Source organism: Sitophilus oryzae, unplaced genomic scaffold (assembly GCF_002938485.1).
Source record: "Sitophilus oryzae breed Bouriz unplaced genomic scaffold, Soryzae_2.0 scaffold_1620_pilon_pilon, whole genome shotgun sequence".
NCBI lineage: Eukaryota > Metazoa > Arthropoda > Insecta > Coleoptera > Curculionidae > Sitophilus > Sitophilus oryzae.
This window is the reverse complement of record NW_022146304.1, coordinates 2116381-2188469: the sequence shown is the minus strand read 5'-3', so window position 1 is coordinate 2188469 and position 72089 is coordinate 2116381. Positions and strand designations below refer to the sequence as shown.

Here is a 72089-nt window from a genome sequence, read left to right as displayed (position 1 = left end):
GTTTGGTATTTATTATAATTTTGCTAATATCTTCGGTTTGAAAGAAGATATCAAGATGCGGTTTTCGCTAGCTTTTTAAGCTTTTTCTAATCTTTCCGATCAGCTAAAATTACATATACTATTGCATTTAATTTTTTTGAAAAAACGCGCAATGTTTGTTAAATTGTAAGACAACGCCCCCTAGTGTCTACGTTCAAAAGCTTATTATTGTTGTTTATATGGTATAATATAGAGTAAGAAACGCTCTTTTAAACGAGTCCTCGCTTGTTGGATTCCGATCATCCAGTCCAGAGTTATTAATGTTTAAATAAAAACAGATCTAACCTTCCCCCACCACTTTATTTTGGTAGATAGGGGAAAATGGCTCTAACAAAAAATATTCAAAATTTACTGAAAATTAAGAAGCTATTACTTATAGTACACCTTATCTAGGCAAAATTATGTAAAAACTCCATTTTCTTATTTTTTGTTGCAGTTGTGCCCCCTAGCGATAGTTCTACAAACTTGAAAATAATTTCCAGCAATTTCCCATAGCCTCTTTAGTTATAAATATTTTTTTCCGCAGCGCCTACGGCTAATACTTTCCGAGATACAGCCGAGAGCTATTCTTAGTGGGACACCCTGTACATTAACATTTTTCATTGTTTTGTCCACATTTGACTATTAGATACTTGAGAAATTGCGTTGCTGCCAACATGTGCTGAATACGTATCCAGAAAACGATTTCCGCTGCAACGAGACTACCAAAATCGACTGCTTAGAGTTCCGCTAATCGAATACTTTCGCTTACCGCTTTGAAAGCGTAACGTTTATATGTCGAAGTTCCAGAATTCGGACCCAGAGCTTTACTTTGATAACCGCATAAATTTATGACAGTAGAGTATGAAAGTTAAAGAAGAGTACAACAAAGACATTGCAAGCAACGGAAATATACTTCTGGAGACGTTCTGCAGGAAGATCGAAATTAAAAACAATTAGAAATAAAAGAATTCAAAAGACCGTGAATAGTTCTCACACTCATTCAATAAGAAAACACTGAGATGGTATGGCTAAATCCAAGGAGTCTGTGCAAATATTTTCAGGGGCTGGTTGGTCTCGATAAAAGAAACATATTTTTTCTTAGCCGTTTTTCAAATAAGTCCAAAATATCCGAGTTAATTCATTTTGAAAATTAAAAAAAATATATATTTTTTGCTTAAATTTTGAGAACCACTGGATCTTTTCTGGATTTTCTTTCTTGTAAATTTAAACTACTACCCATGTTGTCATATTATCAAGAAATTATATTTTCAACTAAGAACTAAAAAAAATAAACATTTATTCAAAAGAATTCAAATTTTCAATTTTTTTCAAGAAAATAATTCATAATCGTGTTTGTGGGGTCAAAATATGGTGTATGATAAAAAATTGCTGAATTTTTGGATTAAGGTGTATGTATATGTTCAGAGAAGTGGCAATAATGCTCGTTATATACAGAATATTTAACAAGGGCATATGTGCACGAAAGTGGAAAATATAAAATAAAAATCTGACCGCTAGCGTTCGATTATTTAATCCGCTAATAATAAATAATCCGGCAGCTACACAGACGAGCCGAAAACGATCGATAGCCTGTCCAACCGACTGGCGTAAATAATGAATGTTGCAGCTTTAAATAATTATTTAACTTCCTTTCGTTGGCCCAAATACTTTGACTTTCTGGATTTGAATTTTTGATACTGATTAGGTGTAAAAAGACGTGTTCCGATTACAAATTAAAAATTATCTTCATAGATACAAATCAAATATTTTCAATAGTTACCGACAGTTTTCTGAACTTAATTAACACTGTAACATTTATTTCAACACTAATTGAATTAAAAAATTGAAACATAATGAAAAAATAGTTGGCTCTTTAAATAGTAAGTACATATAAGTACTAACCAGAAATATATAAATAATTAATAAATAAATAGAAAAACTTTTAATCATATAGGTACAATTAAGAATTACTAAATTGCTATAGAGATGCTTTGTCTATAGTCAATCATTCCCCTAAAAAATAGAGAGCAAATTCTTATGAAATAAAAGGATTAGGTTTAAACGTATAAATAAAGAAAAAAGAGCTTAGAAGTGCATTTACAGGAAACACTTACTTGCGGAAATCAGAGTTTCCACTAGTGGAGCTCCCGTGAAGTTCCCATGAAACCGACCTTCGTCATCTTTCCACGGTTAAGTGGTTGCAACTCAGATTGTGTGACATGATAAAGTTTCTCCAAATTTAAAGTTCTACAAAGAACAACATTCACCCAAAGCGTGTGCATTTAAAATCATGTTTCTGATGAACATAAAAATGTGGAATGGTTGGCTCAGAACATTCTTGACGGAAGTGTAGTGTGTGATGGTATATTATCTCCAAAGAGCGAAAATATGCGTATATACAATATATAAGATCTGCTTTTTATATATTTGTCCAAAGCAGAATTGGAGAAGATGTAGGTATTGAGCAGTCCATTCTTTTTTGTATTGCGCGAATAGTGGTATAAGAATACTTGAACAAACTAGTTATTGAAGTCAGTTTCGTAAAGTTACCATGCTTAGAACTGCGGACGTCAGTTTAGATTTACAAAGACCATTGGAGCACTAAACTGTATACATTTACACATGTGAGCGTAGATCAACCTAAAGTACATATTTATCATCGCGGATGTATACTGACCAGGGTGTACATAACAGCAGAATCTGAAAAAATATCGACGTACGGAGAACGCCGTTCTCATTGCTGATCAAGAATGTAGCTTTGGCTTATGACACCTTTTCGAGAAACTATCTACACAAATGTCAAGACAAAAGGATTAAGATAAATTGATATCAAAAAGAGAGGGTAGTAATTAAACCGTATTTTTGTTGTATACTGATAATGGTCCAGATTTAATTGTGGTTTATATAATTTAAAGGCTTTTCAGGATCCAGATTTTAAATTCAATGATGAATGCGAATTATTTCAGCTAACAATCTTTATTATTTCACGACCAGTTACTCGTTTTTCTGAAGCATTTGCTTGCAGGTATAAGGTAATTATTATTTATACTGTATAAAGTAATTATTTTTACATCTCCCTTTAGCTCTAAGCATTTGCTTTTGTCTTACTTTATTTGTTTTATACATTTACTTTATTTGTTTTGCTCATTGGTACGACAAATTAAAAAGATGTGTATCATGTTAAAACAAATTATGAACAAAATAATACATTCTGTCTATTACAGCAAAACAATTTAATACTTTAATTTTAATATTAGTAATTTTACACTATTCATGTACGATTTTTTTTAAATTAACTTAAATTATAAAGGTCTTAGATTAAAAGAACGCCTGCGCAGCGGTCTCATAAAAATATTTATATAAAGAAGTGTTGTTAAAATACTTAGACCATGTATATAGTTTATGTTTCTTCATCTTTTTCTAAAATGTTAAGCGTTCTATGGTTCTAGGCAAATTTGCTTACAAGTAAAAAGCCACTGAGAAGTTGATTTCCGCTTGTATTCTAAATAAGTAACATTTTACAAAAAAAAAAATTCTAAATTCTAGTCATTTTTCCCGAATATTTCAACTTATTTCACTACAATAATTTACGATAGTTTGTTATTCTAATTAAAAATTGTTCCTGTTGTTCTTCTGTGTTTCTGTTACTGTTGCTGTTTTCTACTCTTGCCATATTTCTTTTGGCATTATTAAAATTCTATTATTCGTTTGTTTTCTTTTTTGAAAACGACTTGCAAACCGAGTTACTTATTTGTCCTTGTTAAACTTTATAAACTGAAACAAAACGAAGTTTTTTTAAGAACAGGCTCAAACACGAAAAATGAGACAATTCCGCTAATACGCGAGTGATAAATGGCGGACCAAGAAAAATTCCTCTCGCGGGCCATTCTAACGGGAAAAAGAAAGTTTTAATATACTTCGTGATTATGATGGAACATCTGCCGCTACTGGAAAGGACAAGAAATCTAATTTGATTTTTCCGGCGGCGCAGGTGGAAATCCCTTATTTTTCCAAATTACCCGCTTTAATTAAGGAAAGTTTAAAATTATGTCTTAAATGAAAAATTCAGACGTGCAACGTATCTGTTGAATATATTTTCGGGCTTAGTTTTAATCCTCGTGATGTTGAAAGCTGTATAAAATTTGTATCAATCTAAAACTAAAGTACAGCAATGTTAAATAATTTGTGTACTAAATATTTTAGATTCAGGAGTTCAAGAGTAATCGTCATGTTATTCATCATCAGCCAAATCTGATTGAAAATCTATCTAAATAATCATCTTTTTGACTGATAATTTATATTAATAATTTATTGGATGATCTTCAAATTTTGAGATAAAACTACATATTGGGTATCCTGAAAAAGTACTGATCAAATTGTACGTTTTTTAAACTGCAAAACCCACATTTCTGCACAGAACTGGATTAAGCACAAACTTTTGCTATAGTATACTATTTTTAATTACAGCACTACGCATAGTGCACTACGCAACAGCGCAGTGTTGCCATGCTTTTTCTGATTTACTCAAATTGATTATAAACAGTTTATAAGAAAAGTGGTTAAAAACTGTAGTCAATTTAACTTATTAACTCTTAACTATATTTTGATAAACATAAAGGATACTTATATGGGGTATTTTTATAGCGTATTTAAAATGCTAAACCGCATTTTTTTAATGTAACGCTAGGTATATTATTTTCCTTTCAGATGTAAGTTACGAAATGAACATTTTTTGTATTTAAAATATTCCTAAATTTTTTAATGGAGTCAAAGATATTCGCGGCACTTTATTACATATGGGTCTTTCAACAGTATTTTTTTATGAAAACCACCTAATGATTTTTTCTGGTATTTTACCGTTCAAGGAGCTATACAGGGCTGTTCACCACATACGGCACGGAGTATTGTAGCTAAACGATTAGATTTTTACAAATTGTAAGTTTTGGGTTCGTTGAAGGACTTGAAGGACCTTCGACAAGATTAGAAGTACAATTTAAAAATAGTTTTACAAGACACAGAGTGTTCCAAATAAGTAAAAAATATTATAGTTTTTTTTAATGGAAGACCCTGTATGTTAATCAATTTTTAGATTCTACGGTTGAAATAAAGGTAAATTTGATTAGCGTTTATCACACTTAAACCTTACCGTTTTTGGAAATATTTTCAACTTTGTATAATTGCAGTAAAAAATTTAAGGCTTCATTTCTTCAAGGGTATTAAAGGTTTTAATACTAAATATTTACTGAAGATTATTTATTGATCAGATATTGTGTTGCAATAATAAAAATTATACTATTTATAAAGAGTGTCCAAAAATTTATATTACTAGCATTAAACGGCAATAGCTTGTTTAATTTAAATGGAACATCCTGTATATTTTACATGAATCAGATGCACAATTTAATTATCTATCAAATTGTATTATACTATTTTTACCTATCTCTTCAAGTTTTCGTAGAAAATGCATTTTCTTATAATTTAAACTTCATTTATCACTATACCCGTGGAATATTGACATTTTACATTTTTTTAAAGCAACAAAATATGTACAAAATATACAGGTGGTAAAAATAATAATATTGCAAGCCCATTTGTTTACAAAATGTAAACTATTTAAATTTTTGTAAAAGAGTATACCAATTTTTACTAATTATTAATATGCCACCATTATTTCCGCCCAACAGTTAGTTAATTACATACTTAATTGTTTTAATTAATAAATTATTCTAAATAATTGTGGATCTGATTCACAAAATCAATACAATAAGTTATGAAAATGAACGTGTCTGTTGTTATAAATAACCATTGTCAAAAAATAAAATAAAATTTATAAGGTGTTACTTATTACCACACTGTGTAATACACATACAAAATTAAGTTTTTAGTATTTGGAACAATTATTATTAATCAACGTAAACGGTCAATTAATGTAGTTTGAATACTGGGATCATATTAATTGAGTCTCTTTAACAAAAAATATTTAAACAATTTTTTATCTTTTAATGGAATAAGCAAACTATATCTACAATATGAGTATCTGTACTTTTTAGTATCTGAAAATTTGTTACATCATTAAAAATAATCTAAAATGTCAATATTCCATGGGTATATTGATAAATTAGGTCTAAATTATAAGAAAATGCATTTTCTACGAAAATCTGAAGAGATAGGTAGAAAAATGGTATAATACAATTTGATAGACACTTAAATTGTGCATCTGATTCTTATAAAATATACAGGGTGTTCCGTTTAAATTAAACAACTTATTACAGTTTAAAGCTAGTAATTATTTAATATATAGGAAAATGGCGTCGACCGAGTAGCACGCGCCAAGCTAGCTCCTGAACGAAATATATAAATATAGTAATTTATAGAGTTCAAATAGTAATTAAAAGTGTGTCAATTGAGTTGGAAGATGAAGAGAAATACAAGGAATAATAACCCAAAAGGTATTTCGAACTCCAGTTCTACGAATTTGGATTTGGCAGCTAAGGTAACAAACCTTGAAAAGCATGTACAAAATAGCATTCAGCATCTTAAAAGTGTTGTTACCAGTCCCAGAACCACTGATGTAGAAGATAGAAATATATTAAGTAGGCTTAATTTGTTCCAAACTGAGATGGAAATGGCCATAAAAACGATTAAGGATGAAATTACTGAACCTGCTCACTTGAACGTCCGTTCACTTAATACAGGTTTTGATGACTTAAGAAACTATTTTAATGAGTATAATTTTGACATTGTTGAGTTTCCGAAACTTGGCTGTCATCGGATCATAATGATTCGGCATTTGGAATAAATGGGTATAATTTTATAAGAAAAGACAGGGATGGCCGAGGTGGTGGTGTCGGTATTTATATAAAAAAACATTTTCAATATCAAAATATTCAGTTTGATATTCCCACGGATATTTGTGAAATAATTAGTATTAAATTTAAACTAAACAAGAAACATATTTTATTCATAAATATTTATAGGGCGCCATCATTGGACACTGATAATTTTATCGATACTTTAAGTGACCTAATGAGTATGACAGTGCCATTCTATGATTGTGTGATTTTTTCAGGCGATTTTAATATAGATTTTTTGGGCGAGTCTCGTTTTTCATCCAGAATCACTAATCTTATTGATACTTTCAACCTTGCTCAACATATTACGCAACCAACGCGCATCACCGATACTTCATCAACATTAATAGATGTCATAATAGCAAATATCAATATGCCGTGCATTTGTAGCCATTCTTTGGCTATTTCTGAGGAACTATCAGATCATTGTTTGGTGTATTCTATATTTAACCTAAAAACCCTTAATAATTGTGAAAAGTATATCGAATTCAGAGATTATGACGCTATTGCGCTTGATGAATTTGAAGAAGACGCAGTGCAATTACCGTGGTACCAAGTCTTTTATATTAGTGATATAAATGAAAAATTACAAGTTTTCAATGATTATATTTTGTATCTCGTTAATAAGCATGCCCCAATTAAACGTAAAAAAATTCGTGAAAGACTGTTTATGCCATGGATTACAAGTAATATTAAATTATTAATTAAGGTGAGGGACAAGGAATAATTATTTAAAAGATAAGAAAGATACTCGCTTAGAGTACTACAGACATTTGAGAAATTACACGAAACATGATATAATTAGAGAAACGGTTGCTTATTTTAAAGATTTTTCAATGAAAAAAAAATAAAGACTTCTGGAACACGGCTAAAAAACTTAATATAGCCAGCAAATCAAATGTTGATATACCCGCAGATTTAGCTAATGCAGAAGGTCTTAACACGCATTTTGCAAATTGCAGTGACCATAGATGACTAACCAACTAAATTCTACCAACATAACACATTTTCCACTTTTTTCTAATGAACTTAATTTTCAATTAATTGATTATGCTACTTTAAATACTATAATAAACTCCATATCATCTAATGCGATTGGTGATGATGAGATATCAATTAGAGATTTACAGCTTTGTTTACCATTTTGTAAGGACGCTTTAATAAATATAATCAACTCTTGCATACTTGATTGCGTATATCCAGATATCTGGAAAAACTCTATTATTAGACCTCTAGCCAAGGTATCTGTTCCAAAAACTTTTAATGATTTACGACCAATCAGTGTTCTATCGGTGGTCTCTAAGATTATTGAGAAACATATTCATAAGCAGTTATTTTCATTTTCTACCGAAAATAAAATAATGCCAGAGTGTCAATCCGGTTTCAGAAAATATTTTAGTACAACCACATGTTTTGTAAAACTAGTGAATGACATTCGAGTAAATATGGAAGACAAAAAAATCACCTGTCTTGCTTTGCTTGATTTTAGCAAGGCATTTGATACTATAAATTATGATATGTTACTAGCTAAACTCCATTACTTCGGACTATCAGAAAAATCTATAACGTTTTTTAAAAATCATCTTTCTAATCGTCTGCATTGCGTTCAAGTAAGACAGGGAAATCATCAATTAAAGTCAAATTACGTTTCTATGACATGTGGAATTCCTCAAGGATCCATATTACGACCATTGTTATTTTCATTATATTTTGCCAATATGAATAAAGAAATAGAATTTTCTACATTACAACAGTATGCAGACGATTCACAAATTTACTGTGCTTTCGCATCTGTTAATTTAAAACAAGCTGAAGAAAATTTTAAAACAGATATTAATAACATATACAAATATTCAATGAAACATAATCTAAAATTAAATGCATCCAAATCATGTATTATGCTGCTTGGAAATAATCAGACTATTCTCAATTATCTATCAGACAATCTTGATATATGTGTTAGTAATACTAAAATACTAATAGTTAAGGACGCTAGAAATCTAGGCATATATTTTGACTCTAATTTAAAATTTGATATGCATGTAAAAAATATATTGAAAATTGCATATATGCGACTAAAAGGTTTGGTTTATTTTAAGAAACATCTTACTCAGAATACAAAATATTATCTGTGCAATTCGCTAATTTTGTCCTTGTTTGATTACGGAGATGTGGTATACGGCTCTTCATTGACTCAAATGGTTGCTAGATCCATTCAAAAACTTCAAAATTCCTGCATGAGATTTTCGTATAATATCTCATTTCGTACACATATTACGCCATATTTAAATCAATTTAATATTCTGTCTATGGTAAATAGGCGAAAACTTCATATGTTAACATTTATCTACCGTATCTTAAAACTGGCCAACCGCCTTATTTAAAATCATTGTTTATACCTTTTGACCAACTCATGTAACAAGAAACTTACATTGTTTCAGAATACCTCAACATAGGACGGCTGGCGTTCAGAAATCGTTTTCTTTTCTTGCGCCGCAATTATAGAATTATCTTCCAATCAGTGTTAAATGCTTTAAATCACATTATTTTAATAAATATGTTAAGAATAATTTGATGGTTTTACAATCGAAAATAATATAGAACTTATTTCTGAATATATCTTTTCTCTTTTGTTATTTTGGCAAACTGTGGTGAACGGGCTTTTAATTTGATGTGGTTTTGACTGGCTCACTGCTCAGCTTTACAATTTTGGAAAATATTTGTGTATGTGTTGAAATTGTATTTATATACTTTTTAACATTGCTAAATTGTCTTGCGGACGCTTTGTTCTGTGCGCTCGGGGTTTCTTTTTGCTTTGCCGGTGGTCCTCTGTTTTTCTTACGGGTTTGTTTGTTGTTGGTATATTATTGTATTGAAAATTAAATTCTGTTTAGTTATTTTTTACAGGGAGTGTGCCACACTGATGCCTTTGGCAATCAGTGAATCGGTTTTATAATCGCGGTGCACTCCTTATTAGGCTATTAGGCTATTAGTCAGCTAAAGTATGGTTTGTATTTTGTATATTTTTTATATTGGGCCTAATAAAAAGATTTGATTTGATTTGATTTGATTTGAATATAAGTTTTTAGGCACTCTGTATAACGTAGTAGTATTGTTATTATTGCAAAACAATATCTGATCAATAAATAAACTTCAGTAAATATTTAGTATTAAAAACTTCGATACCCTTGGAGAAAGGAAGCATTAATTTTTTACTGCAATTTCATAAAATTGAAAATATTTAAAAAACGGTAAGGTTTAAGTGTGATAAACATTAATCAAATTTTTACCATTATTTCAATCGTAGAATCTAAAAATAAAATAATATACAGGGTGTTCCATTTAAAAAAATACAACTATTATAATTTTTACTTATTTGGGACACAAAATTATAACTATAATAGTCCTTCAACGAACCCAAAGGGACAACCCTGTATAACAATAACATAATACCCCAAATATCTGCAAAACTTATAAATACACAAAAAAAATAAAAAAATACACAAAAAAAAATATTATATTTTAATTCTACATTTCCATTTTTGACATCTTCGTCACCAAGAGCGATATTAGACTTCATCGGACACATGGTCACCCTGTAGTTAGACAAATTAATTAGATTAGCTGCCCATGTGTATTTTATCTGCATTTCAAACTAATTCAGTTTGTTTTTGAAACTGTTAAGTGACACTTTTCTCTAATCAAACCATTCTGAACTATGAATTAAAATATTTTTCTAAAAGACACTTTGATTAAATTTTTAATTAATTTTCTGTAACAAAGTAGTACAAATTCCTGTTATATTATTTAAAATGAAATGAAAACTAAAATAAAGAGACACATACACACACACCGTGGCTAAATTCACCTCACGGCAACATTTTTAGAATTAATGAATTAAAGAAATTATTTCGAGTTTTTAAAACAGATTAAACTGTAGGTAAAAATCCGCCCGAATCGAAAAGCTTTTTCATTAAGTTGTAATAGAAGCAAAAGCACTTTACTAAAGAGAAATATATCTTTGCTTTAGAAAAGCTACATCGAGATTTTATATAAATTTAATTAAAGTTTTTTTGCTGCCCGACTCATTTACCTTTGTCACTGTCAAATTAAGCATTTCCCCACCTGTTTTTCCCTTCACCGACCGCCCACGAACTCTGTCTATCTGTTATGTCAAAAGGGAAAATTATGAATCTTGATATAACGTCGTCGAGTTTTATATTAAACTTTTCGACTGTTTTGTTCTTTAATAAACTGAACAAAAGAGCGAAAATTGGAATCAAGAAACACGTTTTGAGTATTATTAATTTTACATTACTTTTATAAATTATTGCGCAAGATACTTAATATACAGGGTGGTCCGAATTGTATTCGGGATAGTTCGGCAGTATATTCTGTAGATAAAAATAGGTAAAAAAGTTCGTATAAATTCATGTTTTAAAACACTTCATTTCGGAGATAGTAGCAGTAGAAGTTTAATTTTTATTTCTATAATAATTGAATAGGTGAATATTAAAAGGAACTAACTCCAAAATTTAAGGATTTCACTTTTTTGCCTCAAGTCATATTTTTCAGTGTTTCTGATCCATTGGTAAAGAAAGGAACTATCTCCCATCACTCAGCTCGTTGAAAATTGTACTTAAGATATACAGTTGAGCCGTGAAAGGAACTAAATCCCGGAGTTAGTTCGTTTTATTACTCAATCTTTGAATAATGTCGTGGTCGAATGCGTGAGGTGGCGCTGCGTTTGTGTAAATTTTGTTGCTATACGCCCGGCGCCTGCCACTCCTTGACAGTCTACCGATGCACTTGTTGTTTGCGTGTTTAACGTGGTGTAAACGTAAACGTATTGAAAATAAAGGACAATGAGGATGAAACATGTAGTGTTCAAATTCAAAAAGGAAAAAAACGTCAGCGCCAGCCAGAGACCTGGAAGTGTAACGTCCGAAAGCTAAACAAATTAAAAGGAGAAGAACATAAAACTTCAAAAGGAAATGTCGTACTAAGGAAGACGATCGTATCGCCTATATGCAGGTAAGGTTAAAGTTAAAGAACTAGAGCATCAGGGCTAACTATTTTATGGTATTCATATAGTATTCATATACTTGGCAATTTAGTGCACACTGATTGTATTTTTACTTCTGTTTAATAACGTCATCAGTTAATAAAGGATAGAGATACACTGAGTCACTAAACTGCTCTGAGTGCCCAGTTGAAAACGGTTTTAGTGTTTTACTCTGTTGTCGAAACTTATAATAAAAAACAATGTATTTTTATTACTTTCAGATGTAAAATGGCTTGCTATAAAAAGTTCACAATCGACCAACAAACTGATGTGTTAAAGACCTTCAATGGTATGGATTCTAAAAATGAACAGGACCTTCATTTACAACGGCTTATGGAATGCTTTCAAATAAAACGCAGAAGAGGACAATTAGAGAAACGTAAGGCTAGTTTCAAATTTTTTTGTCTTCGCAATAATGATCGAGTTGCAGTATGCCGACAAGCATTTATGAATTTGCATGTTATCACCCAAAAACGTGTTTATCGGATCACAACCTTACTTGCTCAGGGGTTAACTCCAAAAGATAAAAGAGGGTTGAATGTTAAATCTCATTGTATCTCTGGGGATATTTGCAAACAAATCCACGAGCACATTAGCTCTTTTCCCACCAAAAGCACCCATTATGGACAAAATGAAATATCTTATTTGGATGCAAGACTTAATGTAAAAATTATGTACCAGCTATTTAAATCACTTTATCCAGATTCAACTGTCAAGTACGAATTTTACCTAAAGTATTTCCACGAGAACTTTAACCTGCGATTTGGTCGGCCACAAATTGATGTTTGTTCATCCTGTGAAGAACTGGAAACCAAATTAAAAAATCCGCATTTATCTCAAACTGTAAAGCTAACTGTAGAAGGTGAACTTCAAGTTCATAAAAGAAGAAGTAAAAAATTTTATAACGAGCTAAGAGCCACTCGGGAACTGTGCAAGTCCGATGAAACAGTATGCGGGCTTGTATTTGACTTCATGCAAAACTTGCCATTGCCCCATATTCCCGTGCAAGAAATTTTCTACATGAGGCAAATATGGGTATATGCTTTTTGTGTTACAAATTTAAAAGATAACTCGACACGAATGTATGTATATTCCGAAGGGACAGCCAAAAAAGGCGCAAATGAAGTGTGCAGCTTTCTTCTGGACTACATAACAGAGTGTGTCCCAGAAACAGCAAAAACATTGCTTTTGTTTTCCGATTCCTGTCCGGGTCAGAATAAAAACCATACCCTAATTCGTTTTTGCTTGGGTTTGGTTGAGTCAGGGAGATTTGAAAATATTATCCAGAGATTCCCCATAAGAGGTCATTCATTCCTAGACTGCGATAGGACATTCGGCTTGTTTAAACGAAGTATAAAAAAAGCAGATCGCATTTATCATCCCATGGAATATGTTGAGTTAATGGCCAACGCAAAATCAAACATAACAGTAAAAGTAATCCGTACAGAAGATATCAAGGACTTTAATAAGTGGTGGCCAACATTATACAAAAAAACAGTGCTATCAGCGGAATCGTACGGCAGAAACGTTCCCCGTCAACAAAAGCAAAGTTTTACACCAGCCTCTTTCATGGAGTTCAAATATCTCCAAAATGGTAGTCTGCAGACATCGGAGTTTATCGGGGGCTTAAAAAAGCACACCTTTCAGTTAAAACAACCAGGAATCAGACCGAATCCTTCAAAGATATTTGATGCTTTGGACATTGCATATCCTGAAAAAAAAGTGCCAATTAATAAGCATAAAGTTGATGCTGTCAGAAATTTGCTAAAATATATTCCCGAAGAAAATGAAGATTGTAGGAAGTTTTATGAAGATTACCTTACTTGGCCTACTACTATGGAAGAAAATTAGTTTAAGATTGATAATGTTACGTAGTATAAATAAAACTGGATTAAAACTTATAAATTTATTTAGTTTATTTTTTCCTAAAAACCATTTGGTTTTAAAAAGAACTAATTCCAACGTTATTTTTTCAAAATATGTTTTTTGTTAAAACAAAAATATTACTAATATTATCGTGAAAAAATACTGTAATATAGTTTCTTTAAGTCTACTATAACGTTTTTTGTCAAACTCTGTAAATGTTTTTTATAGACAGTTTTTTTTAATTTCTCAGCATTTTAGTTTTCTGGAGTTAGTTCCTTTTAATAGTCGCCGATTCAATTGTAAAAAATAACGCGGATTCCACGTCTGAACCCGAACCAAACCTTTTAGGACCAGCAACAACATCCGATCCATCTAAAAATCTTTGGGCATTTTTGATGACAAATTATCCCAAAAAAAATCCGTTGTAACACCGACAACAACAGCAATGTTAACTGTAAAACAATATTTGCAACTACCCAATTTAGACAGAACAAAGTGCCCATTTGAATTTTGGAGTCAAAACAAAAGTATGTTTCCGGAACTCTATGAATTGGCTCAAAAATATTTAAGCATTCCCGAACTTCTGTCCCTTCAGAAAGAATATTTTCTAAAGCAGGACAATTAACCAATGTTCGACGAAATCGCTTACTACCCAAAAATTTGAATCAGATTATTTTTTTTAAATAGTTATTATTCACACTAATGTTTTTGCTTTTAATTGTTTATTTAAATATTTAATTTGTTATTGGCTTTCAATATTTGTTGTTTATTATTTATTACTTTTATTTAACTATTAAATATCTGCGTTGAAAATATTTGTACCATTTTTTTGGTTTTCTATTTAAATTTAAAAAACATATTATATTATTATTATATATATTATTTTTTAGGTACGAACATACTTATTTCCTATTTTGTTGATAAAAATGTTGTTTTTTGATTTCTAACAATGTATAAATTATAATCAATGTTTCCATTAATGTAATATGTTATATATTTCTTTTTTTTTTTTCAGTTAAAATTTTAGGATTGAATTTTCTTAAATATATACATTTGTTTTATTCAATGTTTTGAATAAAATAATTTATATAATTTAAGCAATTTTTCCATATTTTGTTTTTAGTTTTTAGTTTTTTAGAATTAAAGAAGTGTGTTCTTATTTTTTATGTACGCAATATCGGATTACTTATTTTGTTGATAAATTTTGTTTTTTATGTATGAAAACATCAACTTTCCTCTTTTGTTAAATAAATAAATGTTTTTTATATTTTAAATAATAAAAACTGTTTTATTCAATAAAACTATAGTTTAGCGAATACATTTAACTGACTTAATCACTTAACAATTCGAATTTCGGATATTAGTACTCAGTACTCATTAAAGTATTCGATTCCAAATTGTACTCGATTCCGAAGTACTCGATTCCCTAAAGTATTCGATTCCGCCCATCACTATTCTGAACCACCACCTCAACTGACATATGTTCCAGAAGAAAGAAAGTGTTCATTGATTATTTCTAAAACTGACAGCTCTTTCAACACGTTCTGGTACAATAGTTTATCTAAATTTTCTAATTTCTCTCGAATGCAGCGTTGTATAGCTTATTACGATTTGTCTATAATTTTAAACATATAAAAGAAAAACGGCCCTTGACAGTGCAAGATTTAGAAGACTCATTGATGTTCATTTTAAAAATAATTCACGAAAAACATTTCTATACTGAAATTTCTCATCTCAAAGCGAATGAAAATCTCCCTAATAAAAAGCTCGCTGCTTTAAATCCCTTTGTAGATTCAAATAATATAGTGCGAAGAGAAGTAAGATTGAATAATGCCAACATCTCATATGACCAAAAACATCCAATCTTGCTTCCTACCAATGACCATATCGTTACTCTCATGCTCATTCAAGAACATCAACGGCTTGGTCACGCAGGCCCACAAAATGTTCTTTCAAATTTCCGCCTGAGGTTCTGGCCATTGGACTGCCTTCGAACAATTAAACGCATAATAAGAAAATGTGTTTTATGTTTTCGTTTCAATGGGCAATCTACTCAACAAATAATGGCTAGTTTACCTGAAGATCGTGTCAATATTTCTCGACCGTTTCAAAAAGTCGGTGTTGATTTTGGTGGCCCATTTTTTATCAAGTGGTTCAGGTTACGCAAGGTATCTCTAATTAAATGTTACATTGCCCTTTTCGTTTGTATGGCTACAAAAGCAGTGCATATTGAGGTTGTTTCCGGTTTAACCACAGAAGCATTTCTCATGGCTCTTAAACGATTCATATCTCGAAGAGGAAACCCCTCAGTTATTTATAGTGACAATGCAACTAATTTTGCAGGTTCAAAAAATCAATTAAAAGAACTCTATGAGTTTTTTAAGAGACAGGACAACTCTGACTCAATTAAAAATTTTCTCAGTCAAAATGAAACCGATTGGAAATTTATTCCTCCGCGTTCCCCACATTGGGGGGGACTATGGGAAGCTGCCATAACAAGCACGAAGTATCATTTAAAGCGTCTAATAGGAACTTCTAATTTTACCCTTGAAGAGTTTACCACAATTTTGCAGCAAATCGAAGCTATCCTTAATTCGAGACCATTGTGTGCTTTGTCCAATGATCCTTCAGATTTAAATTCTTTAACACCAGGACATTTTCTGATTGGAACGTCATTAACAGCTTTTCCCGAGAAAAATTTGTCAGCTCTTCCTCAGAACAGATTGTCGTTCTGGAAACAAAGTGCTCGCATACAACAAGTATTCTGGAAACGCTGGTCCATTGAATACTTGAATAGACTTCAAAACAGACCAAAATGGCTCAAATCATCAAAAAATATTGATGTTGGAACTCTCGTTCTTTTAAAAGAGGATGACACCCCTCCCTTGCATTGGCCATTGGCTAGAGTTATAGAAGTTTTTCCTGGAGGCGATGGAAAAATTAGAGTTGTAACACTTCAAACATCAAATGGCAGCTATGTACGACCAATCACAAAAATATGTTTATTGCCCGATCAAGACATTACAGTATGCGAAAAAGAATCTTCTTAGTTTATAGTATATATATTTTCTCATTTGTTTTATCGTTTTTTCGTATCTTCATTAACATAAAAACAGTTTCTTGAAGCTTAGATGCTTCAATCAATTTTTATTTTTATATTTAATATAGTTTTTGTCGCGTAATATTTTGTTCGCACGCTTCACGCGGAAGCAGTAGTACGACGAGAGAGTCGAAGAGAAGTGTTCGAACCGGAAGAGTGTGCATACAAGTGATCCGCTGTTCCTTAAATTCGCAGTTGACCAAAGACGCTGCAGATTTCGCAACAAAACAAGGTAGGCGAACAATCGACCTCTTTTCTATTTATTTAATGTAATTTTCATCGCAAAATATCATATCGCAAAACGCATTTTTTTCACGAACCGCAGTCTCCAGCAGATATAGCTTCTCAACTTCTTCTTAAAAACACTTAAATTAGTTTCACATTTTAATAAATGTGGGAGATGATTGACAACTTTTATACCATTTATACCGGGCAATTCCTTAACCCTATAAGATGTATCGTAGCCATATTATGGCAACATTAACAAAACCATTTTATTCCGTTCTCGCGACTAACGTACTGTTTTGGTCAACGTTGTTGTATGGCTACAAAAATATCTCGAACGGAGTAGTAGGGTATCGCCATCTAGAGACACGATTTAGAATTTTTTTCTAAACAAAATGGTTGCGTTCTCTCGGCTGTGTGCATAGCGCGTAACGCGGTGTGTTATTATTGAATATTTTGGTAAGTAATAGTTTGTTTTCAATTCTGCTTTTTCGCAGGGGTATTTTACGTGGATTTATCGCCCTAAGTCATATATCAGTTATGTTTACAGTACAAGTATTTAGGAGTAAAATAAGTTTGAAATTTGACGTAGACATATGGCAACAACAAACTTCAACGTTTTTCTTTCAGATCAGTGTCGATATGAATTCGTCAAATTTTGCTTCTATTAGTTGTTCCAAATTTTATGCGCAAAAGAATAAAAATGATATGCCTATACCTTACGTCCCTAAGGAGTTACGGGATTCTGACCTATCGGACTACGGCAGTTCTGAAGAAGAAGAAGAGATATAAATTGAAAAAGGTGCGGGCGACCATATTCTTGCTTTTGAATCGGAGTCGGAAGAAGAAAGGGCTATGATAGATGAAGATATCGTCGTTTCGGATTCAGATGTGGATAGTGATTATTCGAATATTGAAGAAGAGGAGCCAATAAGACCACCCAAGAAGAAAACAAAGAAGCAGACAACTACTTACAACTGGACGGAAGATGACTTGCCCATGGATTTATTGTTACCCCCAGAGATTCCACAAGTCGAAAATATAAAACTGCCTTTAGAGGACTTCATCAAATTCTTTTCGTTTGATCTTATGCAAGAAATAGTGGATCAAACTAATCTATATTGTACTCAAGTGACCGGTAGCTCTCTTGACCTGGATAATTTTGAATTTACCTCTTTCTTCGCAATAGTTCTTACTATAGGGATAATAAAACTACCAGCAATTTTAAATTATTGGTCAATTCATACAAGAATACCACGTTGCAGATGCGATGCCTGCGAGACGATTTAAAAAATACGCCGCTTTCTTCATTTTGCCGATAATTCCCAAATCACAGATGAAACAAAAGACAGATTCTACAAGATACGCCCATTAATAAATAAAATAAAAGCAAATTGTCGACAGTTTCAACTCGAGAACCAATATTCCATTGACGAAACAATGGTTCCTTACAAGGACTTTTGCCGGCAATCTTCGTCAGTACATCAAAAACAAACTCCATAAATGGGGGTTCAAATTGTTTGTTAGGGCAGGCGTTTCGGGCTTTATATATGATTTTATACCGTACCAAGGAACGCATACTTTCAATGAACTTCGCGATACACCAAACGAACTGAATGATTACGAAAAGTCACTTGGAGCAGGAGCATTTGTGGTGATAGCGCTTTGTAAGAGTATTTACGAGAAACCAAAAGCTGTCGTATTTTTTGATAATTATTTTTCTAGTTTGCCACTATTTATAGATCTAAAAAATCAGTTTGGCATAATGAGCCTTTATACAATCAGGTCTAATATGACGTTAATAATTTATTAACACGTTGAGCCCCGGCGTGACACTGAAAAAAATGTTTTGTTGGGACCGGTTTTTTTCTGCTTCAAACCCTTATATTTCGTTTATACATACAGTGTGACCCACTCAAGACCGGGCACCCTCCATAAAATCTGTGTTTATAGTCCGATTTTGATGATTTTTTTTTCAAATATAAAGTTTCAAAAAATGTACTTTAGGGCTCAATGTCATGTTATTTCACAAAAAACAAGGCCTACTTAATAAAGTTTTTGTGGTGAAAAATTTGCAAAATCATATTAGCGATTTTTTTTCAAAAAATTTGAGTACACCCCTACATTCGGCATCCCCAAAACAGTTCTGTACAAATTTCGTTTAAAAATATTAATTATTAATAATTCTGCAGTTAAATTAAATAATTCCCTATTTTTGCCAATTTAACGATGAGTTATCACGTAACCCTTGAAAAAAACAATCCACAACAATGGGTTTTATTAGCTGTCAATTCTTGCAGCGTAGAATTGAATATTAATTTAATAGCACGCAGAAAAGTGTTGTATCAAGAAATATTATTTGCATTATGGAACAATTAAATATTAGGGATAAAATTGAAATTATTCGTTTAGTGGGTGATAACTATCTTCAAGCAGGAGAAGCTGCCAGAGAATTTAACAACAGACATCCCGACAGACCTGCAGTAAGTAGAAGCACGGTTCAACGAATAAATAGAGTTTTTAATGAAACTGGTTGTGTGTCAAAATACTTACTAAAAAACAGAAGGCCGGAACATCGAATAAATAGGCGGAATGAGGAAATATTAGAATATTTTCGTAACAATCCTCGTGCAAGCATTAGAGGCGCCAGTGTTGATTTGGATATACCAAGGGAAAATATTAGGAGATGTTTGCGAACTAATAAAGTTAAACCCTTTAAACCAAAGATTTTACACACTTTGGAAAACGGAGATGATGTTAGACGATTAGAATTCTGCTTATGGGCTCAAGCAGAGTATTTAAATAATAGAAATTTCTTAAAAGAAATTTTATTTAGTGATGAGGCAACATTTAGTACAAACGGAGTAGTATCCTCTCAAAATTCGCGATTCTGGGCAGTCGAAAACCCTGAATGGGTGATCAATACAAGAAGACAGTATTCTCAGAAATTAAATGTGTGGTGTGGCATACTTGATGATAGAATCATTGGTCCATATTTTTTTGAGAGAAATTTGAATAGTCCAACGTTTTTGAATTTTCTGATTAATGACTTTTGGGATGCAATACATAATTTACCATGCCAAACCCGTTTGAATTTAAAATTTCAATTGGACGGATCACCTGTGCATAACGCGGCAGTTGTCAGGGAATGGTTAAATGAAAATTTTGAAAATAAGTGGATAGGTCGAAATAGCCCGCTAATTGGGTGGCCACCGAGATCCCCGGACCTAACACCCCTTGATTTCTTTCTTTGGGGTTTCTTAAAGCAACAAGTTTACAAGTCTAGACCTCAATCTGTAGATGAATTACGTATTAGAATTACAGAGGCTTCTGCAAATATTACACCACAGCAGCTTAGGAATGTAACTGTTAATCTAAGAAAAGATGCGACAAATGTATTGAACTGAATGGAGGGCTGGTAGAAGCAACTAGAATTATTTGAATATGTTTAACTTATTATTCGGTTATTGTGTTGCTTGTAGTATTTTTTTATCATTGTTTGTAATAAAACTCGTTGTCGTGGATTGTTTTTTTCAAGGGTTACTTGATAACTCATCGTTAAATTGGCAAAAATAGGGAATTATTTAATTTAACTGCAGAATTATTAATAATTAATATTTTTAAACGAAATTTGGTACAGAACTGTTTTGGGGGATGCCGAATGTAGGGGTGTACTCAAATTTTTTGAAAAAAAATCGCTAATATGATTTTGCAAATTTTTTACCACAAAAACTTTATTAAGTAGGCCTTGTTTTTTGTGAAATAACATGACATTGAGCCCTAAAGTACATTTTTTGAAACTTTATATTTGAAAAAAAAATCATCAAAATCGGACTATAAACACAGATTTTATGGAGGGTGCCCGGTCTTGAGTGGGTCACACTGTATGTAGGTAAGGTTTATATACGTTTATATACGCCAAAAAAGGAATTTTGAAGGTATTTTTGTTTGTTTATTTTTAAGTCATCGCGTTGGTGCCACCCCGTCCTAAGGACGAAATATTCTTATTTGGACCGTGAGTACCCAACGCAAAATAGGTAGTAATAATCATAGTTTGATAGAAGGCAAAAAGAAAAAATGTGTTGTTTGCTACGCAAGAATCAAGCAGGAACTGGGTAGAGCAGAAGCACAAAATAAAACGCCACGATCAAAATACCTGTGTTCTGTTTGTAAAACCAGTGTCTGTATTTCTTGCTTTTTTGAAGTGCATTCGGCTAACAAAAATGTTTAAAATATATTTATCCTAATTAGTTATAAGTTGTACTGTATTTTTAATGATAATAATATATAAAAAAAACTGCTAAAAAATTATTGTCTGTTTTACCATGCGATAAAATTTATAGGTTCTAAAATTTTCCCAACCCGCTAACATGCATGTACCCTTTGGACCGCAGATTTTCAAAACCGACTACATTTACACAGCAGTGTGCAATCGTCTTGATGCCTCGGCGTCCGAAATCAAATCTTACTGTGTGGCATCTTTGTGATATCACGCGGTCCCAGGGGTACACTAAAGTGAGGCACCAGTGAAATGCCACCCGGGGCTTAACGTGTTAATCTAATACGCTCATCTCCGATAAAGTTCTTCAAAAGCGAGGCCAAGGGTCATACGATTTCAAAACTGTTCTTCTTCTTACAGTGCTATACTCTATACAGAGCGTGGGCTACCTCTCGCATGTACTTGTGATGTGTGTCATCAGTATTTCACAAGTACACGGGACCTACAGTTTATCGCCGAAACCGAACGACACTATTTGAGAGGCTGTACAAGGCAAATATACTCAAGGTGGTTTGCCATTGCCTTCCTTGAGGTGGCGGCTCGTTGGTCGCTCTATTTAGATAAGTAAATATTATTTTTATTTAAATAAATAAAGCGACCGTACTGGCTGAGGATCGAACCCAATACTATCCCATCTCTCGCACCGCAGATCGACACACTAACTGCTTGCGCTACGGCCGGCCACTCAAAACTGTTAAGGATAAAAATATAATGATTTTGAAATGGGCCGATAACAAGTATGTTCTGTTAGGCAGTACCGTTTGCGGGCTTGAACCAATGGGAACAGTTAAAAGGTATTCTAAAGCAGAGAAAAAAAAGTGGATGTAGCCCTCAATTATCTAGAATTATAATAAGCATATGGGGGTGTGGAAAAAGCCAATGTCCTTTTGGGACTTTACAGAAGTCCAGGAAGAGCTCGTAGATGGTACATAACATTATTTACATATATGCTAGACATGTGTGTTGTAAACGCGTGGATTTTATATACAGGGTGGATTTTATATACAACAGCCAGGGTATTTATTTTTTCAAAAAATCCAAAAACACGTTAATTTTGTTTGTGAGAGGGATAACTTTTGCCGCAAAAATGATTGCAAAATATTCAACCCTCTAAGCGGGGGAGTCATCCCCCAACTTTTTTTAAATAGAAAGGGGGGTCAAGTGGCGCCGCAATGAAAAGAGCTTTCTATTCTCTATATTTCCCCGCTTCGTTTTTGAAAATCGGTCTAGTCATTGAGAAAATATGAAGGATTGAGATTTGAAAAGTTTATTTAAGCATTTATCAGAGTAAATGATAATTAAGGATAAATTCGACCAATTTACTGTTTTTTCTTATTATTTCTAGATGTTTACGCATTTTTTCACTTGCCACAACGTTGAACGATCAGGTGCGGTAGTTGCTAGATAGCTGTTCTGTGACTTGTACGTTGAAGTTCTTCTCAATATCGTTAAACTGACCCACAATAGAATTTCCAAAAATACCAGCCCACCCATTCAATTTCTGAGGGGTTTGTGTGTGTACCTCGTGAAAAACCCTGGGGTTGTCCAGCCCAGTACCGACAGTTATGCCGATTAACTACACCGTTCAAAACGAAAGTACACTCATCCGAAAAACATACATTAAATAGGAAATTATTATCATTCGCCACTCGTTCACTCATAGTTTCACAAAACTGCAGGCCACGATCAAAATCGTCTTCGTTGAGTTCTTGTACCAACTGAATTTTTTGTACGGGTGGAACTTGTGTTTTTTTTTAATATGCTTTGGAAACTTGTACGATTCCCGCCGGTCTCATTAGCTAATTTTCTTGTACTCAGAATACTGTCCATGGCAACTTGGCCCAATACGAATACCTCCATAGCTTCATTTACTACAGGATTTTCCCTCTGCCTCTTTTTATTCATAACGGAACCAGTTTCGCGAAATTTTGCTACTAACTGGCGAACAATTTTGCCATAAAGGTGTTTGTCAGGATGGCGTTCATTGAATATCTGCGCAACCCGATTGCAAACATCTAGAAATAATAAGAAAAAACAGCAAATTGGTCGAAGGAATTTATCCTTTTCATTTACTCTGATAAATTTTTAAATAAACTTTTCAAATTTCAATCCTTCATATTTTCCCAACGACTCGACCGATCTTCAAAAACGAAGCAGGAAAGTATAGAGAATAGAAAGCACTTTTCATTGCGGTACCACTTGACCTCCCTTCCCATTTGAAAAAAATCGGGGGATGACACCTCCGCTTAGAGGGTTGAAGATTTTGCAATCATTTTTGGGGCAAAAGTTGTACCCCTCACAAACAAAATTGACGTGTTTTTGAATTTTCTGAAAAAAAATTACCCTGGCCGTTATGCCTTGCGGAACATTTTCGATGGGCCACCCTGTAGATCCGAATCCGCGGCACTAAAACAAAAAGCAGTCGCCTTAAAAAAAATTAAAATGGAAATAGCGCAATCTCTAAAAGACACTGGGAAACCAAAAAGGAAAGGTAGACCCTCGTATAATACTCAGCCCAGAAGTCGTATAGAGCAACCAATCAGACCACGACCTGTGGATGCTTCAAGGTTGGATAATACAGCTCCTTGGCCTATGCACACATCTAAAGGCCAGTTGGTGTAGATATTGCACAAATGGGTGGTCTCGAATTGAATGTCAAAAGTGCAATATGCGCTTATGCCTGACAGAGAACAAAAATTGATTTTACCATTTTCACCACTGAAATATTTTTTATAGTCCAATTTACATAGTTGTTTCTTAAGAAAAATGCGTTACTTTTTTACTGTATAACATAACAAACAGTCGTTAATAAATGACTTCTATAAATATGGATGTTTTTTCTCCAAAGATAGTAAAAATACGGTCTTTAATTTATAGCGCCATTTTCCTATACTGTCAATGCAGATATCTTACCTCCGCAAGTTTCATGTGGCCATTTGGCTACAATCATTGCGTACTGCTAATAATAAATGTAGCCATATGGCAACATATTCAAACTTCATTTTCCCTTACATTATAAGGGATTTCAAGTATCAGAATGCGTTCTATGACCATAGCGCATTTGAGCAGAAAAGCATTATATTTTTCTGAGCACGATTAATTATAGTGAACCTTATAGAATTAAGTATATTAAGTCTAGAGTAGGGAATATCCAGCTCAACACACCCTTTCGTATCAAGTCCATGCACATCATTTCTCGATCTGCCGAAACTGTCTGTTGTCGATGACAAAAACTACAACACTGGATTCGGATCCCGAAATGGCGGCGCGAGCAAGGATATGCGCGTAGCGTTCCCGCCAAAGAGATTGGGCCTGCCGGTTGTTTTAAGCTGCGTATAAATATGTCGAGACGAGTGCGAGAGACACCCGAGACGAGTCAACCTCAAGCGGATTTGAGGTTGACTCGTCATATTGGGACGGGGTCTGAGCTTCGAGCCGAGCCTATGCCCAGCCGGACGGCGTTGTCTCCGTTTTTCCGGAGCCTTTGGCGAACCATCAAAGGATTGGGGCGTCTATTTAACCAGTGGCGTATACACCGCGGCTCCGCGGAACAATTGCCTCGAGTCTCAAGGGGCTCGGATTCCACATCCATTTTATATAAAAATAAATATTTTTCCTTTATTTGTAATAATGTTAATAATGCATCCTAACTAGAAAGATGCAATTTTGTCTTCTCTAAAATAGTATAGGTAAGTTAGCCAAAGTAGGTAAATCTCATATACAAAGATTTATTAGTGATTTCTTTTATAAAAACATGAAAATTTTAAGAAAAATGAATAAACGTAATGAACTTTTCGTCGAGTTATTAACGGCTCAAACGTAAATTATGCGCTATTTCTGCTGAACGGAATTAAAGATGTAAAACAAGCTTCTTTACATATAGGATGCATAGAAGATAAGAGAGGCAAATCGAGTGTGTTGAAAAAGGTGGCCATGCTCTCAGAAGTTCCTTACGGTACTTTCATAAATAAAGGGAATCGACAAAGAAAGGAACGATTCGATATAGAAAAATTCAGAAATTTGAACTATCCAGACTACTAAGAAACTTAATTTAAGGCAAATATGAAAATAATAAAGTTCCCGCCATAGAAATAATTAAAAAATACTCTCCGAGCTTTAAAAAAACCCTGTTCAGAAAGCACATTACGGCGAAGGTTTAAAAAACTGGGAATTAGATTTAAAATTATATACATAATAATATTTTAAAAATTATTAATAAGCTTGTTGCAATGATGGAAAGCCATAGAATAATAATGTAGCGAATTGAATACCTTGAAAAAATATACAACTTTAGAAATGAAGAAATGCAGATATATTATTTACAATATATGTTAGTTATAGGCATTTAAATGTAGATTTAAATTAATAATTTAAATCTTAATTACTTAAATTTCTAATTTTTTAAATAAATAAAGTCGAATTAGATCTTATCTTACAGCGCTTTCAAATGGAACGGAGCATCCGCGACTTCGAGCAAGTACCATGAGCTTATATGAACAATTTCACCTGGGTCGCGTATGCTCCGTCCGGATGAGCTATCTTGAAAAAACATCCGTGCGGACGCTCTGCGCGTACGGTCCGCTCCATCTGAAAGCGCTGTTACTCTATTTAAAAATTTTATAGATATACAAACCACATACAAAATATATTATTGAATAAAATAATTAAAGACTCAAAAAAAACGGCCGCCGCCGCTGCCGTGCCGTTATCTCCAGTAGTCGGCGTTCTCCAGTTTTTTTTATGTAAACAGTCCGAATATAATTTAAATTTATCATGAATTCCTTTAATTTATCTAGCTTGTTTTTTTACCTATTTTGAAATTAAACAAGCATATACAGGGTGTTTCAAAAAACATGTTCCATCTCTCGTGGGGAAGTTCCTCACGTAAAAATAAGATTTATTTTTTATATCAACCAATCCAATTCTGCTTTGATTCGTAGCTACAGGGGGTTAAAATAGGGTTCCCAACCGTCCTCTATTCCAGAAACAGTCCTCTTTTTGATCTGATTGTCCTCTTTTCTCTCACGTATTGAAAACTTTGTTACATACTAACTTCAAAATCTAAAAAATATTCGTTTATCGCCACAATGCTTTAAAGAATTGTTAATCTGTGTCTTTTATGTAATTTTATGTTTACTTACTGTTAGTTTATGTCTTGAAAAAAAGTTTGTTGACAATGGTTTGCTTTATTTTAATAAGTTTTGAGTATAAATATTTTTGTGTATTTTAAATATTTATCGCATACCGTTTATATAACTTTTTGGTAAATTCTCGACATTTGAGCGACGTTTCAAAAATGTTTCGCCTGTGCCTTTTTTTATCCTCTCGCCCCTATTTTTTATTTTCAAAGTTGCCAACCCTAGGTTAAGTGTTTTATCATTTTCTTCCAAGTGCTTTTAGTAATTTGAGATCGTTTGATGACTGATTTAGTTCTGATCCGGGTAGTTTTTTGTATAAAACAGTGCCACCATCGTCGATTTTTTTCGTTAAATGCGAATAAGAAAATATCCTGATTATATTCTGGCCCTATCCCTTATTATTTTTATTTACAAGCGATCTTAAGTTTATAACATATACATATATTTTATTTAATTGTTAACATTAGGGTAGTTTTACCAATTGTGTATGTGTGGAATTCCACTGATATGTGTTTTAAGTTGTTTGTTAAATTTTTAAAATTTTTTGATTGTATTTTGCTCTCTTAACTTTGTAGTGTCCTGAAGATGCAAATAAATTTTGCGAAACGTCGACAAATTTAAAACAAAGGACTTCTGTTGATTTTTTTCGATCCTAATCCAATTAAAAAACACATTATACTTAAATTTATTAATTAATTTTTTAAAATATTGAATGGTATCGAATAATACTTTAATATATTTATCAATATTTTAAAGTATCGATACTTTATATTCAATACAACCGATACCAAAATATCGATACTGCCTCAGTATCGCACAGCCCTATGAAGAATTTTGTGGGTTCGCCAAAGGCTCCACTGAAAATGGATAGCCGCGAGACAACGCCGTTCGACTGGGCAGGGACTCTGCTCGAGGCTAAATCGCTCGGCTCGAGGCTATAATATGACGAATTCCGCTTGAGGTTGACTCGTCTCGTCCTCGTCTCGGCATATTAGTACGCCTTTTGGAAAGAATTTGCTATAGCCTCGTTTCATACTCGTTTCGGGTTTGTCTCGTACTTGCCTCGGCATATTTATACGCGGCTTTATATGCCGTGGTAGCCGTTAGTCTGAGTGTCTAAAGGTGCGTACAGACGGTGAGTGACGAGTAGCGCGCGAGGCATTCCATATTTGCTAAGTGTGGACGGGTTCTCGCGATCCAACCTTCGGAGTCTCGTTGCTATCCGTCTTCTGTCGGTTTTTCGACGGCCGATCAAAGAAAGCTAGGGGCGCAGTAAGTCGCGTGAGATTGCGATATATCAGTGTATGCTATACAGAGCTTGCTTGGCTCGTGGCAGGCGTCTCTCGAAAAATAGATTGAGGCAGTGTCGCGCTAGTCGCTATCTCGCCAAAGGTTTGTCTCATGCGTGTCGCGTGCTCCTCTCGACAGGTCTGCACGCACCCTAATAACGTGAAAAATATGGTAAGAAAGGGGTCTGTACTCTTTGTTCAAAACTAGCTTTCCTATAATGTTTTTGGATAACGTAGGAATAATAAAATAGCTGTTTCATATTTTAGGCTCAATCTGGAGGGTATATGAGATATCCAAACGTCTGGATAATATTTGGAACAACGGACGCCATAAAAAATATGAATTACGATATTCCAATTAACAGCTTAGTCACAGTTGCAGAAAAACAATCAACACACAATGATACCTATATAGAATTAACAGCTATATATCAAATAAATAAAAAGTACAGAACATACATTGCTAATAATTTAGGAAATTGGACTACAAATAAAGTGTTTTCTCTCAAAGAAATTATCCTAACGAGAAACAGGACTAATTTTTTAAAAATGCCATTGCGAGTTGCATATGTTATTTTCGATCGAGATTCCTTTAAACATTTAACTGACTATAGGTAAGATAAATGTGTAGTAGTTATTCTGCTTTTATAAAAATTAACAGACATCGCACGACACGGTAATATCATAAACTTTTCATTTTTTCAAACAACCGGAACGAAAAGAAACTTCCTATTTGATGTTGATCCAGAAAACTCAAATGGTGTTATGCATTATATTTTTTGTGATTTTTTATGTGTTTGGAAAATAACTACCTTTTGTAGTTCTATTTTAAAATGGATTTGAATCATATATATTATAGGAAAACATTCATTATATAGATAATGCACAAGTACAACTGAATATTCGACGGAAAGTGCTTTCAAAAAGAAATCGTTTTTTATTATCATATTTAAAATTTATTAAATTGTTTCGACTAGGCAAACCTGTTTGACAGGAACTAATTTGGGATAGTTTCAGCTTTTATTGAGGCACCTACAAGGCAATAAGCATTATCAGCAATTACAAAGCCACTAAAATGCTATCGATTTATTAGTTAATAATGTATAGGGGTCGATATATTTCGTGAAGAAATGTGTATTAAGAAAAGACCGTTTTATGATATATTTTACATCGTTATCGACATTCAATACACGTTAGGTAATGATTAAATTGAATTTCTTTATGACCCCTTTATGAATATTTTTAACAATCTTATTTGTAGAATAACCTATACTAACTAAGACCTTACTTGCAAATTACCATAACAATATCAACGCATTTAATAAGTGTAGAATGTAAAACCTGAGCCTCTCCTGTAACCCGCGCAATTAGTAATTAGATTGCTGTAAAGTAATTCGTAAGTCCTTTGGATTGGTCTAGAATAATTTATTTGAGCAGATGATGGCGACAATGACGCCGATAAACGTACTCTCGAAATTAGGAGCCGCAAACCATTTCCAGCTGACTTTTGAAATACTATACTTCGCTCGCTTATCTTGTTCATTCACACAATGTTGGTTTTTGTTGGAACATTTACTTCAATGATAAATATGGTGCCTGTTGGTTTATGTAGCAGAATAATAATAATTTAAAATATTATATTATTTCTTTTTTTAGGTATAAACACATAGATAACCTAACCAAAATTAACTACATCCTTTTTAATGCGTTATGCGATCTTCTTAATACAACCCAAGTTAAAATATTTAGACTGGATTGGGGATTCAAAAGCAAACAACCTAATAACACATTTACAAAAGGCCTATTTGGAGACATCATATATGACAGAGCCGATATTTCAGGTAACTTTAATTTAGTACATATTATTAAAATATGGCATAAGAAGTATAGAAAGCACATCATAATTAAAAAGAGTATTTTATATGTATGTCCCTGTAATTTCCAGTAAGTTCTCCCACAATGGGAGTAGTAACAGAGAATCCCTTTAGATATACTACAACCTCACTTATTCTGCTTGATTTTGCCAAAGCTTTTGATACTAGGGGAAGTGCGGGTATTACCGCCCAACGGATAATACCGCCCATCTCTATAAAACTGTTAATATTGCACATAACTTATAAATTTGGCAACGATGGAGCCATTTGATATTGCCCCGCGTCGCAGAAAACGGAACGCACGTTTGGATTCACTTTCAGTGCTTCTACAGATAGCAATGTGATAGAGTGTGTCGCCAGTCTAATTTTTTTTTGCCGGAAAATAAGCCGTAAGTACCATGCTTTTTATAAAATCGAATTAATTTTGGACCGTTATGCTACTTAATGATTCTTATATCCAACTGTGCGTCGTTTTTATTGATATCTTAAACGATCGTCGTAGAAAAAAAATTGTAAACAAAATGGCGATGTTGGGTAATACCGCTCACCAGTAGGCGGTATTACCTTCAATAATTTTAGTTGGGCGATATTACCCGCCTATTTTTAGTTAGTAAATTATAGTTTCAGATATGCCAAAAACAAAAAATTGTCGCCAAAATGCAGTCTGGGCCACTGAAACACTCCAGGCCGCTATGCAAGCAGTTAGAGATGGAAAAGGGAAAAGGAAGAGTGCTAGAGAATTTGGTATGAATATTTAAAAAAAATACTCATATTCAACGTTCTAACAATTTTAATTTTATTTTCAGGAATCCCCTATTCTACTTTAAAAGATCGCCTTAAAACAAATAATCCTTCTGCACCTCAACTTGGCCGTCATTGTACATTTTCACCTGATCAAGAAACACGACTAGAAGAGCGATGCATTTACCTAGCAAAGATGTTTTATGGCCTTACAGCCATGGATTTACGAAGAATTGTGTACGATTTTGCCCAAAAAAACAATATACCGCATTGCTTCAACCACGAAAAGAAAATGGCGGGTAAAGACTGGTTGCAATCGTTTTTAAGGCGCCATCCACGCTTGACCATGAGGAAACCTGAACCAACCAGCTTAGGGAGAATTTCCGGTTTTAATGCAGACAGCGTTAACCTTTTCTTCGCAAATTTGGATGAGGTTCTAAAAAAATATAATTTCCCACCAAATCGTATATTTAATGTCGATGAAACGGGTGTCACGACCGTTCAAGTGCCTTCCAAAATAATTTCTCCAAGAGGTATAAAACAACTTGGTAAGGCTGTAAGTTGGGAAAGAGGTCGAAACATCACCGTGTGCTGCTCAATAAGTGCTTCAGGGATATACCCCCGATGTTTATATACCCGAGAGCTCGAATGACCGATCTTCTTAAACGGAATGGACCTGTAGGCGCTATATACGAATGTTCTACCAAAGGCTGGATGAACGAAGAGCTATTTCTAACATGGGTAAAGCATTTTAAAAAACATTCTGCAGCGTCTAAAGAAAATCCAGTTTTGCTCTTGTTAGATAACCACAGTAGCCATTGCTCTCTAGCGACTTATGAATTTTGTCGTGAAAATGGGATAATTATGTTATCCTTCCCACCCCATACGTCCCATAAACTGCAGCCTCTTGACTTAACAGTTTTTGGGCGATTAAAATCTGCTTACTCGAATGAATGCTCACTTTTTATGAGACAAAACATACATCAAAAAATAACACCATATGATGTAGCTGAGATTTTTAATCGTGCTTTCATCCGTGTTGCTACTATTGAAAAAGCTCAGAAGGGGTTCGAAGTTAGTGGGATTGTACCATATAGGCCAAATGTGTTTACAGATGAAGATTTTTTGCCCGCAACCCTTTCTCAAATACCAGTAACAGCTCAACGTGAACCTGACGCACATGAACCTCAACCCTCTACCTCTGATGGTAACGCGGAACGTCAACCCTGTGCCTCACGTGAAGTTGAGCCTCAACCCTCTACCTCTCGAAGAGCTGATCGTCAGCCCTCTATATCTCAAGGAACTGAATCTCAAGCCTCTACCTCACTATTAAATACTGATAAGCATCCGAGTAAAGTAAAAACCAATATATCGATTGAAGAAATAACAGCCCTCCGCAGAGTTGAAAAAAAAGGACTAAACAGAAGGGCAAGAAAATTAGGAATATCAAAAATCCTCACAGCCACTCCAGAGAAAACTGAGCTGGAAAAAAAAGAAGAAAGAAAGTTACAGAAAAAGAAAGGGAAAGTCCCGCTGCCGGTCAAGAGAGTAACAAAAAACGTTAAGTTTGATGATGATACTTCCAGTGCATCCTCTTGCAATGAAAGTGAACTCTGCGATGATAAAAGCTCCGACAATCTTGACGATGGTGGAATGGAAGATGAAATATGTATGCTTTGTGGTGAATTCGGCAAATCAGAAATGTGGTATAGGTGTGGTATTTGCCACAAGTGGGCACACAAAGAGTGCACTGGTTTCGATGACTACAGAAAGTTTGTTTGCGATTTTTGTTCTTTAAGTAGCTATAAGTAAAGAAAATATTTTTGATATGGACAGGTAGTTGTTTTTTCGCAGATGCACCATGTATAACTAAACTGTTTTTAACATTCCACTTAATAAAAAAAGAATATTTTTGCATTTTTGAATTATGTGTTTTTTGATTTATTGTTGCAAGACAAGTAATGTTATTATACAAAACGTATTTTTACGCTGTTTCTTTTAGTGGGCGGCATTACCCTTATAGGTGAGCGGTATTCCCGTATGTTGCTAATTTCACCCAAAGGCAATACTTTGAAAATCAAAAATATTTTACACTTAATAATCTATCGGAATAATCTGACAATAAAACATCAATAGCAAAGAAAAGTATTAAATATTGACGTCCTCGTTTTCATTATATCATCAAAAATAACTTAATTGTTTAACATATTGCTTAAGTGGGCGGCAATACCCGCACTTCCCCTATAAATCACAATTGAAGAGAAAAAGAGACACCTTCTGAAATAAAATATTCTATAAATAATGAGGACATCGTACTTGTTGATTCCGTCAGAAACGTAGGCGTTTATTTTGATGAAGATATGAAATTTTCAAAAATCATATTTTACAATTAACAAAGACATACTATACAGGGTGACAATTTGAAAACGAACAGTATTTAATATTACCTCTACCGATGATAGTATGAAAATTTAGCAAAATACGTCAATTTATATATCAAGGGGGACAATTTTTGATAAAATTCTCAAAAAAATAATGCAGTTTATGTAGAAATCTATAAGAAACACAAAAATGGTAAAAGAAATAGGGGTTGCTATTTAAAATTTTAGGGATAGGTGCCCTGGGGGTCAAGGCGTTGAAAGTAACACGACAACAAATGCCTCAAAAATTGTCCCCGTTGATATGTAAATTGACGTGTTTCGCCAAATTTTCATACTATCATCGCTAGAGGCAATATTAAATACTGTTCGTTTTCAAATTGTCACCCTGTATGAACTTAAGATTACTCTATTCACACACAAACAGACAACTACTACCCTACAAAATGAGAGTGAGACTCTGTTCCGATTATTAAGTTATCTCCCGATTATTATATTGCATTTCTGTCTATTATCCGGGTCTGGACAATATCGCTGCCAGGCGACAAAAAATTCAAAATACCTGCTGTAGATTTGTGTATTGTGAGACTCCCGCGTTTTAGAGAAAGGTCACTGACGCAGAGTTGCCTTGGTTCGGTTTCTCGGGCGCCATCCCAATGTTTAAAGTGTTTGAGAGAACACTAGTGCCAATACGGGTAGCTTTTATACAGTGGAGATACCAGGGAGTGATGAGATGAAAAGAAAATAAAACACACAATTAACTATAACGTAACACTAGGCTTTTATTTAACTAATTAATTATGTACAAAAATAATCCAGGAAGGTTCACGTCCTCGAATGTTACGATTCAGTGAAATAAACTTACAAAGTTTGTACGAAACAGTGAAATAAAATGTATATTTAAAGACCCGTAAAGTAAACTTTACAATAATAAAAATAAAATAAATATTTAGTACCTCGCAGAACAAAATTTACACTAACCACCGTGTACCTCTAGAGTTTTGATCGATTATTCCCCAGATGCAACTCTCTGACTGATTCTATCACGCGAATTCAAAACGCGTTCCTGAAATGACGTCCTATTAAATAAGATGACGCGAGTTCCTGATCGACGTTGAATTTAGCGGCGTCCTAATGAACACGGACACGTAAGTACCGGAGCAACATACTCTGCTATGACGCGATTCTCTAAACGGCGGCGACGTCGTTACAGGCGTCCCGATGGTCGCAGCTAAACATTTCTTGGAACGGCGTCCGTTTTGACAACGTAACACGAACCTCGGATCGGCGTCGACGTTAAAAGCGTCCCGTGATACCCAAACGCGAGTCCTGGATTGATCGCGAAACTAACAGCGTCCTGTAGGATATACACACACGCGAGCCCTAGATAAATCGCGAAATTAACAGCGTCCCGAGGGATACGCAAGCGCGAGCCCTGGATCGATCGCGAAACTAACAGCGTCCTGTGGGATATACACACACGCGAGCCCTGGATAGATCGCGAAATTAACAGCGTCCCGAGGGATATACAAACGCGAGCACTGGATCGATCGCGAAACTAACAGCGTCCTGTGGGATATACACACACGCGAGCCCTGGATAGATCGCGAAATTAACAGCGTCCCGAGGGATATACAAACGCGAGCCCTGGATCGATCGCGAAACTAACAGCGTCCTGTGGGATACACACACGCGAGCCCTGGATAGATCGCGAAACTAGCAGCGTCCTGTGGGATATACACACACGCGAGCCCTGGATCGATCACGACGTCTCGGCGAGTTGTACGTCGTTTGGAGAAGCGCAGCCCGCACACACACCGCTCGGTCAGGTCAACCTCGGGATTTCGCCGAGATCCCGTTCAGCGTCACTGATGCAGGGTGTCGTCCGGACGACACACCTAGAAAAATACGGTAGCTACAAAACCAGCCTCGGGATTAGGGCGAAGTCCTGTGTTAGCTCCGTGAACATTCGCGACCCGTGTGTTTACTGTACCACCTTGCCCGTTATCTGCCTCACTCTCCTTCCTTTCCCTAACAAAAGAAATCGTTCCTCGCGTCCACGTGATTCGGTCAACCTGGCCCCCACCTTGCTAGAGGACGGTTGGTCTACCTGAGCGAATACACATTTTCCTAGCTTTCTGTGTTCGCGCGTTCCGTTCAAATATCCCCCCACCTTGCTAGAGGACGGTTGGTCTACCTGAGCGAATATAACTATCTCTGTCTCCCTTATCCCTGTAACGCGTCAAGGCAGTAAAGTAAACGGTATTAACAATAAAAAGAATACGACCTACTCTTGATCACGTTGGCGGTGGATGCTTACCTTATACAGTACGGCGGCAGGTGGCTGGCAGCAGGGCACTTGGCAGGGCACTCCGGACTCGAACCTCACTGGTTCACGTGCGACCACTAACTAACTCTCTAGTGTTGCAGCAGCCGAGGTACTCGACTGACGCTCCCCTCCACTCAACCTGCACTGGTAGGGAGAGCGGCGCACACGTCTCGGTTTCTCGCACCGAACTACAGCGACCAAAACCGATCAAAACTCTCTTACAAAATGGCAATTAAATATTTAACTTATTTAATTCAACAATAGAAACACTAATGAAGTTCATTAAAGAAAATAAAGTCCCTATTATTCTAGTATAATATTAACACAATATACAGGGTGTCCTAGAAATTTTTATGTGTGTGAACTTCATTACAGTATAACTCACGTAAATATGATCATGTATCAGCAGCTCTTCAAAATCTTAAGTGGTTAAGGGTAGAAAACACTTTCAAATATATATTTTTATCGTCGCTCAAACGTGTTATAGAAACTTCATTACCTCCCTATTTGGGACAAAAATTAATTTTTAGGTAAAACATACATAAGTTGGATTTAAGAGACAACATTTTTCTTACTATGCCTCTACATAGGACAGCCATGTTTCGGAAGTGTTTCACCTATAATGCTGTCAACCTGTTTAACGCCTTGATCAAAGATTTAAAATTATATATATTCGTACACTCTAAAAAATTTAAAATACATTTAAAATCATATTTATTCGATATTCAAAATGGTAAGGTAATTTAATTCTGTTATTGTGTAACTTTTTTTTCTTTCTGTTAATTTATTATTAAAATATTTATTTATTAATTATCTTTTCGCATAGACCACTAGATTATAATATTTGTGTTAGATTGTAAGCATTATTGAAATTTTTGGGCTAAGCGTGAGTGGCTTTTTTAGCCAGACTTCGCCCATTTATTTATTAAATAAAGCCATTATTATTATTAATATTATATATTAACCAATGCGAAATGTTGTATTATTTTTATTATTAATCCAAATGACTTTGAATGAATATAATTTTTACTACTATTGTTCAAAAATTTCTTATCTATAAAGCAATATATTGTTTATTAGTAAATCGAAAAATTTTTTGTATTATATTTATTGATGAAAATTATGATTTTTAGAAAAAATCCCATTCCTTAAAAATATTTATTTATTGCTTAAAAATTCGATTGTTAATTAACAATCGTTTTTTGCGATTAAATATTAAGATACTTTTTCTCTAAAAATCATAAAGTCTATTGTTTTTTGAAATTTAAAAGAAAAAACATGTTTTTTATTTGATTATTAACAAACAATTTGTGATAAACAGCAATCAACTTAGGGAAATTACCTCCAAATCAAACCAAACCAAACCAAGTGAAGTTTTGGCTTGGTAATTATTGTTTAAATCCGGAGGGGATTAAATCCGAAACAATGTATCTGCCAACGAAAACAACGGAAAAATTGGCGCCTCATGAACTACTTAAGCTGCTTCATTGTAACTGCATAAAAGAGTGTACAAATCGATCTGGATGTAAAAGAACTCGACCGCCTTGCTCATCTTTGTGCAAAAATTGTAAAGGTGAATCTTGTTCGAACTGTACAAGGCCCCCTATTATTGATGACGAGCATGATGATGACACCCAAAATTTCGATGGAAATGAAGACCTTAGTAATTTTCAGAATAGTGTGAATAGGTACCGGAGGACGATAATGAACTTCAAGAAATATTAACACAACAAATATTAGTAGAAACCGTGGATGATGAGCTACCGCCGAGAAAACGATCCAAAAGATTTGTTAAAAATAATTGAATACATTTTTTGTAAACTTCAAAAAATATGATTTAATAAATATAAAAATAGGTACCATTCATTACGTTTTTGATTTTCCTTATTTCATAATTTCTATGTGAGAATCTTTGCAAAAAAAACTGAATTCTAATGCACCCGTCCGCCTTAAGGCGGTCCTCATTCAAATTCCATTTACAAGTTAAATACGTTTGATTTCGTCGTTACTGCACAAACCCACCTTAAGACAGGTTTGGATCGGTATCCGAATGTATGTTTGGTTGCCTAACTATTAGACAATTGTACACAAACACCTGTTCGAAATTATTATTTTTCAATTTCTGTCAAATAACGAGTGATTGCGAGTTTGTTATTTTCGCGGAAAGTTAAAAATCGTTTTTAAATCGATTTTCGAGTTTATTGAACTGCCTACAAAATTTTCTTAACAAGAAAAAAAGTCAGTGTCGCACATTTATTAAAAACATATTCCAGTTTTAACCCACATGCAAGTCGCTGGTGAATCTGTCGACACTTTTTAGTATTAAAATGTGTAATACTCAAGTAGTAAACTTTTATCCTCAAAATTTCATTCGAATCGCTAAAAGCACATTAAACGGCCTACAGAATTTCGCAAGTAAGAGAAAAAAATCAGTGGCGCACATGTTTTTTTTGGGTAATTTTGAGTGAACCCATATGCGCGTCCCAGGTGAATCTGTCGACACTTTTTTACTACTAAAATATCTACTATAGTAACTTTTACTCTGAGAATTTCATCTGAATCGCTAAAAAAGCACTTGGAAGAAAATTATAATAAACCGAAAAAAAAACAACCCCCTGTTGCTACAAAACTACTACAAAACAAAGCAGAATCGGATCTATATTGATATAAAAAATAAACCTTACTTTTATGTGAGGAATCTCCCCACGAGAGGTGGCACATCTTTTTTTAAACACCCTGTATAAAATACGATAAACGAATATCTAGGTAAAACCGCAAATTTCACTGTAAAATATCATGTGTTAGAAGAATGGTACTGAATAGACTCTGCTCTTTGGAAAACATATAAGTTGAGTGATTTGTTCTTCTTACTTCCTTTCCTGTTTCTAATCTACATTTTAAAATAGTTATCCTATAATAGCTATATTACGTACCATATACTCAAAATAACAGAGTAACATATAAACTAGTTATCCTAATTATATTATGAGTATATGGTTTGTGCGTAGAAAATGTATTTATTTGTTCTTTTAGGCACTGTGTCCTTCACCCCAGCTAACCGCTTACAACATTTTAATTACCTCTTCGCTCCAATGAGAGAATTCTCCGTAAATTTTATATTCCGAGCACCTCCATTAGCCTATTATTCAAACTTATTTACGTTGCCGTTTGACAAATGGGTTTGGCTGACCATTGCTGGTTTCGCAATTTTTTGTGGATACGTCGTTAGAATTATATTTTCATGGGAATCGAGAGAGGAAGTTTTTGAAGAACATAATGAGAATAGGCCAAGTTTTCTAGATATCGTCATGATGCAGGTACGAAATTAAACGTGTATAATATAGTACAGTCAGTGTTGCCAACTCAGTAGGAAACCTACTAAATCTACCAGGTTTCGCAGAGGCTTCGGTAGAAAATTTTATCATTAGTAGGTCAGTAGGATTTTTGGTAGGTTTCGTCATAATGACGTACATTGTGAATTCCAAAAATCCCGACTCAAACATATTTGTAAATTAAAATCATTATGCCAGCGACATCTGTGAACAATACTCTCAATCCCAATAATAAAGCCAGTTTAGTCGACTGTATGGATGGTAGATGGCAGTTGGCATTTGAACGCGGGACCGGGACCCGGGGATTCACCTATGTAATCTGTTTACTGTTTTGTATTGCTCATTATATTTATCGCCACTTTATGGTAAGAAATAGTGTGGTTATTGGTGATTTATTTATTAAATGTATTAGTATTTGTGTTCTTTATAATTTAATTTGGTAAGTTTCACATTATACTACCGCTTATAATATAAAGTACGTAAAGTAAAGTAATTATTGCCATGTTCCTAATATTGTCATCCCAACCAAAATCGTAACGTCATTGATCTTGCGGCCGGTATAAGTACTAAACCATTCTGAGGAGTGATATTGGCAACTAATTGAACGTACCAAAATAATGCCAAGTCGACTCAAAGCATTGGAAATGTACACACATCTTTTATTTTACTCCCGTTATAAAAAGTTAACGTTTATTTGTGGTCGTTGCGGTTTTCGGGTTTAGATTTTGAAGTGCCAAAAATTACAGAAGGTAAGTCCTTAGGTATCCATATTGTTGTCGTGGTGGTGTTAGGTTTATTACAAAGGTATTTCTTGAAATCGTTAGTCGTTTGGTTAATTCATAGGTGCCTAATATTGCCATGTTTTGGTAGACCAAATAATGCCATGGCAATATTTGGCAATATTTTTTTTTGCCTTATGGAATTTAATTTATAATAATTATTATATGAAAAAAAAAATTCATCCACAAAAATACACGTTATAATAAACATTATAACGTTATTTACAGAAGTCAGAAAAAGGTGGCAAAATTAGATACCTACCTCTTAAAACCTTGTGGAAGCTCAGAATTTCTGTGGAAGTCTCAGCTGGTAGCAGCTATATATTTTCAGTAGCTTATGTAGCTGGGTATATCTTAAGGAATTTTTTGAAAGAAATTACTTGTGAATTGTGCTGTTCTCAATTAGTATCCAATAATTTACAACTGCACAATATTTTTATTAGTAATAAGGAATGGACAGATTCAAAAAATTCTTTAATCTATCCCAGCATTTTACAGTTACTGTGGGAAATGGCATAATAACGCTGGAGTTATTTCTTAACAAATATGCCTCACAAAAAAAAATTACTAATCCATGCTCAGGGGTATTTAAAAGAAAACTTGGATTTTGTATGGATATTATGTGAAAGACATCAAGAATTAATTTCAAACATGACAATAAAGTCCCTTTGTAAAATTGGCATTCTATGGTGGTGTAAAATATTTAACGAGGAAATTAAAGCTGAGAAACAAGAGGCTAGGGCTAATAAAAGAAAATTAAAGAAGTTTCAGCATTAATAACACTAGTTTACAAATTTTTATATTTTTTTATTCAGAGTGAGACTTAAATAAGTGCAACTATTTTTAAGGGTAGTATATTTCGATCCAGCAACACGTCTATGAGAATTTTTACCGGAAAAATAATTGTAAAATTGGAATTTTTTAAAAGATTTTTTGGAATTTTTTTTATAATTTTTAGTTAAAAAACATAATATCTTCATAAAATGGCAACATACATAGGTAGTAGATTAAATTTCCAAAAATCAATTTTTTGGAAACTTTCAAAGTAAAATATATCGGTTATTTTGGACTTATTTGAGAAACGGAAAGAGACAATATGTTTCTTTTATCGAGATCTACCAGCTCTGAAAATTTTTGGACTTATTTAAGTTTTACTTTGGTGAAACGCTTATTTTTGCATTATATATACTCAGGGCCGTATCTAGACCAAAATTTCGGGGGGGGTTTGGCTTGGGGGGGGGGGTACAAAAGCTGCTAGGAAAAAAGCGTAATAAAAAAATCGCTTTGGGCTACACTCAAATCTTAAATGAAAATAAAATTAAAAAAAAGTAACAGGTAAAAATTATTAATCTTAAAGGATAAACTGGTCTTTTCCCTGGAAAAACGATTGACTACCTCTTCGATATCGATATTTATTTCTCTATGTACGCTTAATAGAGCAAGTCCTGTCAATCGCTCCTGACCTGTAGAGTTACGTAGGAAGTCCTTCAATCGTCTTATGCCGCAACCGCACATGCGGCATTTAGCGAACTCCGAGCGCTCATCAACTACCGAACGCTCGTGATCGGACTTCGCCTTTCCATCCACACATGCGGGCTCTGATAGCAACAACATAGAGATGAGCGCTCGTTCTCGTAGCCGATCGAGTCGCCGAACTCCGATTTCCTCATCCACACACATAGGAAATCGGCGAAGCTCCGATCGGAGATCGCCGAATACCGCATGCGTGGTTGCGGCATTAGGGTTCAAAAAGACCTTTCTGGTGTAGCTGTTGACGCTAGTAGAGTTGCTAGGATCATTAATAAAATGTATATATTTGGAAATATACACTGGTTACACTCCGATTATCGTTTCGATGGCGTTTTTAGGTCGGTCGACTGCAGGTAGCTGCTTCCATTTTTCCCGCCACAAGTCTAGTTCTGCCGCTAAAGTGTCATAGTCCAAGAATTCTTTGTCTAATAGCAGAACAATAACAAACGTTAATCACGTTAATGACCAGCAAAACACACAACATTCAAAATCTTGTCCTTGTCAAACTTTTGCTGTTTTAAACACTTAAATGTTGAAAGTCGAAAATCGAAAATAACATTTGCTTTCAAAGTGGAAAAGTGAGGTTAAGGTGTATAATGTATATTCATCAATGACTAAAAAATACAAGGACAAATAGCACCCGAGACCAAACTGTGACCATTCTTCCAAACAGTACCGTGGCACATATTTTACTTAACATTGCCGCTTGAAGGGATATTAATATTTTTGATATTATATGTTTTCACTACGCCTATGGTGTATCGGGTGGTATCATACTAATTAATTACGAAAAAAACGTATTAAAATGTTAACAAAAGGTACATAACTAGTATCGACGTATAGTACATATCAAGTACATATAATATCAGAAAAATATGGGGGTTGGAACCTTTGGTGTTACAACTTTGAATAAGAAGACTAAGGAAGGAGCATATCACAAATCTTAGGTACACCGCGATGGGCCTCAAATATGGCCGACTTAAATTCCGGTTTATCAGTGTCGTTCTAATTTTATTTAAAAAATGTAAAACTATGATGTAGGGTAGACGTGGGGTAGACTCAATAATTTGTTGTTTTATTTTACGTTGTGAATAAATGTTGGTAGTTATTAAAATTGTTATAAAAATATATAATTCTAATAAAAATAGATAAGTTATAATAAGTATTTATTAACACAAACATCCGATACGCTACTGAAGCAGGTAAGTCAAATTAACGTATCTAAATTCTTTGACATCTAATCTTTGACAAGTAATAAATAAAAGCTAAAATGCAAGAAAAATATATAATTTAGTTAATTTAAGTGAATTTCATAAATGATCGGTTTACTACACGTATGTATATTATATAGTCACTTACTAGCGAAAAGTTGTTCCATTATTTCACTCAATTTTTGCCGAGATCTACCGCACGCTACACAACCAACTATTTTAGAGTCTTTTCGATAAATCGCGATAGTGTCACTGTTAATTTAAGTTCTGCCACAATTTCCATCTAGATTTACTACCTTTATACAACTATCAGTAGTAGAATAAATAATAAATAACATAAAATAAGCTCCGTAAAGACTGACAAATCCACAAAATTTCAAATCAAATTCAAATGTGTCAAATGAATCTGTCAAGGATCCCCACCCTAGAGAGCTTTTATGGTGGCTTTTCCGCCCACCATGCATGAATACATGGATAGCATTATGCTCCTTCCTTAGTCTTCTTATTCAAAGTGTTACAACAGCAAAATAAAACACTAAATCATTACAATATACCAAAACATTTTTACTTTTGCCGCGTCCAGTGCAAAAGTAAAAAAGTTTTGGTATAATATAATGTATAAAAGTAAAAAGTTTCGCAAACCATGTTAGCATCATCAGCAGATAATCAAAACTTTCATGATTAAGACTTCTTTCATTTTAATCGTCTGCTGATGAAGCCAACATAGAAACGCGCGGCCATATGATTTAGTGTTTTATTTTGCAACCTCCTACTACTAAAAATCTGTATTCAAAAAAAATCTGTCACATCACATTTTTATAGAATGAAAATATTTTTTTTTGGTGAACCTGCGTCATCTCATTTTTTCATATAGAAAAAAATCTATCAGGTCACATTTTTAGAGTATGAGAATAATGCCGGTCTCACATGATGTGGCAAACACCTTCCAATGTTGGACACATGGACATTTGCTACATCGTGTGTGACCAACTATTACCAATTATGTGTATTGTACAATATTGATGTTGAACAATGTCGAAAACTATGCCGAATGTTGGTAACTGGCTTAACTTTTTTTTACTATCTATATGTTTTGTATCAAGTGCTCAGTATACCACATTCCGGAAATATCGTATTGTACATTCATACATTCGTATATTCTGACAGGTTTTTGGTATGAAAGCATGTTAGGAGACTACTCTTGGTCCATTTTAAGAGAAACAAACCAGCAAAATTATAAAAAGAATAGTAAAATCAGTCATTTTTAATTTTTTCTTTTTATATTTTATCTTTTTTTCGTTTATTTTTAACAATTAATATAAATAAACTGGACGTGATAGATTTTTTTAAATATGTTTCCTTAACTCAGCGCATTAAAATAAAAAAATGCACATTTTGAGGAAAGCAAATAAACCGTGTAAACTAGTGTAATTTTTGCATTATTACGTATTAACAATCTTTTTTAATGTAGCTCATCAGTATTTATATTTTTGTTATCTGAAATAGTATTTTGAAATGTTAACTAATTCTTTAATTTACAAGGTACATCTTAGCAATGCTCAGAGTAATAAACCGAGTAACTTAAATTATTTATGTAGTGATCTTGCACTTTTTTTAAATGAGTTATTATGTCTTGCAAATTTTTGATGCATGAAATTTGGTTCAGTAGACTAGCTACTGAAGGTAGGCTGCGCCATACTTCAAGTACTTTTTATAAAATTATATATTTTGGCATTTTTTCATTAATAAAGGTATATTTGTTTATTTATCTTGTTTGATTCGAAAATCATACCGAATTCATCGACCTAATTTAATGTTAATTTAGTTTACTAACTAAAATAACGTTAAGATAGGTATAGATGAAATCGAAAAAATATATATTTTAGATCCTAAAATTTCAAAGCTAGATTTGAAATTCCCGGTAAAATTAAGCCAAATGTACGTGTACAGTGCTATCTGTGTACACCTTTAATGGTGGTAGACAAGGTAAGAACATATGGACATAATTTTTACGTTGACTTGCGCGTCTCGAAGTTGTCTCTGCCACAGCCATTGTGACATAAAGAGAAGACATATGGCTATCTATTTCAAAAATTAAATTGTTCAAATGTCATATAATAATGGCGGTAGCTGTCATGGAACTGGGCGATTAAAAAATTACCATAAATACTTTTTTTTCAAATGGAAACCCACTTTTTTACTTTCACTAGTGAAAAGGTTTTCCAATTCGTTACTTTTTGAGTATACATGTTCCTATACCTAAAATAAATCGTTTTTAAGTTCTGTTCACTGTCTGAATTTGACGTTTACACATATTTTTGACAGGCAGTGTTTTTTTTTCAAAAATTTTACATATTTTTTTTTCTCAAAACCGGTTGATGTTAAGTATTGAGTGTTTAATATCAAAATTCCTAAAATTTTACAGAGAATTTAAGTATGTAATAAAAAATGGGGACACCCATTTAAAATAAGAAAGTTGCTATTGACTTCCGGTATTTCCGGAAGTGCTGCCATATTGAAAATATTTTTAATCGATAGATCTCGTTGTGAAACAATGTTCTGTAAAAAATCTCCGATCTAGATATTGCAGCTCTCTAGAATCTTCTAATGCACGCTCGGCCTGGGACACCCTGTATATGTATTTCATTTCACTTTTTGCAGGTCAATAAGGTTTTTCAAATAAATGAAAATGACCCAGCAAAACTCTTAAAAAGCTTAACTATGCTTATTCAGGGTCTACCTATGCGAATAGTCATTTCCGGATGCAAGGAAAACTTTCTGACAATAAATGTCAAAAATTATCTTCATCCTAAACCTAATCTTGGATTTGCATTTGAGGAAAAAATGAAGTGCGTAAGAATAACCAACTTAATGTTGACGAGGAAAAGATAACTCGATCGAGATTAAAAATTAATTTTGTTGAATAGACTAATACTGACAAGACTGTTCCACTTTGGGCTGAAGTTCTGCAGTACAAGGATGCTTTAAACGAGAATCCGTTCCAAGAACTGGCTAATTTTGCAATAACATGTCTTGTTCTTCCTTGGTCAAACGAGGAAATCGAAAGATCATTTAGCCAAATAAACATTGTGAAATTGCCACACAGAAACCGTTTTAAGGATGAGATATTAATTGTAATCCTCACCATCCGCGCTGGTGTAAGAAGGTTTAACAAATGTTGCTCAATGTATCAATTCCCTCCAGGAGGAACGCTCGCCGCATATAACCCATTGTCAAATGCAGATAAAAGCACCCCCAATCCTGAATACCAAGAGTTTAATGATATATTAGATGTTTTGGAGCCTTTTGAGGAGCAACATGACATTTAGATAGTTTTTAACATTAGGTTTAGTAATATTTTTAAAAATGTACATTTTTCAATAAAACGGATTTTTATAAGTTTAGTAAGTCTGGTTGACTCACAACCATGGATGTAACTTTAGAGTTATGGGAAGCATGTCGGGAATTTGGATTTAAATTCTTAAGAATTAGTCTTCAATAAGTGTCATTAGCGTATTTGAACAGTTGATTAAGAAACGGATGCTTTCATGTATAAATAAATATATCAGCATAGATCAATATCAATATAGATTTCAAAAGAATAGTAATACTCTCAGTGCGGTTGTTGATTTGGTGGATAACACATCAAAGGGGCTGGATGGTTACAGGATTGTAATAGCTGTGTTTGTAGACTTGAGAAAGGTGTTTGACACAGTTAACGTCAATGTGTTGTTGGGTAAGCTGTATAATATGGAACAGAGAAATAAAATTTATAATATCCTTAAGTCTTATCTGTCGGAGAGATACCAATATGTTGAGATGAACTCGGTAAAGAGTGGAATAGAGTTGAACGGATATGGAGTACCACAGGGTTCGGTCCTGGGGCCACTTTTGTACTCTTTTTGTGTACTTAGTTTGAAGTGTTCTGGTCTTACTGCTAGATATTATGCATACGCTGATGATACGGTACTCTTGTATGTCCGACTTAGAGAGCTTTGTTAGGTTGGAACTCGAACGATACAGGAAGTGGCTAACCCATAATAGATTGAAAATTAATATTGAAAAAACTAAATATATAATTTCTAAACAAAAGAACAAAATCATAAATTTACCGAGTATTAGTATTAATGGTGAAGTAATTGAGAGTGTCACTAGTATAAAATATTTAGGGCTAATAATTGATCATAATCTAAATTGGGAAGAACATATTACTTAAATATCACAAAAATTAGTGCCTATGACCAGTGCTTTGCACCAGTTCAGAAGATACTTGACTGACCGATGTAAACACAATGTTTACAATGCTTTCTTCTTGTCGAGATTTAGGTATCTAATTGTGGTGTGGGGTACTTGTGGAGCTGTTCGATTCAATAAAATGCAGATGTTACAAAATAAAATTTTAAAAATACTTTTTTGCAATAGTAGACTAACCAGCACTATGATTGTTTAATAATGAATTAAAAATATGTGAACTAAATAGGTTATTAAAATTTGAACAGTGTAAATTTATTTATAAAATAAGAAATAAATAGCAAAAAACAAATATACACGTGCAGTTAAGAGGAAATATTCACAGTTACCCTACTACCTCACGAGACGATATATGTGTTGTGGGGGCCAGAACAAATAAAGGATTAATATATTGTTACGTTTTTCGTCGGTTCCGTGTGGATAGAAAGTCCCAATTTATTTAAACACTATTTATTTAACACTAATTAACAAAAACAATAACGATAAAAGACTTATAGAACTATTTACAAACGATTTATAACTAAGAATTTATTTTGAATTTTAGCGCGTCAACTGCACTGGTATATTTATAACTGCCCTCTCTAGGCCACTGCCGCCGGCTTTTTTATACCTACAGCAAAAGAAATCTAGAATAGTCCATAGATCGTTAGGCGCATAGAGAAGGTTTTCGAATATTCTCGTATGTACTAGTCCATTCTAGTGGGTCTCGATTCTTCTCGAACGAATGAATCATTGCGGTGTCTATGCGATGTTAAGGTCATCCGAGGGCGGGCCATATTGTTAGGTTAAGTCGAGTCCACACCGGTCCGCAACACTGCCCCCTTCTTAGGTACATGCTCGTCCCGAGATGTACACGGTGAATGAAGGTATTTGCAAAGCTGGCCCCTGGTACATTGCGAAGTCTGGAAGAAATAGCAGTCTACAGTTTTCTCTCCCGATCTCAGCTTTGGGTTGTAGCAGCAAACAAGGATCTCGATTCCCGTAAATCTGAACAAGACTTCAATCATGTTCCGGATTGTACGCCAACTCAAACCATCGAGTCCACACGCCAGCTTCGGTATGGCTAATCGTGTAATGATGTTGTTTAGCAAGGCTTCTCTGAGTTCAATCAGGGTGTTCCATAGATTGAGATAAGTCGGCTTACTCGGCGACCATTCCTTAGTGACTAGGTAGAAGATGTGTCTTGCTTGACCATGTGCATTGTCGGTTAGCCTCAAGACGCTTCCAACCTCTGGATCCTGTCGGCGTAGTTCTCTGACACGCCCAAACTTCTCATTGAACGTCGCAGCGATTCCTCTGGACATCCGCAAACCTCGGGCCACACAATGAGCGAGCGAATAATCAGGAGGCACGGAAAAGAGGTCTCGTTGATCTTCTTTGGTTACACCATAGCGAGCCTTCTCACTGCTGTTGTATCGGGCCATGAAATCGTCAAAGGACATCTCCGAATCAGGGGGATCAAAGCTGCAGGTTCTCACGGTCCCAGCACGATCTTCTATTTCGCCTTGGTAGGGGCTCAAACGGTTGAAATGGACTACCCTCGGTTTTCCTTTTGGCAATTTTCTGATACGGTATACGACGTCATTAATTCTATCCATGACTTCGTATGGCCCTTCCCACGAGGATTGTAGCTTCGGAGATAACCCACGACGTCTCTGCGGGTTATATAGCCACACCAACTTCCCTGGTTGGTATCCTCCATGCTCAGCTTGAATGTCGTAGTGTTCCTTCATTCGGTCACTAGCACTTTGAATATTTAGGCGGACTCTCTGATGAATGTCGTCCATCCTTTGACGTAGTGTGTGGACTTCCACGCTTCGAACGACTGAGGAGACCGAACAACAGTACCCTAAGAGGGTTCCCTTCTTCAAGGATACAGAATAATAATTCGTGTTCATTACTCTCACCGGTACAGTTTTCTTCGCTCGTAGCAGGGCTTTTCCAACAGCGATCCCTCGTCCTATTTCGCTGTCATGGTTCCTTGGCTCCAACAGAATAATACTCCCATTATTCATTTTACCTTCTAGGCAACCATCCAAAAATATCTTACAGCGCTCAGGGATCGAAACATCTTCTGCTACGACCACGCGAAGCGTCTCCTCACATTTTCGATGCAGAACCACTTCTTCTTCATTTATTTTCAAAATTCCTTGTTTGAGGTTTAGCTCAAAACCTCTAGTGGTCATGATGTCCATTCCGAGAATAAGTTCATCTTCGATGTCTGCTACTAACACTCGATGATTAAAACAGGTGCTTCCGATAACAAAATTAAGATCTACCTCTCCATGGATGAGAGCGGAGCTTCCTGTAGCTGTACGTAGTCGCCATTGTGTTGTTTAACCTTCTTCGATGTTTTAAGAATGTCCGGTCTGATGATAGTTTTCGTCGCACCTGTATCCAACAGCATGGTCCGGAACTCTCCATCAACAAAACCATCCACAAAAATGCTGTTGAATTTGTGTTCTAGCGAGGCGACTTGAGCAGTTTTCGTTGGGGCATGTTGGATACAGGTCGACGTGTGCCCCTTCATTTCGACCCTTAGTAGTTTTCCGACCTCGACGAAGCCGGTTCTTCGTTCTTCTCCTTACAACGGCTTCGCACGTGTCCTACCTGTCCGCAGTTCCAGCAACGAATCGGTCTCTTCTTGCCCATGTACTGGTCCATTACCTTCCGAACAATCCCTTCCACGGATTCGTCGGAACATTCGTCGATGGCCCGTACTCTTCTTAAAGACCGAGAACTTTGTTTCGCGGCCTCAAATTCTAGGGCACGTGCTAAAGCATCCACCAAGTGCGTTGGGTGGGCTAGGAGAAGTGCTTGTCTTGTCTCGTTGTCACGTAAGCCGTCGGAGAATGCCTGTACTGCCAACCGCTCCATAACATTCTCGGGCGTAGCAGGGTACGCAAGGCGAACGAGACGGGCTACATCGGCTTCAAACTCATGCAGAGATTCATTTGCTTTTTGAATGCGATTTTTAGCTGGGAATGATAGACATGTTCCAAATGAGCTTGGCCGTACCTCATTTCTAAATGTCGTACCAATTGCCGGTAATCTCCCTGTTCCGATGGTGACAGTGTCTGCAGGATATCAGTCGCATCTCCTCGCAGTGCGACAGTCAAAGCGGTAGTCTTTTCAGCGATTGTCCATCCGTTCGCTCTCGCAGCGGCCTCAAACTGGCAAAAATAATTGGCCTAAGCGGTTTTTCCGTCAAACTGTGGGGGCTTAATAACTGACTTTGAGATATACTTATTTTCGACGAGTGTCGGGCCCTCCGATGTTTCTTGACATTTTGGTGAATTTGCCTTTGCTATTTGTTCTTTCAAAATTTCGATTTTTTTATTTACATCGTCCTCAATTTGTGTTATTTTGTCTTGTAGTTCTGTAGAATTTTCTATAATCTTTTCTTCTAATTCCCTGGAAGATTCCTGGATTTCTGTTAACTTTTCTTCTAAATTAAGTATTTTACTATTAAAGCTGGCCTGTGTCTTTGGAATTTTCTGCAATCTTATCTTCTAAAATATTAATTTTATCTTCTAATTTTTGGGAATTTTCCGTCATTTTATCACTGATTTTATCTTCTAAATTAACTTCCAAGTCAATTATTTTACTATTCAAATTGTTCAAGTTGTCGTCTAATTTTTGAGAATTCTCTGTCATTTTATTTTCTAATTTTTGTAGGCACGAGTCAAGGTCACCTTCCAACTCAAAGCAAAATGTGTCAGGATGCTCACCTTCCTCCACCAAAACGTCTCTCAGTCTAGCTTGCAAAATGTTTTTCCTTCCATCTGTCTCGCACTCTCTCTCTTCCAATATGCATTTCAGTTCGGACACTTTCAAGTCTTTCAACAATTTTTTTAGAGCCATGGTCAGTCTTTTTAGTTTTCTTGTCTATCACACACGCCACACTTGACACCAATTGTTACGTTTTTCGTCGGTTCCGTGTGGATAGAAAGTCCCAATTTATTTAAACACTATTTATTTAACACTAATTAACAAAAACAATAACGATAAAAGACTTATAGAACTATTTACAAACGATTTATAACTAAGAATTTATTTTGAATTTTAGCGCGTCAGCTTTTATACCTACAGCAAAAGAAATCTAGAATAGTCCGATCGTTAGGCGCATAGAGAAGGTTTTCGAATGTTCTCGTATGTACTAGTCCATTCTAGTGGGTCTCGATTCTTCTCGAACGAATGAATCATTGCGGTGTCTATGCGATGTTAAGGTCATCCGAGGGCGGGCCATATTGTGAGGTTAGATCGAGTCCACACCGGCTCGCAACAATATAATATAACAATAAACAACCCCATATAACGAGCTCACCAGACTTATAACTTTTTACCGAATACCCTAAAGAATGAGAACAACTATCACATACATTTAGTCATAAGCTCAGGATTGAGTTAGATTAGAATCTTGATCTTGGAGAACATATTATAGTATGCTACTATGTTAGGTTAAGAGATATAATTTTAGTGTTAATTTAGGCTTAATATTAAGTATTAAGGTAGTTATGTATATTACTATGTTTTTGGATTAATATCTTCATTCAAACCATCGGTAATTTCAAACTTGGTAACTCCAATATGCAACCGCAATTTTGAGAAAGATGAATGTAGCATTTTAGAAAATTTGCATGATTTCTTAAATAGAGATAACACCTTTACAACTTATTACAGTTGGGGGTTGGAACCTTTGGTGTCACACAGCAAAATAAAATACTAAATCACCACAATGCACCAAAACACTTTTACTTTTACACTGGACGCGCGTTTCGCTAACCATGTTAGCATCATCAGCAGATGATCAAGACTACACGTATTAATCACCTCTCTTCTGATCATGACAGCTCGTATTAAATTACCAGAAATAAGCATCATGCCAATTGCCACGTGAAGAAACCAAATTCGAAAAGGCCAACGATTTTCAGAGTCACCATATAAAAAAGAGCCGGAAGATACTAAGAATATGAAAAACAAAAGTAAAGGCATAAGAAAACTTGTATTTAATTGTAATTATAATGAATAACAAGTGTTTATATAAAAACACAATGTTTATTTACGAAAAGTACGAATCACTTACTTATAATTACTTTACACCAGTATGGATCAATCGGTATTCCCTCAATTACCTCTGAGGACGTCATTTCAGCATGTAAAATGTTAAAGAATAAAAGCCACATCTGGCTCCGATGGCATTCCCAGCTTTTTTGTAAAGGACTGTTCTACTGTCCTATGTGCTCCCCTCGGCCATATTTTGAATCTATTATTAAAACATGGTGTTTTTCCTGAGATCTGGAAGGTTGACAAGGTATGTCCTGTTTTTAAAAAAGATGACCCATCTCTTATACTATTGTAATGTTTTTAGTTCGTTACATGTCTTTTTTATATATGATATATATGATGTCTGGCGTATCGTCATCGGATTCCGTATCGTTCAGGCCTGATAATTTATTTGGCACGCTTGGCGTAATTTTTACGTTCCCTAGTCGCCAACCCTGTTATCGTTTGACACAACCCTGTTATCGCTCTGAGGAGGCGCTGTCAACATCGCTTCTGGCAACTCTCTCCGTGCTTAACCTCACTTTGTTTTGCCGCTCTGTTGTATCCCGGCTTTTAGAAATGGTGATTATTTAAATCTTGCTGTATAATTTGAATCAGCTGCTATTTTAAACCAACAGGGTAGAGTTTTGGATGTCCCAACTTAACTTGTATTTGTATTTTGCTGGCACGTTGGCGTCCCTTTTCTTTTGTCCTCCAGAATGTTACATGGAAGAAAGGACAGTTTCTTTGTTTATTATTGAGCCCTCGGAAGTAATTCGAGGGTTCAAGGTAAGGACTATTTACAAGGTACGGGCATTATCCAAGGTCCTAGTAGTATCCAAGGTACGGGTAGTGTTCCCCTGTACCGTTGTCTTATGGACGGACTGTGTCCAAGGTTATGGTCCAAAGTACGGACTATTTCCAAGGTACAGGCATTATCCAAGGTACGGGTAGTGTTCCCTTGTACCATTATCTTATGGACGGATGTCCCGTGGACGAGTGTCCCCAGTAGGAGTGATTTATCTTACATATAAAGTGCCCCAGCGTGGATGTAGCTTGAGCCCCATGCTGCTTCGTTCCCATCTATAAGCCAGTTAGTAGTTACGGCTGTATCAATTCATGGTGTCCTCATTCTGACCCCTTTTGTTGTATTGGATGGCCGAGTGCAGAGATGCGAGACCACCTCACGCTGCTACTCTTTGAAACAGGATTGCCTCAAGAACAGCTAAGTGTAGATTTAGGTTCTGATTTTCAGTTGATTTTCAGTCTTAACTTAATAACGTACATTTTAAATAATATCGTACAGACTATATTTAGTGGTTAGATTATTAAGAACATTTATGTCGATTTAGTAGTTACAATATGATTTAGATCTCAGGTTTCATTACATTACGCCTTGTAATAGTATTTAACCACTATAATAATTATTAAAATTGTACAATGCTATTTACCATCAGGATACATCATGAATGAATATAGTCACACTAGTTTTAAGTCATAAACAACAGTGTTTTCTTTCTCTGTACATGCCTGGCGCCCAATATTTATATTTTCGAGTTATTATTGTTAATTAGTTCTTTCCAGTGAAATACCTTATCCACGACTGAGCAAGCTTTCTATTTATCAACATAGCTTTACTCTCAAAGATCTTGTATAACTAATCTCTGTTCTTTTTCCTCCTATGTCTGTGATGCCATTAATATAAGAAGTCAAGTGGATGTCATCTACACTGATTTTAGCAAGGCATTTGACCAGATTGACCACCATATACTACTCCATAAGTTGTCTAACTAATTTGGATTCTCGATCGAACTTTTATCTTTGTTAAAATCTTATTTTCTCGGTCGCAGTCAGTATGTCGAGCTTGAAGGGTTAAAATCTGATCTTTTTACACCTACGTCAGGCGTTCCACAAGGTTCTAATTTGGGACCGCTTCTTTTCAATATATTTATTAACGACCTTATTTCAATGCCCTACTGTCATAGACTTCCATATTCCGATGATCTTAAATTATTTAGCCGTATAGATACTGTCAGAGATTGTGTGTCTCTCCAGGAAAGCGTTGACTTGCTTAGTAAGTGGTGTTTGACCAACAGATTGAATCTTAACATCTCTAAATGTAATGTTGTTTCTTACTCTCGAACTAAAAGCCCAGTTCAATTCAATTACACTATAAACAAACATTGAACAGACTCTCGGTCATAAAAGACCTAGGAGTTATTTTCGACGAAAGATTCTCCTTTATTCATCGCATCGATCAAATGGTGGTTCACGCCCCTACAACACTCGGCTTTGTATTACGTAACAGTAAGCATTTTTTCAATTTATCAACTATCAAAATACTGTATTTCTCTTATGTAAGGTCGAAGCTTGATTATGGCTCAATTATTATCTGGTCCCCTGTTTATAATTGTCATGTGCAATCTGTTGAGTCTGTTCAACGGCGATTTCTAAAATACGCCATGTTTAGAGAAGACGGAATCTGTCCTCAACGGGGTGTAAATCATGCGCATATTTTGGATAGATTTGGTGAATTGCCCTTAAGTACACGTCGTGACTTGCAGTCGAGTCATTTTCTGTACAAGCTGGCAAATTTTAAAATTGATTCTCCATCTCTGCTTGAGCGACTGCCATTTCTTGTACCTCGTTTTGGCGCTAGACAGCATCCTGCTTTTTTTCTTGCTTTTGCGAGATCTAACATTGCTGCAGAGTCCGATTTACAGAATTTGTAAGAATCTTAATCGAATTTCCACTGCAGTAGATGTATTTCATGACACTCTCCCCACTATTCTCAGAACATTCTGTGATATTGCTGACCATCCCGTTTAGTCTGTGTTTAGTTAATTAATTTTTATATTTTTTTTTGTATTTTAGTTTAGTATTTAATACCTATTGTAATTATGAATTATATTTTAATCTTATTTGTACTATTTTAAGATATTTTACCTATTGTTTCTAATTTCCTGTAAGTGGGCTAAAATAAACGACTATTTATTTATTTATTTATTTATTTGAAAAGCAAGGAGGATTAATCAGTGTAAAAATTGTTCATAGGCACCTTAAACCTGTCGCACCTTAGATTTATTTTACTTGCCTATCTGGTTATAATTAGTGTTTTAAGTAATTCCATATTCCGTCCTATAACCTTAATTTTATACGATGATTGGTAAAACTAATTTCAGTAAAATTAGAAGCCTCGCTAAAAAGTAGGTTATGGTAGCTTAGTGTTAGAGGATAGTAAAATTCTTGCAGTTTGTTCGTACGACAACAAAGTGGTAAAAATGGTTTCTAACTTTGTGTCAATTGAATCAGAAAATTAAGTGAAGAGATGGCACAGAGCAAACATTTCACGAATATATAGGGTGTCATTTTGTTAAAATTATACGATATCTCCTTTTAATAAAGAGACATCGTATAATTTCTACTAATATCAAAATAGAAGAATGCGGTTTGTACAAACCTGTTTGCTGGTAAAATTCAATTGCTGATAATGCTGAGAACTGCGTTTATTCGATCAGTACATCAAGGAAATCGAAAAATATCAAGATACAGCTTTTAATTGACATTAAGCGGCCTACAGAATTTTACTAAAAAGTAAATCTTATTTTTACGTAAGGAATCTCCCCAAGAGAGAAGACACATGTTTTTTGAAACACCCGGGCCTGTTAAAAAAATAAACATTTTCTAAGAAATTTATTGATTTATTTAGTCTAACTTAATACTCGAAATCAAAACTCTATTTCAAACATACCAGTGTATGTTTCAATACCTATAAAAAATATCTACCACTTTTAAACAAATACAACTTTCTATATAACTTTGTTCTATTTTAGATAGCATTTATTTGCCAGATGGATTTTCACCACGAACCAAGAAGTGTTTCTGGAAAACTAGTAATATTTACAATTTTAATTTCTATGACGTTTATCTATACAGCATTCTCAGCAAGAATCGTTCTACTCTTACAATCCAACACAAACAGCATCAAAACATTGGAGACGCTTTACAATGCTAAACTGGATCTCGGTGTGGAGTCGAAATCTTATAATAAATATTATTTTACGGTAATGTTATTTGTAGCTTTTATTCTTAATACCATACACAATCTTGACCGCTTTTTACAATGAATAGTCTAAAAGTATACAAATTTAATTATAAAAAATCGAATTCCGGGAAAAAATCTATATTGTATTACTAAACTATTATACATATCGATCCACTTAGTTAAAACCTAGTTAAAATAACTTTCTAATATTATTGTTAATATTGAATTTTATTTGTTCCGATGTAACTGTCCTACGTAAAAAAATATGTAGAAACAAATTCACAAAATATTTCACACTGCGGGCTAGATCTTTGATAACAAATCGAGATAATTAGTAAAAGTTTAACAAAGTTATTGATACATCTTTAATTTTAATTCTTGTTACTTTTGTATACAAGGTGGCGCCTCTCATACGACACGGAGGCTCCAAGGCGAACGGTAGTTTATATAGAAATAAAATTTTGGGAGCATATTTAGGTTAATTGAAAGCATTTTATAAAAATATATATAGTTATACAGGGTGCTCCAAAAAAAAGTTACACATCAAAATTGTGTATTTTGTAATGGAACACCCTATATATTAATTGATTTTCGGAGATTCTAGGGAAAAAAATTAAGGATTTTGACTATTTCACATTTTGCGAAAATGGTTTCCTACCCCTCAAACAAAGATTTTCCTAGATATTTTCATTTTTATGATTTTGCGTCAGTATCTTTAAAATCTAGGGGGGTGGCTGTGTTCATTTAACAAAAATTAAAGAACGTAGGGTAAAATACTGTAATAAAAAGATACACGTTTAAACTATAGTATTTTAATTATCACAAATATCTTAATTATGTAAAAAAAAGTTGGCCAACTTAAATCAAATGCTCAAAATGCTTCCTTTCCTGTTTACTTCATAAAATGATTTTCTTTTCAAAAGATCGTTTCATGTTAAAAGGCATACGTGGAGTTTGGACTTTAAATGTGGCTTTTTAAAGTCATCAAAAATCATGAAATCATTTCTTTCATGTTGTGGAGAATAGTTGGTCGAGTTTTGTAAACACTATCTTTAACATATCCCTATAAAAAAGCACAGGCTAGAGAAAATCAAGAGCATTTAAGTATTCCATTAATTGGTGAATGCACACTGTATTCGCCAACTAATAGAATCATGTCAATTCTCTCTGATGTAGGGTAAGTTCCCATTTTCGGAAAATCTCTGAGATTTTTTTTATTTTAACTGACACAAAATGATAACTAGTTGCTAAAGCTGAACTAATTAGACTAGCTATGTTGAAGTGACATCAGACATATCACAGTGTCACCCTCCCTAGATTTTATCAAATAATAAAGATCTACTCACACTAAATAACATAGCATAAAAATAAAAATATCTAGCTAAATCTTTGTTCGAGGGGTAGGCAACCTTATTACATTTTGAAGGGACATGAATTCCCCCTTTGAATATAGGAATAATATACTAGGTTCCATTTAAATTTTAAAGGAGTAACTTGCTTTTAAAAGTAACCAGGTGTTCAACATTAATTTTGCCTCACCCTGTATAACTTTTGGGTTTTAATTTGATTTTAAGTACAATAGTTATTTTAACTACATACTAGGCTATACCGGGTTAATTCTAATTTAGGTAGCTTTTATTGAAATTTAAAAATTGTGCTTCATTTTTAGAAAATGATAAATAAGTCAAAAATCTTACATTTTAGTCATATAGTTCCCTAATAAAACTCACCTTTATTTTTCTTCTAGAATCCAAAAATAATTTAATATATAGGGTGTTCCATTACAAAAAACACAACTTTGATGTGTAACTTTTTTTGGAGACGCTCTGTAGAACTCTCTATATTTTTAAAAAGGGCTCTGAATTAATCTACATATGCTCACAAAATTTAATTTCAATACAAACTGTCGTTCTCCTTGGAACCTCCGCGGCGTATGAGAGGCGCCACCCTGTATAATAAAGCTTATAATATAACTTTTAGGGTCCTAATGATCGCAGTAATGAATATTGGCGTAAAACCATCTACGAGAAGAAAATCAAAACATCAAAAGGTGATAACTTTCTAAAACCGGAAGACGGGATGCAGCTGGTTAGGGATTCGTATTTTGCCTTTCATATTGAACGAACTGTATCGAACTACCTAATAAAAAAAAGTTTTACTAACGATCAAACATGTTCATTAAGAGTGGTAGATTCTATCTACAAATCCGATATGCCACATTTATTTTGTCATAAGGAGTCTCCATACGTTGATTTCTTTCTCGTAAGGTACGTTTCACAGATAATTTTAACACGCTTTTGTTAGTTTCACCTGTATTCATCGTCAGCATCACCTGGATCATCTATCTAGATATTTATCTATGTAACTGGAACTTTAAACGTCATTTTCACCCAGCTACCGAGACACCAAATTAAATTTAAACTTTGTACGTATCAAGGACCAGTGACTATAAAATAATTTGTATCATAACCATGATCAGGATATTGAACTTATCATTTATTTAGAAAAATGAAAAATATCATGGCAAATCTGCCAATGTAACGATGAATGTGGTTAGTCAGTGGCTTGCTGTAGTTTGGCCAGCTCAAAAACAAAACCACAAAGAGTGCAATATCGATGATATTGCACTTAATGGCGATGAAACAGGATAATTTTTTAAAATGATGCCTAACTCAACTCTAGGATTTAAAGGAGATAAATGTTCTGGAGAAAAAATGTCTAAAGGACGCCTTACTTACGATGAACACCGGTGTTACGTTGAACACCGGTGTCGCGATCAACACCGGTGCCGTTGTTAACACCTGTGTACATAAATAAAAACCTTGCTTATAACTGTCCCTCGGATATAACAACACTTTCTGCTGCACTTTGAGGGTTCGTTATATTTGAATTGGACTGTATCACATATATCTAGTGGTTTATCAAAAATTAATGTATTATTATTGTAGTTTCAGAAGACTATCGGAAACGGGAATCCACAACAGAGAATATAAAAACTGTTTTGTAAAGCAGCCGAAATGCCTGGGCAGAGGAAACATTTTTGTAAGTGTTGGATTAAAGGAATGCTACTTTGCGTTTGCTGTTTTTGGAAGCGGAATATGCCTAAGTATTGCAATATTAACCATTGAAATTATTGCAGCTCGTCATAAATATATCAAAAGAGTAATTTAGTTTTATTTTTAATTAAATAATTATTATATTTTATTTTATGTTTAAATCTAATATTTATGTTTTTTTAAATGTGTTTTTTTTGTAGCATGTGTTTCATGATACCTTTTCTTAGATTTATCTATTTTTATTACTATTATTAAATCATTAGTTGTTTCTTGTAATTTCCTCTTAACTAATTATAAATATGTCTTTATATTTTTTATGTTTATTTAACAGCAGCAGGTGAGCGCTACGCAATGTTGATAGTTTCTTTTCATTTTACCTTTCTAATATTTTTCCACAAAATACCTCTTTATTTGGTCAGTAAGGCAACGCCGCTAAATTCCGTTTTCTGATGTCATCTCAGGATTCTCAAAATCTTTTGAGGGTCATTTGGTTGGAGTCGACCATTGTCCTTTTCCCTTCCTGGTGGTGACGAGATTGTCAGTTCGTTTATTCCCCTCCAAATGGAGTGAAATATTTCTAAATTATTAAGAAATATTAGTAATAATTATTAGTGACCAAAAGTACCATATCAAAATTTGATTTGATATTTCAGTGTGCCATGTGGCCAGATATTGTAGTATGGGCAAATGTTATATTATTCTCGTTTTTCTACAATTTTCCTTATTATTTTAATAAGTTTCGATAGAATTGGAGATTCATGGATGAGATCTACTAATTTTTATTAGTCGTCAAATGCTTCCTGGGTGTTAATCTGTTACACTTAAAGGTAAGGTATCATAACTTGAAATCAATAAATATTCATTTAAATATTGTCCACAAGGTTCTTCGGCGGTTTATTATTGCTTATTTCTGATGGTTTTTTTTATTTACTTGGTCAGTTTTCGTACCTTTATTCAAGTTAAGGGTAATCTGGTGAGGTTATTTGTAAGAGAATCAGTAATTTGCCCCTGATCACATGGTGTCGAGAGATACACCCTGGTTTTCAACGTTCAAACAAAGATATGTGGCTTTGGTGATGCATCCGTTGTTCCTGGAGTTCACTCTGTTCAACCCTGCTCAACATCGCAGTGTTCAGCTGCTGCTAGTGGAAAACTTAGACATGCTTGTATAATGTTATTTTGGGACATTATTTTAAGCACCTTAATTAAATTATGTACACTATAAAAAGTAGTGTTGAATAACCTTAGTATTTCACTTGATTTAATTATTTACTTTAATTACAAATTTATAAAAAAAAATATAAATTTATAAAAGGCTAATTTAGTAGTAAAGAATAGCTTTTTACTTAACTTAGGTATTTTAAGTACAGTTTATTTAATGAGAGATGAAAGAGCTTGTATAGAGTATAGTACGCTACGCTATAGAGCGGCTACTAGAGTATAGCTACGCTATAAAGCGGCCCGAAGTATAAAGTACACTTAGCTCAGCCCCTAAAACGTCCTCAGCCCCTAAAACATCACTCATTACATGCACCATATAATGAGTGATTCTTAATTGATTTTAAAGTTGAAACCAAGTTTATTTTCCTTTTTGATTCAGATAGACAAAAAACTTAGCATTATAATTATTACATACTAATTTTAATTAATATATAAATATATAGATTTAGTTTAGTAAACGCTTACTTGTTTTATTGTATGAATTCCATCTTGGCTAATAACATTTTTTCCTATTTACAATTTTCTGATTTTTTATGTTATTTAACTATTAGGTAAATTCAGTGACGTTCACTTGAGCACAAACCTTACACTATGATGCCCTCCAGGCGAACAGCAACGTTGCGTCGCTGTAATGTATTTACGGTTACGTTTCAAAAGGTACAGGAGAAAAACCTCAGTCCAATAAAAATACAAAATATTGATTTTTCTGCGATAATATCCCCCCCCCCCTTTAAACTAAATAAATCAAAAGTTCAAAATCAAATCCTAAATAATATATCTAATACACTTAAGGCCGGATTCTCACCAGATCGGACCGACCCCAATCGTCCAGATTTCGATCGCGCGATAAAGATCTTGCATCTAATCGCAAATGGGTACGTGTCCACTGACAAGATTTCAGTCGTGGCCGATTTTAATCGGGGGATATTAGTCGTACGCGACGCTGCTTGCAACGCCTTTGGTCGGCAGTCGGCAGTTATTTCTTCGACTGACACACATTTTCTGTAATTTGTATCTCGTTTGGAAATATATGCCCGCACCATGTTACATAGGAGGTTAAAGCTGTCTTTCGACATGCGGTACATAGCTTTGAACTTGTCGTTGTATGCCAATTCACGAGCGCAAATGAAAGCCCTCTGTTTTGATTTTCCGCTATGTACGGATGTACCCAAAACCGGCGACGACGCGACGGCGGCGTCTTCGTCTTATACACGCGAGTGCTACAACTTCGTCTTCACTTAATGACATCTTGGAGGAGACTAGGTATCTCCACTTTAAAATAAATCTGACCATAATCGTCCCGATGCAATCCGATGAACACATTCAATCGATTTCGGTCGGAATGACCACAATCGAATCGATCTGGATCAGGACGATTATGGTCGGTCCGATTTGGTGAGAATCCGGCCTAATGCTAAAAAATCGTTAATGATTTTGTTTTTAATAAAAATCTTGCTCAAAAATCTCCTTTAACTGTTTGTCTTAATAATTGGTATTTATTGGCAACCAACTTATTTGTTGTTTTTCATACTATTGTTCTGCTGGAAATATCAAAAAAGTGCGGTAATGAATTAGATTTTTTCAAGTTGCGTTGTGACCGTGTGCATTTAGGAGCCTAATATTAAAGTTTCGTGAGAAATTATGGTGACTGCGTTCTATCGAATTAGATTTCAAAACGGTACGCTGTGAGAGAAGATCGAGTGAAAGACTTGGCACTGACTGAAATACCTAAAACCCATGATCCAAAAAAAACAAGGTATGATATTGCGCAGGTTGGTTACTACGTCACAGGTTATAAAGGGCACCATTGGTCCAAGGACTGTATATATTCTAAAGGACTGTTCGATCGCGTCAAATCGCCGCTATCGTAGTCACCGTGGATGCTTACGTCACGCAGGGACCAGCGCTCCCAGGAGCGATGTTTGGGACTTAAAATCTAAGAACATAGCAAATGGTCTAATATAGCAACCATATGGTTAAATTTATTTATTTATTAACAACTTAATTTATTGATAAATAAATTAATACAAGATAATAAAACTATGATATTATTCGTTCATGACACACAAAAACCGTACTGTAAGCTATTGCCAAATACATAAAATTATGATAGCAGGTGAAATACTTACAAAAAACTCTTTAGCAGTTATTTTTTAATTACTTTGTAATCTCGTGACACCCTGTATATTTTATTTTAAAAAATTCTATTTTATTTTGAAAATAATAAATAAGATATTTTAATTTTAACACTTGGTAATTGTAAATTCATATATAGGATCTAAGACAATTTTTTAAACTTTTATTAAAACTAGTAATAATCAGCAAAATAAAACACTAAATCACCACAATACACCAAAACACTTTTACTTTTACAATGGGCGCGCGTTTCACTAACCATCATCAGCAGATGATCATTAGCATCATCAGCAGATGATTATAAAACTGCTGATGATGCTAACATGGTTAGCGAAACGCGCGTCCAGTGTAAAAGTAAAAGTGTTTTGGTGTATTGTGGTGATTTAGTGTTTTATTTTGCTGTGTGACACCAAAAGTTCCAACCCTCAACTGTAATAGTAATAATCATTTAGTTTTATTATAAATTATCAGAAAGTAAAATTGCCGAAGTGACTATTGATGTCATTCATTAGCTACCCATATACGGAAAGGTCCGGCCTACGGACTTGGCCTTGGGTCCGGGCCTTTAACCCAAAATACCATAAGTTTGCGTTAAAGGCAAAGTCCGCGGATATATTTCCGCTATGGTAATTTGGGTGAAAGCCTCGGCATCAAGGGAAAGTCCGAAGGCCGGGCCTTTCCGTGTATGGGCATCTATTAATTTTTTAAACTCAGTGCCTTTCGATGAAGTTAAGGCTTCAACAATTACAGCAGCATCCTTACTCCTTGCTACCACTAGCCCTAAAGCTCATACTACTTGCAAAACCCAATTCTTCTTTTGAAGGCTCTTCAATTAACCCTTTAACGAGTATTTGTTTCATTTTTATACTATCCGATTGAAATGAAACTTTTGGGTAATCACCTGTTAAGCTTGAACTCCTTGTGACTGACTACCTGTGTTGCTAACTATTAGTAACTCAAAAGATCTACATCATTCAATATATCAATATTTGAAAACTTTCATGTTTTTTTCAAAAACAACTTTTTTTTTGAGTTCAGGTAAGCTGCTAGCAATGATGATAGTATCGTCGGCATATCTGATGTTATTAATTATGTTTCCATTGATTTTGACTCCATCGCGCATATCTTTAAGGGCCTCCGTGAAGATCACCTCCGAATATAAATTGAAGAGCAGGGGTGATAATATGCAACCCTGTCGGACGCCTTTCCCTATAACCATTTCTTCCGACAGGCGGTCCTCCACCCTTACTTGGGCCGTTTGATGCCAGTAGAGCTCGGTTACAATTCTCAGATCTCCCTCGTCCACACCCGTGGCTCTCAGGATCTCAGCCATTTTCTGGTGTTGCACGCAGTCAAAAGCCTTACGGAAGTCTATGAAGCAGGCATATATATTTATGTTCATGTCGCGTGCCCTCTGTGTAAGTACGTTAAGCGAAAACAGTGCTCACGGGTCCCCACGCCATTCCTGAAGCCAAACTGGGTGTGATCTATCTGCTGTTCGCATTTCCTGTATATACGCGTGTGTATGATTCGTAGAAAGATCTTTAGCACATGAGACATTAAGCTTATCATTCGATAGTCATCACACCGGGATGCGTGGGCCTTCTTAGGCAGGGTAACAAAAGTTGACTTGAGCCAATCTGATGGTATTTTACCGGAACTGTATATGTCGTTAAACAAATCTGTTAGGTAAGTTAACCCAGCACCGTCTTGATAGGTGAGGAGTTTTAGTGTTTCCGCGTGGATTTCATCCGGTCCTACTGCTTTACCATCCTTTTGTAGATTGATGGCATGCCGTACCTCGTCCTTGGTGATAACAGGGCTCGCCTCATTGATGTGGCTTGCCTGTGGGCTCTGATTTGGCCTATTATCACGAAAGAGGTTTTCCACATAATCCTTCCAGTGTTTCAGCTTTTCCTCAGGGCCCACGAGGATTTGATTTTGGGTGTCGCGCAGTAGTCCGCTGTGCCTTTTTTGATGTTTCCAAGTCACTTCTTTGATCTTTTTGTGCATATTAAACAAGTCATACTTCTTTTGAAGCTGCTCTATTTCACTGCACCTCTCCGCTAGCCACTGTTCTTTTGCTTCCCTGCATTTTCTTCTTACTGTTCTATGGAGCTCTTGGTATCTAAGCTTATTCTTTGTTTTCTGTTCCCTTCTCTGTTGCATTATTTTTAGGATCTCGTTGGTCATCCAAGGTTTTCTTTATATGTGGTTGTTAAAGCCAATGTCTTCTGTTTGTGTCTGAAGAAGCGCATTTCGCACAATTTTCCATTTTTCCTCTACTTCGCTGACTGGTGCTCCCAGTTCGATGTTAGTTTGTAATTTCCTCTCTAGCGTATGACTAGTGATTGCTTTTTTTAGGGGTTCTTTGAGTTGTTTGATATCTATGCGTTTCGGTGTCTTACTTGGTATCGCATGTATGAAGCGCCTCACCTTTAGATTCATCACCACCGGGTTGTGATCGCTGTTTACGTCAGCACCGGGGTACGTTTTAACTGACTTTACTGCCTTTTTGTGCTCCTTGTTTATCATTATGAAATCAATTTGATTACTAATTAGATGCTCATCACAGTCCGCCGGCGACCTCCAAGTGTAGAGACGACGAGGAGGCTGCTTGAAAAATGTATTAACGATGGCAAGTTGTTGTTCAGTGCAAAACTGAACCAGGCGATCTCCTCTCAAGTTCCGGATGCCTAGCCCAAAGCCTCCAACCACATCACCTTTGGCTCCTACACCCACTTTAGCATTGAAATCACCTATGATAATGTTTAGTTCCCCCTTCTTTGTGAGTTTCATGATGTCTGACTGTTCCACTATATCATCCTGCTTTTCACTTGTTGGTGCGTATACCTGAACAATGTTCATTATTCGACGTGAGGTTTTAATTTTAAGAACCATCAGGTGATCCGAAATGGGAAAGAAATCGACGACCGAACTCAGGTATTGAGAGTTCGGTCGTCCAAGAGACCAGAACTCCTACACCGTTGTAATGGTTCGGGTTGTCATTTCTTGAGTAATAGAGGGTTCCGTGTTCTGCTCTTATAGTGCCGGAACCGGGCCATCGGACTTCACTTAGGCCCAAGATCTTTATTTGCAATCGGTGCATCTCCGCATCCAGGTTGGCAAGTTTACCAGCCGCGTAAAGACTTCGCACCCTCTCCATTTAAGGAGTGCCCCGGACTGAGGGCCCTTTCTGAGTTTGTATCTGCCATATTGAATTTTTTGGAAAAGTTAGTGCAGTAGGACTTCCGTTTCCTGTTTGCACCGCAGTGCAGAAGCCGTTTAAACTGTATCAGTCACGCCTTCTACGTTCGTAGATATGCCGTAAATGAAGATTATTTTTCAATCGCCACATCTAGGATGCTGGGGGAACTGCTGCCTTCCACCAGGTAGATTTTGGTCCGCCCCGGGTATTTGATTTCCCCGGTACCCGGTATTTGATTTCCCCGGTACAAAAATAACTGTCACTGTCTAAAATCTTTAGCGCGAACTTCAACTCGGTCCCTAGAAAACGTAAAAAAAACTGACAGTACAGGAAGATAGGAATCGAACTATCCTTATCTCTATAGTATCCTTTCCATTGGTCGGCAAACTCCGCGCGCCAATTTCAAATTGTCAAACAGATGACACATAAATGTGAAAATAATGCGTGATGACAATGTTGAAAGCGACAGTCCTACTCTAGGTTTGGTGATCATCGAATATCGAGACACTTCTGTCAACGATGTCACACACTCTCTCACTCGTACGACAAAAAACTTAGTCAGCCTTTTTTAATAACTGTGTCTATCAATTGTTTTAATAAAGTGGATACTAAATAAGTTTGCATCATATTCGTGTAATTGATAACCCAAACCGTTAGTACCACAATTGGTGACCCCGGAATTACCTCGAACACGCAACGATCGATCAGTTTCTCGTCATGGACGGAGCGAACCCAACAAATACACCCGCAGTGCAAGCTCAACACCTGGATCGAGTGGCTATCAAACCACCACCGTTCTGGAAGGCCGATCCGAAACTGTGGTTTGTCCAATTGGAAGCACAATTTTCCCTGTCAAGTATTACAGCAGATCTAACGAAATATAACTATGTTCTTAGTGTTGTGGACACGAGTATTCTAAGTCAAATATCAGAACTAGTCCTAAACCAACCTGCGGATAAGTACAATACTATCAAAGACAGATTAATTTCAATATATTCAGATTCTCAGGAGAAGAATCTCGGTGACAAAAAACCTTCACAGCTATTAAACGAGATGACACGTTTAGGAGGTTCATCAGCTTCATGCGAATTACTGAAAACCTTGTGGATGCAACATTTATCTGCACAATTGCAATCAGTATTGGCCACCAGTAATGATAATCTTGAAAACTCTGGATCAGGAAAAAGCAGAATGTCCACTGGAGAAACAGACAGGGGCACAGGCTTTTATCCAAGGACCTAGCTCTAAAACCGCAAAAGAACTGCTAATGCTTAGCAGGAATAAATTGCGGATTACAACAGGCCTCTTGACAGGACATATGGCTGTCAAGTGTTACCTGAACAACCTCAACCTGTAACAAGGAAATCTTTGCTGCAGATTCTGCGATAAAGATCCTGAAACAGCGGAGCACATAATATGTCACTGCGATGCTCTGGATCGCAAGCGACACTTTTTATTTGAGAAAGCTAGGCTAGAACCGGAGGAACTATGCTCCCATTTTATCAAGGACCTGCATTAGTTAGTGCAGGGCACAGGGATAGGAGAATGGGTGCAGATATAGAAAGGGGACAAACACAATAGGCCTCACAGGTCGCAGTGTTTCCGGCAGAGGACGGCCCCTTATTGTAAAAAAGAAAAAAAAGATAATCTTGACAATTTGGCGAAAATAGTAGACAAAATCGCAAAGATTGAACCCTGCAAGTTCGCAGTGCAGAACAACGATCCTTCACTTACCATCCAAAAGCTTTACAAAGAAGTCCAAGAGTTGAAACTCCAACATCCTCGTGGTGAGCAATCACAACATCGGAAAAGATCAAAAACACCTCTTCGTTAGCCCCAGGAGGACGATGGTGAAATCAGTTGGTACCATCTTCATTTCAAGGACCGTGCTAGATCATGTAGAGCGCCTTGCAAGAAGGGCCCCATCCAGGAAAACCTGACTTTACAACGTTAAGGACGACGAACACCGTGAACCCTACCACTCGCCTTACCGACCCTCCTGCTACAGTCAACTCTAGTTTCTCTAACAACCATCGGTTAGTTATTAAGGACCCTAAAACATGTATATCATTTTTAATAGATTCAGGTTCTGCTGTTTCATTTTTACCTAAAATAACACCCTGCTTCCCACGTTTGGTACAAAGAGTGTTACTGTCAGCTTGGGTATAAAACGGAACTTCACCTAATTGTGGTACTAACGGTTTGGGTTATCAATTACAGGAATATGATACAAACTCATTAAGTATCCACTTTTTAAACAGTTATTAAAAAATGCTGACTAAGTTTTTTGTCGTACGAGTGAGAGAGTGTGTGTGACATCGTTGACAGAAGTGTCTCGATATTCGATGATCACCAAGCCTAGAGTAGGACTGTCGCTTTCAACATTGTCACCACAAATATTTCAAATGTCAAACTCGATGATTTTACATACCTTTTGGGGTTATGTCCTAAATCTTCCCTATTTTAGGTATTTTTTTATTAATGGCAATTGAACAATACTAAACGTTCTCTAACCCAGTGTGAGTACATATTATCAAAGTAAAACCTATGAAGGGAGGTAAGGGGACAAATTAATCACAATCTTTAAGATGTTTATTTAAATTTAAATGCTTCAAAAAAAGCATGGGGGCGACCTGTTTCGGGACTTAACAATTCCCATCATCAGGCCCAGAAAGCTAAAATAATTACAATCAGAATAATAGAAAATTCCAATAGTCATATAGAGGTCAAAATTATAAAATACGATCACAAAACAAATTAAAAAGGTTAAACAGTTAAAAAATTTTAAAAGGTTAAAAAGTTATTTCTATCACAATAATTGTTCAATCACACATAACATTATGGCAAGCTCAATTTGAAAAATTAAGACAACTAAACTAAAATTATAAAGGGTAATAATCTAAGTTCTACAAAACGAAAAAAACTTCAAGAACTTTTCAGGTGAGGGGAGCCGTATAATCCACTATAATTAGATTAAATGACAGAAAAACAAATAAGGCAGTAATCACATCATACCTCAATGCACAATTCAACGAAATTTACTTAAACATTAGTCAAATGTATTTTGTGGGATAAATTTTTAATTTTTGTATTTAGTTATGTTAGTTATGAGTAAGTTAAGAATTATGTTTTTTTTATTAATTTGTATATGTAGAAATTTAATTTTTATTTTAATTTGTATATGTAGAAATTTAATTTTTATTTTAATTTAATTACACTTATGTTCTTTACAATAAAAACATACTCACACCTAGGTTGACGTTTGTGTGAGTATGCATATAAATTTACATTTTTGGACTTAGGCACTTTTCATATGACGGTGACGATATGGAAGGTGTTGATTTGCATGAGAATGGAATATCCAATTACAGAATAAACGTAAAAGGAAAAAAACGGTGGTGGCCCCTTTTTGTAAATTTTATTGACAGCGTAATTGTAAATACCTGGAAAGTATACAATTTAGCCAACCAGTCAAACATATCCCAATTAAAATTTAAATCATAGGGTGACCCATCGAAAACGTTCCGCAAGGCATAACGGTCAGGGTAATTTTTTTTTCAGAAAATTCAAAAACACGTCAATTTTGATTGTGAGGGGGACAGCTTTTGCCCCAAAAATGATTGCAAAATCTTCAACCCTCTAAGCGGGGGTAGTATCCCCCATTTTTTTTCAAATGGGAAGGGGGTCAAGTGGTACCGCAATGAAAAGGACTTTCTATTGTCTATACTTTCCCGCTTCGTTTTTGAAAATCGGTCGAGTCATTGAGAAAATATGATGGATCGAAATTTGAAAAGTTTATATAAACATTTATCAGAGTAAATGATAAGGATAAATTCCTTCGATCAATTTGCTGTTTTTTCTTATTATTTCTAGATGTTTACGCATTTTTTCACTTGCAACAAGGTTGAACGATCAAGTTCTTCTCAATATCGTTAAACTTTTTAACAATTGTGGTGTACTCACTTGCAGAAAAAGTGGAAATAATCCAACTTTATTTTAAAGATAGTGAATGTGGCAATCGCAGGTTGCGCAGATATTCAATTAACGCCATCATGACAAACGCCTTTATGGCAAAATTGTTCACGAGTTAGTAGCAAAATTTCGCGAAACTGGTTCCGTTATAAATAGAAAGAGGCAGAGGGAAAATCCTGTAGTAAATGAAGCTATGGAGGTATTCGTATTGGGCAAAGTTGTCATGGATAGTACGCTGAGTACAAGAAAATTAGCCAATGAGACCGGCGTGAATCGTACAAGTGTCCAAAGGATATTAAAAAACACAAGTTCCAACAGTACAAAATTCAGTTGGTACAAGAACTCAACGAAGACGATTTAGATCATCGCTTGCAATTTTGTGAAACTATGAGTGAACGAGTGGCTAATGATAATAATTTCCTATTTAATGTGTTTTTCGGATTAGTGTAGGTACTTTCTTTTTGAACGGTATAGTTAATCGGCACAACTGTCAGTACTGGGCTGAGGACAACAACCCCAGGGGTTTTCACGAGGTGCACACACAAAACCCTCAGAAGTTGAACGTGTAGACTGGTATTTTTGGAAATTGTATTGTAGGTCCTATTTTTCTTCCTGGAAATTTAACAGGTGATATGTACTTGGATTTACTGGAAAATACCATCGACCCAGCCCTAACTGACATCATAGAAAACAATCCTGGATACGTTGAAGCGGAACTAATATTTCAACAAGACGGTGCACGTCCAATTAGTCTCAAAATGTGCGTAATTATTTAAACAATAACTTTCCCGGTCGGTGCATAGGACGAAGGGGTGCAATTGAGTGGCCTCCCCGGTCACCCGACTTGACTCCTTTAGACTTTTTTCTATGGGTACATATAAAAAGTAAAGTGTATAGCACTCCACCCGCCTCATTAGAAGACCTGCGAAGACGAATTATTGATGTTTGTCGCAAAGGACCCCGCAAGTTCTTCAGAATGTTCGAGAACGGTTTGAAAATGATTTGTATTACTGTATGGAGGTTAACGGGCAACATTTTCAACATTTGCTTCATTAACAAGGTAAGTTTTTTTAATTAATTCAATTTAAGCGGGGTTTTTGCAAAAAGTACTTTTCAAATTGCAATCTTTCATATTTTCAAAATGACTCGATTTTTAAAGCGAAGCGGGGAAATATAGAGAATAGAAAGTCCTTTTCATTGCGGCGCCACTTGACCCCCCTTCCCATTTGAAAAACAGTTGGGGGATGACACCCCCGCTTAGAGGGTTGAAGATTTTGCAATCATTTTTGGGGCAAAAGTTGTCCCCCTTACAAACAAAATTGACGTATTTTTGATTTTTTATAAAAGAAATACCCTGGCCGTTATGCCTTGCGGAACGTTTTTGATGGGCCACCTTGTATATAGCTGTCACTCTGATGAAAATATGAGTGAAGAAATATAATGAAGCTATTAGATATCAAAGACAACATTCAAAGAATAGATGTAGCGGGACCTAGTAACTCATATGGGAAACCATATTGTGGACGACCCTCTAAAAGTTCGTTGCCGAAGGTGCGATTGTATATTGTGTGATTGTAGAGGCCGAGAATAAAGCAAGAAGATGTATACAATGCAAAAACAATACGACCTACCATATAGGCTAGGTGTCAAATACATCTCCACACAAACTGTTTTGAGCCATTCCATAAAAATGAATAATAAATTATGTTTGATAAATTTCAACGTTGCGTATACGCAACATTTTATAGCAAAAAACTAAAACTTTGTAATTTTTTATCGAAATATAATAAGCATACATTTAACAATAAAATGCAATAAAAACATAAAAATAGTTTTATTTTTTTACCTTTGGGAACTAATGGATTAAGGAAAATCCTGGATTAATTACGCGAGTTTAGGGCGAATTAAAATTTTGCCGAGGCAAATTTTAAATAAATTGATTAAAAAAATCAGTTAATTTATTTACCAACATTCGTAACAATTGCAGACAATAGCGCCAATTCGACGATCAAAGCACAAATCGAAAATATTCGCGATTTAGATTCAGAGTGCCTCCAAAACGAGAGCAAACCTGAGTCAAAGACCAATGGGATCCCTGATTATTCTCTACTTCACTAACAACCTGGTGTTTAAAATTCTATGTAAAACTTTGTAGCATGTTCCAAGTCGCAATACCTAAAATGAGGTAGTTCCGTGTTTAACGAAAGATTTCGTAACTGAGATGAACACTTTTTCGAATGAATTCTTTGAGTGTGAGTTGTATATTTGAACGGAACCTGAAGCTTGATCGCTTTCAGTGTTCAACAGATTCAAATTCGGAATAATATCTGAACTGGACGTATTCTCCAGAACATGTAAGTCAGAAAGAGAGCCTTCGAGGATACTGTGACCAGTCCGGTCACTTAATAATTGTGATAAAGGTGGTATTGGTGTGTTACTATCTATTGGACATGAAAAGAGTTATTTAAAATTTTGCTAAACGCTGGTGTAAATGAGTTACTACTAGACTGATCATTATTACCCGGCATTGATTCGATTGGATTTAAATTTTCAGATCAATTAGGTGAGAATAATTGAAAAATGTTCGTCTTTAACTTCACGTTCCGAAATTTGGCCGACATCTGAATTTTGAACATGATTTACTGGTTTATTTTTCTAAATTACTACGTAGTTAAGTACAGACCAACTATAGTAAATACCCAAGTAGGTATTTACTATAGTTGGTCTGTAAACTTTGCTATAAATATCAATAGAACCTCTTTTAGTGTGAAGTGTACAAGATAGCTTAATAGCCGTAAAAAACGCATCGCAACTTTATTAGAATATTTTGAACGGGGAGCGGTAGTAATGGCCCTTTATGTCCTATAAGTGCTGTTAAGAAAGTTTTGTTGATGTAAATAATGTTTAACTGTTTATATATTTATAATTAATTTATTTGTTTCCTAAATATTTTGATTAAAAGAAAAAATATAAAAATGGACAACGCTGTGACTAAAAGTATATTTGGTATGACCTGTATATCATTTCACGTAAAGTGAAAACAAAAAAGAATATAAAACAAAATCTCGAAAGTTCATTTCTTTCGAAATATCGTCGGAAGTAATCGGATTTTATCGATTTTGTAACATGTTCACATATAGCTAGCG

General features: G+C 34.9%; 3 protein-coding genes across 3 annotated transcripts; all 3 read left to right on the top strand.

Moving 5' to 3' along the window:
* Nucleotides 1-11728: 11728 nt before the first annotated feature.
* Nucleotides 11729-13788, top strand: LOC115880191. The gene is made up of 2 exons (XM_030897329.1): nucleotides 11729-11906; nucleotides 12159-13788. The coding sequence occupies exon 2, from the start codon at nucleotides 12166-12168 to the stop codon at nucleotides 13786-13788; it is 1623 nt and encodes a 540-aa protein (XP_030753189.1). The 5' UTR covers nucleotides 11729-11906; nucleotides 12159-12165.
* A 2078-nt stretch (nucleotides 13789-15866) lies between these two features.
* LOC115880190 lies at nucleotides 15867-16853 on the top strand. Its single transcript, XM_030897328.1, has one exon. The coding sequence runs from the start codon at nucleotides 15867-15869 to the stop codon at nucleotides 16851-16853; it is 987 nt and encodes a 328-aa protein (XP_030753188.1).
* Nucleotides 16854-17983: 1130 nt separating this feature from the next.
* Nucleotides 17984-58521, top strand: LOC115880189. Its single transcript, XM_030897326.1, has 7 exons — nucleotides 17984-18266; nucleotides 28310-28448; nucleotides 29491-29675; nucleotides 38190-38473; nucleotides 55139-55369; nucleotides 57331-57617; nucleotides 58299-58521. The coding sequence occupies exons 1-7, from the start codon at nucleotides 17984-17986 to the stop codon at nucleotides 58519-58521; spliced, it is 1632 nt and encodes a 543-aa protein (XP_030753186.1).
* Nucleotides 58522-72089: the final 13568 nt, after the last annotated feature.

Coding starts and splice junctions, on each gene's coding strand:
- LOC115880191 (XM_030897329.1), top strand. CDS start 12,166: ATGGCTTGCTATAAAAAGTTCACAATCGACCAACAAACTGATGTGTTA.
- LOC115880190 (XM_030897328.1), top strand. CDS start 15,867: ATGGCTAGTTTACCTGAAGATCGTGTCAATATTTCTCGACCGTTTCAA.
- LOC115880189 (XM_030897326.1), top strand. CDS start 17,984: ATGATAGATGAAGATATCGTCGTTTCGGATTCAGATGTGGATAGTGAT. Junction 28,449..29,490: donor AAACATTTAACTGACTATAG/GTAAGATAAATG, acceptor TTCTTTTTTTAG/GTATAAACACATAGATAACC. Junction 55,370..57,330: donor ATAATAAATATTATTTTACG/GTAATGTTATTT, acceptor TATAACTTTTAG/GGTCCTAATGATCGCAGTAA.